We start from the raw sequence: 72,089 nt of genomic DNA on the forward strand, positions 1-72,089 counted from the left end.
CATTTAGGTTCACTAGCATCAGTAAGTAAAATAAAATACAAATAAGGAGAAAATGTTTGTAGGGGTCTACTTAGCCTTGTTGATCATCTAACATTCACTAGTGTGTGGTATTTGTTGTGTGGTTATTTCACATCATGAGGAATGGCTGGAACATCATCTTTTGGAGTATCATCCAACACTACATAATCATCTTCTTTCTTCTCATGTTGCTGCAATAGATATTTGTACACCACTTTCTTATTGAATATGACATCCCTGCTTCTTACAATTTTATGATTTTCAAAATCCCAAAGCCTATAACAAAATTCATCAATGTCATATCCAAAAAATACACATTTCTTTGAATTAGCTTCCAACTTGGTTCTATTTTCAAAATTTATATGAACAAATGCTTCACAATCGAAGGTTTTGAGAAAAGAATAACTTAACTTCTTACTAGTCCATGCTTCCTCTAGAATACCACAACCCAAAGGAGTAGAGGGAACTCTCTCAAAAAAATATACAATAGTATTGACAGCCTCTACCCACATGTTTAAGGGCAATCCAACATGTAACCTCATGCTCTTTCATTATTGTCATGTTCATATGTTCAACCACTCCATTTTCCTATGGAGTCTTTGGAACAATTTTCTATCTATGAATACCATTAGTGGAATAATAACCTTCAAATTCATGACTATAATACCCACCACCATTACTGGATTTCAGACATTTTAATTTCCTACCAGTCTCATTTTCAACCAAGCATTTCCATTTCTTAAAATTTTGAAATACATCATATTTCTATCAAAGGAAATAAATCCATACTTTTCTAGTTGCATCATCAATAAATGTAACATAATAATGAGAGCCGCCAAGGGAAGATACTTGAGTCGGTCCCTATACAACAGTATGCACAAGCTCTAATCTCTCCCTTTTATTTTTCTTCCCAATCTTCAACAAACTCACTCTATTTTTTTTCCATAAACACTCTATTTTTTTTCCATACACATAACTTTCACATAAATCCATATGAGCACATTTTAGACCTAGAAAAACTTTTTTTGAATGAAGTACTTTCATAGATTTCTCACTCATGTTCCCAAGTTTGTTGTGCAATAGTGTTGTATCAAAATCTACAACTATTTGTTCTCCCTACTCAACTATAGTAGCTATTCCTGAAGATTAATTTTTCTCTAAAATAGTCAAACTAGAAGGAATAGTATGACCTATACAAAGATATAAGGTGCCTAATTTCACACCTTTTACTAATACAAGGGAACCTTTTGAAACTTTCTATTTTTATCATTATTTTTTATCATTAAAAGTAACTACACAACCCTCATCATTAAGTTTCCCTACTAAAATTAAATTCCTATTCCACCTTAGAACATGTCTTACCTCATGTAGTAGCCAATGATTCCCATTCTACAACTTAATCTTAACTTTTTCCTTTCCAAAAATCTAACAAGGCTCATTATCCCCCAAATAAACAATCCCAAAATCCCCTTGGACATAATCAATAAAATAACCTCTATGAGGTGTACCATGAAATGAAGCACCAGAATCTAAAACCCACAAATCATCTACACTTTCTAAAGATAGAAGCAAAGCATCCTCTTCAGATTTGTTACTCACCACATTTGCCTCCTTGTCTCCATCTTTCTTTTCCCCTTCATTTTTCTTTTGAGTCTAGAAATTTTTCTTTTTATGCCCTAATTTCCCATAGTACCAGCAGTCATTTGGTCATCTTGATTGAGACCTCTTCCCTTTTGACTTTCCTCTTGGTTTCCCATGATTTTTGAAATTACTTCCTCTATTAGTCCTTCTACATTGACTTTGTATGTTCAAAGAACTTCTAGATGTATATCCACCTGAGGTTTTCCTATAATTTCATCACTCAAAATAACACCAATCACGACATCATATTTTAGAGTATTAGATCTAGAAACAAAATTACACACAACCATTACCAAGCCATTCTAGCTTTTAGGCAAAGGAGAGCCCTAATTTCTTGATCAAAATTAACACCCACAAAAAATAACTAACTAGTAATAGTATTAAACTCATTTAAATGATTTGCAACAAATCCACCTTCTACCAATTTCATATTAAATAAAATCTTCATGAGAAATACCATGTTTGAAGCAGAGTGCTTTTCATACAATTTCTTTAGGGTTTCCATCATCTCTTCTGTCATCTTCACTTTTTTAATATTAAATACCACTAATGGTGCTAGGTATAATCAAATACTTCCAAGTACCTTTCTATCTAAAATATCCCCTTCATCATTTGACATAGATCCCTAATTCTTGGTTTTTGCTTCCAATGGATTCCATAAATCTTTCTAATAAAGATATTTTTCCATTTGCATCTTCCATAACTAAAAAATCTGCTCATTAAACTTGGCAACCCTTAGCTTGCCCTCATCTGCCATCACTCTCTCTCAAGGATGAGACTTTCTTGTAGAGGATCACTAAAAAAAACTAGGCTCTAATACCACTCATTAGGATTAAAACCACAGACATAAATAACAATTACATGAAAATATAAACAATAACAAAAAATAATAGATTTCACATAAGAGAACACAAAACAAAAACAAAAATTAACGTGGTTCACCCAATCCCTAGGCTACATACACCAAACAACATGTCTAATATTATTATGATCCAGTGATTACAACCTGATTCTAATCTATAATCCCTTTCAGCTCAATACCACCATAAGAAGCAATTTTTGCATCACACCTTATCAAACAATCCCTAACCCTAAGCCCTTTTTTTACAAGTATTTTTGTTGCTTTAGGGTTAAAATTAGTTACAACATGTTGACCATAAATTGGAAAATATAAAAAATAGCCAATTAGTAGATATTAGCCTTTGGTGAATAGTACATTACTTCCCTGATCAACCACCACAAACTAAGAGGCACCTATTGTGTTGCTCAACATCTATTATCAAAACACTCGGCACAAACTAAAGTTTACTGGTACTTGACATTAACTAAACTTTACATGAATTATACTATTTCACTTTGCTTACACTAAAATTGACTATGCTCAGCTCCAATTGATTTTCTACTTAGCTTACACTGACTTTCCTTGGCACCTATTATCCACTTGATCAAGCTTGGTAGATAGACTTTATTTAACTTTTTCTTCTAAACTTACTCAATGTAACCAACCTTTGTAACCTTAAGTAGATTATCAACACACTATAATATCATTGTCTTAACTAATCCTTGTACTCTTTTTCATATCATAACTCAACCTTTCATCTAGGTGCTATTGTTACCTAATTTGATTAGATTATCTTCATCAATCAAAAAAATGATAGTAATTAAATCATATAAGTAGTTGTCTTACTGGTCTGCAATTAGCAAGTTTGACATCAATGACAAAACAATGATTGAAAAATATTTATCATACTTGTATCAATCTGTTGTCAACATCTATTAGCCAATGCCTTGTCATCTTCATACTTTTCTTTATCTTCTTTAGCCTTTTTCTCTTGCTCAATCACTTCACATAGCCTTAGTGCTTGAATTTCATATTCTTTTTTCAATGCTCTAAATTCTTTATTCAGGGTATTGTTCCTTTCGATTATATTTACTATTGTTGCATCATATTCATTAAAGCTTCCTTCATCAAATAGTTCTTCAATAGTCTCTTCTTTTTATTGGGTGTCAATTTGTTTAATTCCCATCTCTTTCCTTCTTTTTCAAGGATTTCCTTAATTTCTCTATTGTGACCTTTACTTTTTCATAAGAAATATGAACATCAATATTTTGTTTCTCAATGATCTTTCCCAATTTTCTAGGCTTTCATCTTCAAGGTCTTTAACTCCCAAGTAGCTAAACTTCTATTAAGAGTACACTACTCTCATACCAGTTATTGGAAATATACTTTGGAAAGTGTGATACTAGGGGGTTGAATTAGGTTCTATTAAACTTCTCTTATTTCAAACATGAAAAATAGTCATCTATTAAACTTCTCTTATTTCAAACATGAAAAATAGTGATATGACCGCATAAAACCATCATTCAATTATTCATCTCATACCAAGGTAACCATTCACATCAATATAATATCAGATCTATCATCTAACTACATAAATATAAACCCATAAACACATAACACATTATCATATAGATTTGGTAATGCAAAAGCCCTCTAAGGTGAAGCTGAAATTTTAGTGTCGATGACACCAATAAAATTTTCACTCCAACATTAAATTTGTACCTATTAAGGCTACAAATATTTGATGATTTTTGATGATCTATCCTATGAGGGATCTACCCTATTAAAGGCTCAAAGAACTCATAGGTTCTAGCGTGTGTGCATGATCATGGTGTACCAAACTATGGCCTTAAGTGGCAGTGAAAAACCAACAAATGAGGGTTATGTCAACTTGACACATAATTTTAAAGTGGTTCTGGACTTTATATCAAAAATTTGTAAGAAAATAATTTCTAGGAAATTGAATCTAGTTTCTCAACTACAAGGTCTTAAATGGAGAAAAAATTATTTGATTGGTCAAAAGTTTGGATTTTAATGCAGTACTACAAAAATTTCAGGGTGAAAATAAAAAGTAGGTGTATGTCTGACCACCTTAAACATAATCAAATGATAATATTTTTAAATATAATTTTGGATATAAAAATTAGACTCATGCTTGGATGTGACACATATTTTTGAGAATTTTTATTCCAAATAAATAATTAATTATGAATTTTCTACTATACTATTTTCAAAATTAAAAAATTCTCGTGTCTGATCACCTTAACTAGTTAAAAAAAATCAAAATTAAGTTTTTTTTTTTTTTTCTTATACTAGTCAAAGCATATAATGTGACGCATCTTTTGGATTTCACAAATCTTATATGGTTTGAAAATTATAGCTATTTTTCAATGAGTATGTCAATCTGCACTTTGTAGCTAACTCCATTAGAAAATAAGTAATAATTACTTACTGAACTCGTAATTTGACAAACCTTACATTTATAAAAAGCTAAGAACATTCTTAAAAAACCCTTTTCATTACATCAAATTTTGTTAAAAAAAAAGTCGTCAGCTACATGCTTGAAGTAAAAAACACATAAGAACATGCCAAAAACACATTTTCAAGATGTTTTACAGATGACCATATAAGGTTGGTATCGAAAGATATAGTAGGAATTATAAAGGTATTAATTATTTTCATTTAGTATCAGGATGGGTGGGAAAAAAGTTGGAATAGATTTTGAAATTCTTTGATGCATTTCAGAACTACATATTTTTCAGATCGCCACTTTTTGGCACACCATGATCCTGCACATACCCTCTACCTTTGATAAAGGATTTTACATAACAATGAAGTAATTACTCTATTAGGATATTTACATAAGCTTTTTTAAGCTACTCATTTAGGAGATCTACACCCTAAAATAACTGTTAGGATTTTTAGGGCTTTATCCTTTGGTTAGCACTTCAATGCTTGATAAAAAATCTCTGTGCAATACAATATCAACTTGATAGAATGGATCTCTTTTATTTCTACTTGAAAAAATTCACTACACTACACGATATAACCTCTCTGATTCAACTATAAAAATTCAATCTTCATTTGTACACTCATATACATTCTCATTACATTGAATTAGGTCATTAACCCTCCTTAAATAGATGATTAGGTGAACCTTCTATGTCCAAATAAACAATCTAGAATAGTTAATGATCTTCCTTTGAACACGTAATCACTTCCTTGATTTTACTCATTGATCTTAAAACAATTCTTCCATCTTGATAAAAATGAATAACATAACATTTAGTTCCATTCCAAATAAAAATGTTAAATTATATTAGTTAGCACTTACATGACAGTGATGCTCAACATAATTTTTTTTAAAATATTTTGCCTCGGTCTTAACTGTTCTTGACATGAACTGAATAACTTGGTCTCTGTATCATTTGATGTCAACTATTTTCTCTAATTGACTCGACATGCACTAAAATACTCAGTGGCCATTAACTCGCTTAGCAGTAACTTCTTCTCCACACATAACTTAGAATATTTACATGTTTTCATTCCTTAGCTTAGACTATATAGGATGACTTAGTCGCAGTGATGATTGAAAAATACTTCTTTTTGAATGACTAAGTTTTTGACACTAATAGACAACATGACATAGGAATTAACACATAGGTGACAAAAAGTTATATTTGTTTACCATGTTAATAGATGAAGGAAACTACTCAATCAAGTTATGATTTGTTGTTGATTATTACTAACTTCAATATGTTTTTAGGTGCTTCACTTGACTTACTTTCCAATACCACATGTGAACTTGTTGGTTCCTTAGCTTTAAAAAATGATTCGTCAAGTTTCCTACAAGATTTGTCACATTCTAATTCTAATTGTTTCTATTATTTGTATTGCTTTTGTTGTTGTTCATATTCCTTGTAGGATTTGGGTCTCTCATGTTATTCCTAATGTCGTTAGACATTCTCATATTGTTCATCCTATAATAGTTTGTTGTATGTTCTATGTGTTGTTACAAATTGTTGATCTCAAATTGGTTTTGACAAGTGAGAGTCAACACACTTAATTAATTTACTTAGTTCATTCCAAACTAGTAATACATGTCAAGCAAAACATGTAAATATTAGACCTTGCCAAGCTATAGTGAGTGTTGAGCCACTAATGTACCGAGTCACTCAAGTGCTGAGTAGATAGACCATGCTATTTGATTTAGGAGTTGAGTAAATAGTGGAAGCTGAGAAATACAGGTGTCAAGACATAGTGTAAAGATTAGTGCATGCCAAGTGTCAAAGACTTGAGATGCCGAGTGACATAGTTTTGACATATTTGTTTGTAATGGCATAAACACCTATGTAAAGCATTTTAAAGCTGAATTAAAGGTAAATTATGATGTTTTGCAGATAAGAATGAATCTTTCATTGGATTCCTTATGCAATTACATGTAGCCAATAAAAAAAAGGGAAGGATTAAGTGAAAAAATGGATGAATCTCAACTGTAGATTCATAACTAACCCTAAGCCACGAAAGTGTTCTTAAGGAGGATGAAAATACTAAATTATCTATGAGCGTGTAAAGAATTGAAGGGGTGAAAAGGATAGTTTGCATGCACAGAAAAAACATTCAAGATGACTTAGAAGTTATGAAGAAAGAATGAATTGTAGAATCAATTATTAGAGCAAGAATAGAGGATAGAAAAAAGAATACAACATTGAGACATCTGATCAATAAGAATCAAGAATACATTGTGTAGAGGTGATCTATTATCAAGCAAGGAAGTACTAATCATAGGATCTATGGTGAGACATTTTACAAGGTGATTTTAGTCAAATCTCTTAACAAAGTAGTCTTAACAGGCTATATGAAATCCTTTAATAGGGTGTTTGATTAGTTGTAAGTTAAAGTCCTCTAACAAGGAAGACCTTTCAAAAGGTAGATCATGCTTCATGATTAAAACATTGTAACCTTCTTTGGATACACTTTATTAATATAGTAGTGAAGATTTATGAGTGTCATACCCACCCACGTTTTACCTTCCCACTTGGAGGCTTTTTGGGTGATCACATTTCGTGTTATGTATGTGAATGCTTACATGTTTATATGAATTAGATGTATATGCTTTACATGTTATTTCAGTTTACTCATTGAATGCATGAGATGGATATGTGGTGAAAGTTTTATGGGTCCAAGTTTAAACTACTAATTCACTCCCCCTACCCCCAGAATTTTACCTTTCCTATTGTAATTTCTAGCAATTGGTATCAGAGCCTTGTTCTCTAAAAGAGAAGCTTTGTAGCTTTGAGGAAAGATCTTGAAATGGAAGCCTACAAGTTGGGAAAAAACCATTGAGAACTAAGAAATTGAAAAACATCTCATACTACATCAATTGAGTGAAGCAAGAGAGGAACTAAAGAAATCATTGAAGAGAAGGAAAGAGATTGCTATTATAGAGAATGACACACAATACAACGAAATTGACACAACCAATTATAGATGGAACATCCAATAAATTTGATGTAGTAGTTGGAGATCTAATAGAAAGAATAGATTCCTAGCTAAGGAAATTAGAAATCTCAAGTTAGAACAAGAATCACAAGCCATTCTGCTATGTGAGGTAACAAAAGAAGAAAGCTATGGAAGACAATGCCATGACTGAGGAAGACAAAAGAATTATGGCCAAAAAACTAGAAGAAAAGTCATCAAAGCTGACCAAGATTTCCAACATGTAATTTGATATCTAAGTCAAATGATGAATGTCAACTATGAGTTAAATGTCAAAGACATTGAGATAACTACATTGAAATTTAAAAATGAATAATTGTAGAATGACCTAAAGAGAGAAAAGGAGTTTGCTGAAAGTTTCAACAAACCAAATGAAGCCATCAAATACTTTGAGCAATTATTAAGATCTCCTAAATCCAAGAATGATACATTAGGACTGGGATATACAACTAGTAAAGAAGGAGGATCATCCAAAAATGCAGAAGAAAGGATTGACAAAGCTAAGAACTCCAAAACTACTTGTCATAATTGTGGTAAGAAAGTACATGTTGCTAATGTGTGCAAGAGCAAGACTAAAAATCAAAATGTTAAGCCTAAGAACATGATTCATTGTCATAACTGCAACAAACGAGGTCATCAAGCATATGAATGTAGAACTAGAACCATACATACACAAATATTTGAAAGATATTGCTACAACTATCAAAAGCATGGACATAGAGCTTTTGACTGCAAATCCAAACCCATGTGGTCATCAAAAATGCAAGCAAAGGTAAGGAACAATGGAAACTCTTACAACTAGGATTATAATACAAGATATAGTTGTCATTATTTTCAAGAATATGTACATGTTCCTGAGACATGTATTAGGACACACTTTAGAGGTAGTTACCAAAACTGGTTAAGTCAAACTACATGTTTCAACTATTTGAAGACTGGTCACATTAGTAAATATTGTCCAACTAGGTCAAGGGCACCAACTTGTGAATTTGATAAAGGTAAAGGAAAGGTAGATGTTGAACACATCAGAGATGAGATGAATAAGACATGGAAAAAATGACAGGTGCAACACATCAAATAGTGAAGGGATTGCTTCACCCAATGCGTCAGGTGATCGCACCTCATCAAACTAAACAAACAAGAGGTATGTGGGACAGATATTTAAAGGCTATATCATAAATTAGTTCATAAAGGGGATAATACTAAAATGGCTATGGGAATAAGCAATGAGTTGGGTCTCAATTCTACAGAAGTCTATGGATTGCGATTGTGCTCCTTGAGAAATGGGTACCCATTTTTTAAAAATGGGTACTTGTTTTAGGCTTGGGCACCTAATCCTAAATTTAAAAAATGGATAGCCATTTTAAAAATAATTGGGAACCCATCTTTTATTTTCAAAAAATGGGTACTCATTTTCAAAAAAATAAATTTTTTTGCATTTTTAAGAAATGGGTACCTATTTTTTAAAAGTAAAAAACTGCTATTTATTTCTAAAAATTTAAAATTTTATTTTTTGGGGGGATTTTGTATGCTGATTTGATATTTTCAAAATGGGTACACATTTTTTGAATTACAAATAACAAGTACCCATTTCTTTCAACATTGGGCAAGATTTTTTTCTCTCACCTTAGATTTTGGTTCAAGATAGGCTTGGTGAGACTAAGCCTATGCCTTGACCTCTCAACATTTGGCTAAGGCATTGAACTGACAAATTCATGCTTTGCCATAATTTTTAGAGGGTCTTCCTGATCAATTTTTTTATGGAACAAAAACTCATTAGAGCTCTCACTGTCCTAATTTCAAAAATATAAATTTTATAGTGCTATGATTTTATTTACTATTTTTGCTTTATTTTTTAACGAAAGGTGGTGCCTAAATGTAAAATAGTGAAGTTCACTAAAACTTTAATAACTTTTTTATTTTATAATTTTTCTTAAATTAATTTATATGTCATCAATCTGAATACAATTATTTTGAGGTTTAAAAAAAAAAAAGAATTTTTGAAAAAAGTGAAATTTTGATCAAACTATGGTGTTCGTACACGAGAGGCTTTAAAATTTATCTTTATAGACAATTAATAATTAATAAAAAAAATGTTCAATAAAAATTAAGGAAAAATATTTTCATCAATCTTAGGTATATTAGGTAATTCTATTTTGAAAGGATTTATGAAAATTCATTTATTTATGTCAAATTATGGTGTCTGTACACAAGTGTGGTATGGCCCTAAAACAAGCATTTTGAAAAAGTGATTTTAAAGATCTATACAAAAGAAAAAAAAATCTATCATATGGGTGCACAAATAAATTACATATTTAAAAACTAGATTCTGAACATGAAAATTTTCATTTTAAAATTTTTTTTATATTCAATCTCTAAATGCCTCAAATTTTGACATCAATTAACAAAAAATAGAAAAAATAGAAAAAACACTTCCACTTTTTGCCCAAAAGTGAGACCCAACTTCTTGCATTTACCCCTACATTAGCATGAATAAAGATGCAAGATATTGTTAGGAATTCAAAGATAAATCTTTAAGTTTTTCATGTTGTTGCCAAGCATGAAAAGTTTCCTATGTATACCAAGTGGAATGCTAGAAGATGTTGAGCTACCAAGTCTAGCTAGTTGATGCCGAACTCGTAGTGATTGCCAAGTGATGAAAATATCAATGGATGCCGAGTAAGCCTGAAATTGGTTGATGTTGAGCTTAAAGCTGTGTAAGAACTTAACATTAAATGCAAGGGTTTTAAAGGCTATTTGATCAATTTTAGCTCATTCTTCATCATTTCAAACTTGAGAAAGAGCAAGCAGGGTAGAAGGCAATCTAGAAATTTATCCAAAGAATTTACAAAAGATTCTACCAATTCTCTCACATCAATTCATTAGATTTCCTAAGGTATTTATCATGAGTTGAGCTACACAGTTTTAATTTTCAATTTTTCATAAACCCTATTTTCACACAATGGCATCAAGTTCAAAAATAGTTGAAGGGAAGGAAGTTTTAAACATTCAGTTAGTGAGTAATGAAGTTAAACAACCCATTTCCAAATTCATCCTTGACATCACATTAAATAAGACCCTTCTAGTGCATTGTCAATGATCTTGCCAAATGTAATAATGGTACAAGTTGTGAGAAACTATTACAATTGCAAGATAGGAAGCATTGGTGACATAGAATTTAGAGGGGCATACAATATGTAATGTGAAAATGGTTTTTTGAAGGAAGGATTCAAAATTGTTGAGAAAAAGGGTTTAACATGAGCCCTAGATTTTTAAAATGTATTTAAGATAGAGTGGATACAAATAGTTGTGAGCTAAATTCATGATGGTTCCTTATGGTTGGAGAGTGGACTAATCAAAATCACAAAGAGAATAATTCATAGGGTTACTGACTATCCAACCTTGGATAGACCTAAGACACTAAGAAGTGATTCCAAGGAAATGATTGAAAAGAATACTAGAGTTGTCTAGAATAAAAGAGGTATGACTATAGATACAATTATAGATCCTCTTGTTAATTTTTTCGTAAGGGTTATATTAAACAAGTTTATCAATTCATTAGATTGAATAGTGTACCCTATATAGCTATGGATATTAGATATAAGATTGTCAATAAAGATCATACATATGATCTAGCAGAACTACAATTACAACAACTGATGGAGAACCTTGGAGCAATCAGGAAAACCAAGAGTGCACAATGCAAATTTGGTTCAGTATCGATTTGTATATTCTTTTATGAACAAAACGCTTTCCCCTCATTTGGTACTATTGGATGGAAGACTAATGGATTAGTTGTAGTACAAAATTTTGAATACATTGAGTAGCGAGGAGAAAATTTTGAATCCTTAATGACTAGTTGCTGTGAAGATTTCAAAAAGTCAATGAAGCAAACATTAAGGATACCAGTATCTTTGGTTGAAAAATGTTATAATGATGTATTTTTTCTTGTAGATGCTAATTATACATTTGTGCAAGCTGCTATACCAAGGGTAAGATGGTTGAGACCCTTAGGCTATGAGGTAAATGTAGATGAAGCCTTAGCAGCTATAACATCTCTACTAGCAGAAGAAGTAGATAAGACTGCAAAAGTCTTTGGAACCTATGAGATGGTAAAATCCAAAATTTCCATGGAATTGAAGACTACCTCTACAATCAAGAAAAGGACAAACTGGTAAAGAAGTTGAAAGCCAAATTTGGAGAGGTTGCCGAGGAGGAAGAGAAATAAGATGGAGAGGATGAAGAGGAATAAGGAACTCAAGCACAAGAACCTCTAGCATTGACATAGGGCATGGGGGAAGATAAAGAAGAGAAGGAGATTGTAGGTACCAAGGAAGAAGAAGCCAAGGAAGCACCTACTCTTGTTGAGCAAAAGAAATGGAAGGTAAAGGCACAACCTATGGAAAGAACTAAGAAACTTGTCAAACCAAGTCAACCAAAGTCCACTGCACCTACAACAAGAGTTAGCACATGTGCTACAATAGAAAAGGCCAAGGAAAAGACAAAAAAAATAGAACAAGGAGGTCAAGAAAAAAAGAGACCTAGAAGAAAATATATGTCACAACCAAATTCTAAAGAGCAGAAAATAGAGTTAGATGAAAATAGCCAATTTAAGGTGGTGAATCACAATCTTCTCTTAGATCTTGAAAATCTATGTAAAAATGTTAGAAACAATGCAGATTTATTAGGTTTTAGTCATTTTGATTTTCATAAATTGGGCAAAGAGGAGAGAAACCAAGTGGAAGAGGACCTCTATAACATGATGTCAAAGTTCAAGACAACACCCTCAAAATTTGCCAACTCAGTACCTAAAAGTCTATATGACATAGTTGAGCAAGAATGTCATTATTTTCTAAATGTGGAAAGACAAATTAGGGAGACCACACTAGCCCAAGTAATGCTTGAGTTGACTAAGGGACAAGTTTCTAAGGCTATAAAAAAATATACAGTTAGGTTCACACCTAAATATAGAGCCTTTAGCATTCTACAAAATAATATTGAGGATGTTGTTAAGAAATCAACTCAGATATAGAAACTCATTTATGGGTTAACCACATTTAAGAAAGGAGAAACTAAACCCTCAGAGGTTAAAGATGATGTCAACAAAGATGACAACAAAGATAAAACTATTGCAGGAGAGACACAAATGAAACAAGAACCACCTTCCATCATCCATTTAGTTACTAATGTACAATATTTGGTCCAAATGCCTGAAGTTACATCGACCAAGGTTGATACAATTATTAAGGTTGATATTGTCAAGAAGAAAGAAAAATAGAAAGACATCATTACAATACAAAATGAAATAGGTCAAGTAGACTCATCTACACCTACAACACAAGGACAAGGTGCTAGTCAAGTCATAGTAGTAGACCAAGGAAAGCCTGGGTAGACACCTAAGGTGAAGAAACAAGTTGTCATTCAAGCACTAGTAGCTTTACCAACATTTGACACTTCTTCTACAGAAACTCTTCAAAAGCTAAACACAAAAGCTATTCCATTGCAAATCTCAGTGCCAATCCCAAGCTCATCAAAGGTTGAAAAGGTAATTCATTATGGAGATATAAGCCTTGATGAATAAATTTTTATTCCAAAATATGATTATGATACTATGACATTAGAAAAAATAGGCATACTACAACAAGCCTTGGAAAGGAAGAAGCATCAAGAAATTCTTAGGAGAGAACATAGGTAGAAGCAAGCACTTCAAGACATTAAGGACATCTTTCTAAATATATTTTTTTTGCCAACTCCTAAAGAGACCAAGCCAATAATGGAATAACTGATAAATATAGTGGAGAAGATCAGTAATGAAGACCTCGACACAAATGCCAAACTTTTAGAATGGTTAGGAAAGAAGTTTTAAAGAAAGGTCAATGAGAAAATATCTAGTAAGATAGTAATAAAAAAAGTTGCAATCATAACTAAGGTTGAGGTTGCGAAGAAGGTACTTGAAAAAATCTTCTCAATGTACACAAAACTATGCAATCCAACACTCTTCACTCAAGAGATCAAGAGTCACATTCTGAGCTGAGAGAGCCAAATTTCTCTTTCAAGTGCAAGATTAACATGAAACCCAACTCAGAGTGAAGCATTTTAGGACACTACTTCAAACACAGAGTCACTTAGTTGTATTGACATCAAATGAGGCTAATATAAGAGCCAAACAAGCATTCAAGCAACCCTCACCCCACACATGGAAATATTGCACAAGGAGCTAGGCTATGTTGGAACTCTACTAAAGAAAGACCCCAATCTTTCTACTTTAGATGGTCTATTCCACCTTGTTGCTGACCTTATAATCCAAATTAAGTCATTGGATGTTGCATGTGATAATTGGGATGCAGCCCTCAAGATCATATTGGATGTCCATAAATCCTTTTTTGACAAACACACAATAAGTGTATAATAAAATTAGTTAGAGAAATAATAGAGGATAGAGAAAATAATATGACATTGAGACATTTGATCAATAAGGATCAATAAGGCATTGTATAGAGGTGATCTATTATCAAGCAAGCAAGTGTTAATCATAGGATCTATGTTGAGACATTTTAACACGTGATTTTAGTCAAATCTCTTAATAGAGTAGTCTTAATAGGTTGTATGAAATCTTTTAATAGGGTGCTTACTTAGTTGTAAGTTGAATTCCTCTAACAAGGCACACTTCTAATAGGGTGTTGAAATCCTCTAACAAGGTGAGTCCTAACGATCTTTGTAAGCCTTTAACAGAGCAAACTTTTCATAGGGTAGATCCTGTTTCATGGTCAAAACATTGTAACCTTCATTGGGTACACTTTATTACTACAGTAGTGAAGATTTGTGGGTGTCATCCCCACCCTAGTTTTACCTTCTTACTTGGAGGGTTTCTGGGTAATCATATCTAGTCTTATGTATGTGAATGCTTACATGTTTATATGATTTAGATGTATATTCTTTACATGTTATTTTAGTTTACTCATTGAATGCATGAGATGGATATGTGGTGAAATTTTTATGGGTCCAAGTTTAAACTACTGATTCACCTCCACCCCTTAGAATTTTACCTTTCCTATTGTAATTTACAACAACAAATATGACAAACTATAACATTTTTTCCATATCTAGCTCCTAACTAATTGATCTGTGCTCTAAAATCTCTATCACTATGACCAAAACTATTACACTTATAACACATAATTCTATTGCTAAAAACATTGATTTCTCCAATAGGTCCATTAGTTGTAGACTTAGTAACCCTTAACATTATACTATTATCATTATTGAATCTAGGTTTCTTACATTCAATTGCTCTATGAACAAAACCATGACAATTATTGCAATAACCATAAAAGGTTTTAAATGACTTACCCGTACAATCCTTGTTCATGTGATAAAACTTATTACGTACATATCATCTTCCTCTTAATTTGTTTCATACTTCTTTAGGTGATTCAACTTGTTTAGGTTGTTGAGGTACATCTTCAAATTGATTTGACTCAATCTTGTTTACATATTCTTTTTCTTGCTCAGACTATTGGAAAATAGTATCTAATTACTTTGTAAATTTATTTATTTTAGATGATTCTCCTTCCAAATGTCCAAGACTAGTCTAATCATAAGAAGTTCTTTGTATTAAAATATTCTCATCAAGTTTCTCAGTGCTAGAGTACAACTTCTCAAGGTGTAGCTTAAACTATTAGCTCTCCTTTCATAATTGCATTATACTTATCAAGTTCTTCATAGTGCAACTTTAATGATTCAAGTTCAGATGTGATCTTCACAAGTTTAGATCTTAGGTCTACATTCTTAGATATCAAATCAGATTCAATCTTCTTATGATCTTCCTTTAAACTTAATTTTAAATTTGTGATCTCTAGCTCATATGTTTGGATTTCATTCTCTTTCTTAAAACATAAAACTTCATTGTAGTCCTTGGTTTGATCTTAGACTCTTTCCTAGATCTGATATGTTCAATGTTGTCCTTCATGTTTTCAATGTATTCTTTAGCATCTTCATACTTATCTTTCAAGTATCTCTTTCTTTTGTAACTACATCAATTTTTTCAAGAGCTTCTTTTAGCTTATTTTGTAACTGATCCATATCCATAGAGATCTTACTCAAGAGGTTAGGCCTTCTTTGAGTAATTGTGCTCTAATGCCAATTGTTAGAAATAGGATATACTAAGAGGGGGGGATGAATTTGTATTCCACAAACTTTTTCCCAATAATGGATATTGATAACAATCTAACTTGCATATGAGAGTAATATTATTAAGCTAAATACTAAACACAACCATAAAGTAATCCAACATATAACACCATATTTATTTAAATAGGGAAAACTAAACTAAGGGAAAATCCTGGTGGGAATGGTACCTACAAAATGATCCACTAATCAAAAGTTTTCAATGAAAGATATTGACCCCATTAGGAGTCTATTACATTTGTATAGTGTCTTGGTCCTATTTAGAGGGCTAGGCCTTGTTACAAGCCTCAACCCTATTAGGAGTTATTATTACAATTAAAACAGGTATACAAGATAATGACACTACCCAAACATGAAATATACAATAATATTCTTCAATATAAGAGATAAGTATAAAATCTCTTATTGATGCTAATATCTTCAATATCTAATATCATCTTTTCTTCTCTTCACAAAACTAGTCATATATCTATACTTTATTTTTCTAACATTGCAATTCACATACCACAACAATATCATTTCAATGTTGTAGATATCACTTAACTTTGCATCAAAAGTTCGTCCTATATACCAAGCTATTTCACAATAACTTGCATTGTTGACCTTCATACTTTTACATGCTTGCCAAAATACAAAATTAAGTCTTGTTGACTTAGGGTTAAAATCTAGGATGTCATCCCTAATTAGTCAAGTAATTATTATGATTAAAAAAAAAATTCTTAACTTAAAATATCCATTTCCTTATCTTTACCCTGTCTTGTTTGTTCAACATTGGCCCTATAGAAATGGAATATCTATGTCTATAGTATCCATACAATCTTGCACACATGCCTATAATATCTTGACATACTATATGTACCATACCTAAGAGTGCATGTACCAATAGTGTCTCCATTAACTGCGCTAATCAAAATAATGCACATGATTATAGTAAACTCTATGATAATTAGGCAACTTTCTAAATACATCTATCAAATATTTATCTCCATGATTTTTTCACTCAATCTTGACTATATGTTTCCATAAATGAAAAAGTTATATCATCTAACCTAGCCAAATTTCCAATATAAGTTATGGGGAAAGGAGAGCTGATTTGAGATCAAAAGGTGAATCATGATTAATAGAGAAGAGGAAGTCAAAGGAGAGGTAGAGTTTTGGAAATGGTAGAAGAAGTTTTGCTGACTCTAGTAGAGGATCTGACTTTTCCAGAATGAAATGTCACAATTGTGACCAACTTGGGCATCCAACCTATCAATTTCTTGATAAGACAACACCTTATCAATTAGAGAAAAGAGTCAAATATGTCCAAGATGAGATAAGTAGTGTGAAATCTACTTAGGTAGACCTTGATTTTTAGATTGGATAAAAATTTATGTTTAGGAGAATATTGATCAAGGAACCTGTTAAAGAAGAGCCTAAATAGAGAAGGGCATTGTTTAGGGTGACATTCAAGATTCTTGGTAAATTTTGTAAGTTAGTCATAAACTCATGGTCTACTAATATAATATCAGAGAAGGTAGGCACACAATTTGGTTTGAAAAGATACCTCATTAACACCCATATAGGATGAATTGGTTGAACATGGGGTAAAATGTGTTGGTAAACAAACAAGCATGGGTGGTGTTTTCTAGTGGAGAATACAAATTGAATATATTATGTAATATAATTCCCATGTATTTATGTCACCTATTTTTTAGAAGACTAAGGCAGTATGATAGAAATGTCCTACATAATGGAGAGAAGAAATCTTATTCCCTTCAAAAGAATAGAATAACTTACAACATGCAATCTCTTGTAGATGAGGAAGACACAAAAATATTATGTCCTAATGTCCTACTAGTGAGTCAAATGAATTCTCAAAGGACCTAAATGATAGAGATGAGATGGGATTTACAATAGTGGTCAAGAATAAGGAGAGGGATGAACCTAAAATAGAGGTCTACAAAGGTGAAGGTAATGTTGGACCAATACAGTGATATATAGAGTTATGGTAGTCTTGAAACACTACCACCTAAAATGGAAATTAGTCATAAAAATTGCATTATACTAGGAGCTTATTTACCTAAGAAGGAAGCTTACAAGATGATACCTAATCACAACAAGGATATAGAAATGAAAGTCCAAGAATTGTTTAATCAAGGGTTAATTAGGAAGAGAATAAGCTCATGCATAGCTTGAGTTGATTTGGCACCCAAAAAGGAGGCAAGTGGTGAATGTGTATTGATTCTAAGGCCATTAATAGTATCATTATAACATATAGATTTCCTATTCCTAGAATAGAAGACTTGATGGATTGTCTTAGTGGGGCTAACATTTCACAAAAATATACCTAAAAAGTGGTTGTCATAAAATAAGAGTCAAGAATGATGACAAATGGAATATTTCCTTCAAAACAACAAAAGGTTTGTATGAATGGAATTTTATATAATTTGGGTTACAAATACCCCAGTATATTCACGAGGTTAATGATTGAGGTGATTGAGGACTATATATATAGAAACTAAAGAGGACCATCTAGAGCATTTATAGATTGTTTGTAGAGATGGCATGAGGATAAGTTTACCATCAACCTAGAGAAGTGTGATTTCCTAAAGAATGAATTAGTCAACCTTGGATTTTTAGTCTTACAAGGTAACCTTAAAATCAAGCCAATCAAAGTTGAAGCTATACTTAATTGGACAACTCCAAAAATAGGGAAAGAGGTGAGGATTTTCCATGGTTTAGCCTATTTCTATAGGAAGTTTATCAAGCAGTTTAGTAAAATTTTTGCTCCCATATTAGATACCATAAAGGGTGGAATCAAAGTGAACTTAAAATAGAGAAGAGATGCTGATAGAGGATTTGAGTTATTAAAAAAGAAGGTTGCCATACAACTAGTCCTACTTTTGCATAGTTCTTAAAATTTTCTTACTCTAGAGTTTGATGCAAGTAATGTAGAAGTTGGGGAAGTGCTTATCCAAGAAAGAAGGCTAGTATCCTTTTATAGTGAAAAGTTAAATGAAGAGAAGAATAAGTATTCATCCTATCACCTAGAGTTATAAGCTCTGGTCCAAACCCTAAGGAAATGGAGCCACTATTTGTTACTTATATAATTTTTGGTCTTTACTGACAACCAAGATTTGAGCTACATAAACACACAAGAGAATACGATCCAAAATAATATAAAGTGGATGGAGTTTCTACAAGCCTACACTTTTATAATCATACACAAGAAGGGGAAGGGAAAAAATGTACTAATAAATTAACTAGGATATTGCTCATTTTTCAAGACATTTACAACTATAGCACAGAGGAGTGGATAGTTTCAAGGATCTTTAAATAAGAGTGGTGAAGACTTTGTAGAGGCATAGTAGGTATATGTTGAGTTCAAGAATAATTTCCATAGTTAAACTATAGCCTATACATTGCAGAATGGGTTATTCTTTAAGGGTGGGCAACTATGTGTATCTAGGGGGTCTATGAGAGAGAATCTCATACAAGAAAGTCATAATGAAAAATTTAGTCGTTATTTTGGCATTAATAAGATACTTAAGATTTGGTGAAGAGGTTCTACTTTTAGCTAGGTTAGAATGGATTTTATTGATAGACAATGAGATTGCATTAGAATGGATTTTATTGATGGTTTGGCAAGGACTAAATTATGTTTTTATAGTGTATTTGTGGTTCTTGATGGGTTCAACAAGATGAGACATTTCATACCATGCAAAACAACACATGATACTTGCTATTGTATATGAGCAATGTTAGTATGCTAATAGAAACTAAATTTAAATAAAGCTTCTACAAACTAAACAAAATTCATAAACTTCAAGATAGACTAAGATGAACTCTCAATTGAGAATATGAGCCATTAATGGACTCTCTCAATGAGAAGCTCTCTTGTTGAGTGGCTTTGTCTAAATAGATAGGATGTATGCTCAAGCTTATGCTTCAAAAAGGGCTTCAAATGGAGTTGGAATTTGGGTGTGAGTGTATGGTTTTGATGTAAAATGGCTTCTCAAAATGGCATTATGACTTTACTTCATGGATTGTGTTATTTTGCAAAGGGGAAGGATCCAATTTATAGGCAAGAGGCTTGACGGATTGAGGGCTAAGATGCAAGGATGGGGAAAAACTCATGGAGGGCTTAGATTGCATGAGAGGAGAGCACATGGATTGTGCTTCCTTACAACCAATCAGGGAGTGACACATGTCACAGGGTGAGAGGATGGAGGAAAGGGCAAGGATGAGTCAACAAAGGAGGCTCAAGAGATAAAATCTTCATAAAGACCTTTCATAAATGCTTTGTAAGAACATTTATGACTTTGTGGGCTTTATAAAGTTTTGTGGATGAAGATATTTGTGAGAGATACCATGAAATTCGAATTTGAGGGTTTAGGGGGGTTTTAAGCTTGCTTAGGGTTGTAAAAATCATTAGAGGAAGGGTTAGAGATGGTTTAGGACTAGGCAAGTGGATGGCAAGTGAATTGCAATTAATGAGGGTGGGTGAAGGAGGAGATATTTGTTAACTTTGGCTTGAGTTAGCAAGTCTTAACCCATGTTTAGGGAATGTGACAAGGTTAGGAGGGGATTAGGATTAGGGTTAAAGACATCTTCTAGAAGAGTCTAGGCTTTGGATGAGGATGAAGACTTTCTAGAAGAGTCTAGAACTTCCTAGGATAAGATTTTATGACATAAATAAAGTTTTATTTATTTCAAGGGTTTGGGTTGAGGAGATATTTATTAAAATATTTTTAATAAACATGAGGATTAATATTTAATCTTGATTAAATATTTTGAGTTGGGATTAGGGGTAGGAAATGACGGGATAAGCCTTTAATCGAAATTAAAGAAGGATTAGAAGATTTTGGAAGAGGTTATTGGTCTCAAGAAGATTGGCCAAGTTTTGATCAAAAAATAAATTTTTTATTTATTTTAGGATTTTTGGTCAATTTATTAATTAAATAATTAATAAATAAGGAAATAATGTTTAAATAAGATTTAAACATTTTTGGGAGGAATTCCTTAATTAAATATTTTTAATTAAGATAAAGGGATTTAATGGCATAAAAATTAATTAATTAAATAATTAATTAATAAATGATGATGTCATCAGGGATTTTTTCAAAAAATAAAAATACTTTATTTTCTAAAGGATTTTTAGGTGTCTACAGCTATATATCCTACCTATTCTTCAAAATCGTGGTAAGAACCCATGGTTTTCCATTGAGTATTTGTCTCAGAAGGATGTGAAACTTATGGGTCATTTTTGGTAAACATTGTGGAAGAGGCTTGGAATTAACTTTTTATTAGGCTTAGCCTATGACCCATAGACTAATGGTCAAAAAAAGTTCATTAATAGGATCTTGGGTAATCTCTTAAGGTTCTTGTCAAAAGAATATCGTCAAATGTGGAATGAAGTAATAACCCAAGTTGATTCTTCTTACAATGAAAGCTATAATAGGACTACTAGAAAGATTTCCTTTGAGATAATATATGGTGTTCATCCAAGAGGGGTCTGTTAACTTAGAGATTTTGGAATCCTTAAAGGAAGGAGTAAACATGTTGAGGACTTTGCACAATCCATGAAAGATGTGCATGAATAGGTGAAAAAGACACCAATTGTGTCAACTTCAAAAGCTAAAGGCTAAGTTGATGATAAAAGAAGAGAGATGCAGTTTGAAGTCGATGATTTAGTCATGGTCCATCTCAACAAGTGAATACTTTAGAAAGATATCCCTACTATGTTGCAGATGAGAAGAATAGGACCCTATATACTCTTAGCCAAATAATATCAAATTGCATGTAAAGTAGACCTTCCTATAGAGTTACCCATTTCATCAGTCTTCAATATGAAAGACTTGAGAAAATAAAAAGGTCTTGTTGCTAAAAATGAAGATAAAGTTTTAGAGGTTAGAAAAGATATCCTTAATGTGTCATTACCATCAAAGGACAAGAAAAAAACTAGAAAGTCTTAGACTCAAGGGTTATGAGAAAGACTAGCCCTGGAATGTATATGGAACACCTTCTAAAATTGAGGCAAATACTTGGATTAGAGGCCAAATGGGTTGAAGAAACTAAGTTCAAGAAACTAGATATAAGTCCTAACCTCTTGTCACCAACTATGTCATAGCTTCTTTTTTATTGGGGAGGATGGTGTAGGAGCACCTAAGGAATATGCTAGTGCTTAGTTCAAATTATGGTTTGTAAATGACCCTAACTAATTCATGGAATTAATAATGAATCCAAGTGGGTTTGAGTTGTGCCTTAGGGTAATTTATTAGATAAGAAGGGTGTTTTAGCACTAGTTGGCACAAGTTGCATAGTATTGCCTAGAGATTGTCAAAGTTGGCTAATTTAGGCCTAATGTGAAAATTGGCATCAAATCATTTGCAAGGGATAGGAATGGAGACAAATAGGCTTGATATAGATTCCTATCTTTCATTCTACATCAATTAGGGGTTTGAGTGGATAGAGGGACATAGAAAAGCAAAAAGTTGTCATCATTGACAACATTGCAAATTTGCAAAGTTGTGATGACAACATTTTAGCAAGATTTTGCAAAATGACCAAAATTCATTATGGTATCTTCCAATAGTTGGAATTCTAATGGAATATTCTTGATTAGTTGTATCTGAGGCTCAGTCTATAGATTGTTTGATTTCTTTCTGAAAATTCAATAGAAAACTATTATCATTTATCATCATGTTTATCATAGTTTAGTTTGCAACTTGAGAAACTAGTTTGCCATGGATTGAATATACTAAGTTTTTGTGATGATTAGTTATTTTTCATTGTTTTCTTTCTTTTTTAATCTTTGTGGAACTATGTGTAAATTTTAGCCTAGTGAAATAAAAATACAAGCTCATTGGCCTATTCACTACCAAGATCAGTTTTTGTTCAATAAACATGTCATTTTTTTAATTTACCATTGTCGGATATTCATAGATGTTGAGGACCTTGAAGGGAATCTAATGTAAAATGTAAATACTAGAGTAGGATTCCTCAATATGGAGATTTGTATTTTTAAGATCTTGTGCTAGGCGAGCTAGTTGAAGCCTAACTAGGAGTAAGACTAGCAATAGTAAATGAATACTTGTAGGGATGGACTGAGAAAGATAACTAAAGGTCATGGCTATATTGTTCGAGGTGTTGTGAGGTGTGGATTACGGGTAGGAGTTAGTGAATTCCTTTGATTGAGATTGAATCAAGAAACCAAGAATTAGTCTTAAACCTTAGTAACTAGGCTCTAACTATAGTGGGTCTTATACAAACATAGTGGGGGGCTCAAACCATAAAAATATCAAGGTTATTCCAAAATGGTATCAGAATGCTAGATTAGTTCTAGGGATCATTTGTCAAGTTTTTGATTAGCTTTTGGAAAGGTGTGTTTGGAGGCATAATTGAGTCTCAAGGCTACTATCCTAGAATATAGGAATCTAAGAGATTGGTAAGAAAAGTAAGGTAAGAATTTGCAAGAAGACCCTAAAAATGGATAAAATAGTAGGAAATGGAGTCCTTTGTCCCTGTAAAGTTTGTGGCATGGAAATTGAGAGGTGTGTGCATAGAACATACCCAAGTGAGTTCTAGGTGTTTGATTAGGTTTCAACTTGGTAGAGAGGTCCTAGATAGGAGAAGGAAATTGAGTTGATCCTCCTTAAGAGTGGAGTTATGGAAAGAATCCCAGGGGCTTAGAGTGAAGTTTTAGTAAAGATTCTTAGTGACTCGATTTGAAATATCTCCCTATCATTTCTATTCTTTTACTTCTTTATTAGGACTTTCTTCTTTAATAGAAACAAATCCAATTTCATCATTTACATCATAACTTTCTAGGAAAATTTACCATCTTAAAATAAAATTCATCATCTTCATTAGGAAAGAGGCAATATTTGGTAATCTTAGAATTATAAGGTTTTAAAGGATTTTTCTTCTTTACTCTCTTGGGACATGCATATGAAAAATAAGCAAATTCTTTGTATGTTTGGCAAGAAAAAGCTTTCCTACCTTCAATCTCCCTCTTTATGAGTAATGCATGTCCTTCATCAATCTTCTTGTCTTCTTCAACCTTAGTTTTACATTCTCTACCACAATCTCCACTTATGCTCCCACTCCTTTTTAATATAGCTTTGTCTTTATGTATAGTAGTTCTAAAAGTAGTCTCTATTTTGGTTACTCATTATTTCTACTTCAATCTCCATTCAAAAAGTTTCAACATTCCAAGTAGTGACTCTTTGTTAATGTAATGTGTAACAAGAATAATTTATTCAATTCATAATACCTTGTTCTCATAATTAGCTGTCAAAGCCTTCAAATTATTGCAAACAATATAATATTCAGTATGAACTCCATCACAAATCTTAGTTTGTGGAAAAATCTCAATTATCTTACCAAAATATCCTTTAATTGATTCATCTTCCTGCATATTAGCACTATCAAACATATCTTTTCAATTAAGAAGCTTAGATTTCTTTATAGATACTTCACGTTCAAAAGACTTTGTAACTTAATCCAAATTTTATTTGCAAGTTGTAATATTTTTACCTCAACATATTTTGATTCTAGAATCTAGATGATAGAAATTCTTTTCTAGCATACAAGTTGTACATGAATAGGTCTTTCCCCTCTTGAGTAAACAAATCAAACACTATTTCATTTATCACTTCTGCGTTTTCCCTTGTAAACATCCAATAGTCAACTCCCATGCATAAGAAGTGAGTCCACATTTTCTCATTCCAATTGTCATAGTTCTCTCCATCAAATGTTGGACTTTCCTTCTTAAATATTTCCATGGATCTACTTAAGTTGTTCAAATTTATCTTCAAGGATCCAAGCCTCTAATACCAATTATTAGAAAGTAAAGTCGACCAACACAATAAAAGGGTGGTGAATTAGTTATGTCCTTAAACATGTTAAATTACTTTTATCAAATTTGAAACATATAACCAATATATACAACAACCTTAAGATAACAACCATGCATAATAACCCAATATTTTTTAGCTAGTTCCAAATCCTTTATCAGAGGGAAAACCCTAGTGACAATGATGCCTACAAGATGATGTCCTAATATAAAAGTTCCTTATGAAGGATAAGACTTTATCTGGAGACAATTACATAAAATCATTACATGTAGTCCCTTTCCAAAGATTTTGAATCCCCACTATAAGATTCCAACCCTAATAAGAGATGCTTCAACCCTCTTATAAGATGATAAGAAGTCACTTTCAAAGCCACTATCCAAATTTCTTCAAAACTATCTTGACATAAAAAAATTCAAGACAATATATCCAAGAGTGAATTGACTGATATAAGAACTTATCTTACCAATACAATTCCTTTGAATTTCGCAACACATCATCGACATCATTCTATGCTCTAATGAAAACAAATTTGCATTTAAAGCTCGCATAAATATACAATTAAATAATGAGCCAGTTATAACCAAGGAAAATATCTTTCCTTTATACCAACTCCTAAGATAATTAATCGAGTCATCCTTAAGGCTTGCCCAATGTACAATGAATAATATACAACCTGAAAAAGATATTAAATTATATATGTTACATTACAAATATAACTTCCAAAAATGATATAACCAAAGGTAGACCTATAGAGAATAACCCAAAAATTATCATTCAAAAGTCTTCACAAAATTCTCACTAATTATGTTTCCTCAAACCTATCACCACAAATATGTCTTCAACAAAAATCTAATCCCTATGAACAAGCTTTAAGCTCACTAAATAGATACAACTCAATTAACAATAAATTGTTCCCTACACACTATCCTGCAATAAGTCTTTTGTAAAACTATCATAACTAACTAAAAACTTCATATTACTTTCCACAAACATAGAAACATCATAAATACATATCTAACAACACTTTTCTAATCTTTTAGAATACAATTTTGCATTCTCTGACCGTGTTGACAAAAAAACTCTCTCTACAACTCTGATTGTTTCATCCAAAAAGATGATGTGTTTACAAAAATGACAAACCAATTCATGAATGAAACCCATGGCACTCAATTATCTCTCCAAAAATACCAACAAATTCCGCAAAAGTATAGTTTCAGCATTGATGCGAACAATTCGACCACAAATATTCTTTACAAAGAAAGAAACTATCCACATATGCTTTTCTCCTTCGTGGGTTCCATGCTAGCACATATACTAATAAATTTATTTTGAAACTAAAAATTTCCATCATCATACAAGTTAATTTGAACATGTCCATTCTCTTGTCATGTCGCTATAGCTGGTCTCCTCAAATTTTCTATCAATGAAATTCTGCGAGGGTTATGGAAAATTATTGAATTCTTTCAGTTGCCTTTCCTCCACACAATTTCTTCTTTCATGAACGCTCCTATCGTGAGCAATTTGCAAAAGGATCTTCATACAAATGGCTTCATAGAGGATGACTCTACATCATTTTAGGCACTCTAGCAACTTCTACTCCGAGGCAAAAGAACTTCAATGCACAAATTTCACCAATGTGGAATATAAATGGTGCAACTTAATCTGTGACATACAATCAAAGGGAAGAGATATTTGAAGAATAGTTACACACTTCTCATGGGCATGGTGGTGCTCACAAAGTTCTTTGTTTGCGGCAATCTTCGTTAGGGAAATTTCCCCCTTATGCACAGCTTTAGATCAGAACCTTGAGTAAAGCCATGCGCAACTTGCTATTGTGGTATACTTAATTTGCATCCACTACAAATACAACTTTTTTTACCCAATCCATTATAATTATTCACTCTAAAACCATAATGAGGGAACAAAAATATTGGATTGTGTTATTGATCATTAAATACACCATTCTATAGTGCAAGAAATAGTTTACTTCTTACAAGAACATCTGTTTTGAGCAGTCACAAAACTGTAATGTATTACACCAACAAACAAATCCATCACAATAAAATACAACCAACATAATGATAAAATCAATCACTTGTATACCAAGAGTCCTCTATGTATTTTTCCATGTATGAAAAAAAGATGAAATTAATTTAAATTTTAGAAGATTTGACAACTCAAATTAGATCCACTTCTAATATGATATCAATTAATGACATCTATGAAACTAATTTCATTTTAACTTTACATCAACATTTTTTGTGATGTAATAAATTGAATGCATTGAGCCAAGAGCTTACAACACAATGATAAATTGTGACCCTCTTATCAAGGAGGTCTTGGCTTTGAGTCTACTAATGCTTAACACAATATAATAATTAATCTCGACAAATAATAGTAAAATAATAAATTATCTAAGCTTCGGTATATTACCTCTCCAAAAAAAATTGAATGTATTGAAATGCACATTATAAAAAGAGAGATTAATTTTTCTACTAATTGTTTGCAATATAGATCAATACAAATATAGAAAAATTAATATGTTTATAATTATTTAGAATAGTGAATATTTAAAGAGAATAGCCTTTCAACTTATGTTTTTCAACTCTTTATGGTGATTGTGATGTCCCAAAAAAAAAAAAAAAAGAGGAAAAAGAATATGATAGATGCTCAAGTAATCCTACCTTAAGAAGAATTAAAAGAGATAATATTCACATATGAAATAAGTTATTCAAATAAGTAGAGTGATGATGATTTCAAATACAATCAATAAATATAATTCTTGCTCTTTGATTCTATAAACAAATAATAATTCAACATTGTCATTATTTAGGGTACCACTAAATGTCACACATTAAGGAAGAATGTTAAGCTTGGAAAACATAAGTCAACTCTAACTATTTAACGCATTTAGCATAGGAATTAAGTCTTAGAATGTGATGCTTAAGGCATTTGTATTAGTTGGAGCAACATTGTGGTATTGTAATAAAATAAAATTACTTTTTTATGAATAGTCATTTTCTATAAATAATAAAGTTACATATTTAGAAAAAATAAAAGGTGCAAGCCCAAACTTAGCTACTCAAAAACATTTAAAGCCCTCAGACAGTAAGAGCACTGCCACCCCAGGGAGGAGAATCACAATCATCAGAACTCCATACATCAAGAGGATTAGTGGGTGGCTAATGAGGAGCAATCACAATAATGACAATCAAATAATAAACTATACAATTTAAAAAGGAACCATATGGCAGACTCCTCCTAGCACTTCTTACTCTTGAACTACGGTTTTCTCAATCACTTGATTACACACATTTCCAATCCCAACTAACAATGGATTCACCTTCACATGGACATTGTTTAATGTCTCCAATCAACAAATAGACCCCCTTTTTCGGGTAGAATCTCTACCTTGTTTAATTCTGCACATGCTTGGTTAGTAATATATCATACATGTTAGAATAACTCTTTCCATGAGTATCAGGCCTTCATCCTCATGGAAAGATCTTCATTTCCTTTAAAACCTACTACAACAAATAAATAATTAAGAGAAATCTACTGGTTCTGCAACAGGCGTAATAGCAAACCTATAATAACATGAAACTTATCAACAAAGTACTTGGAATGATGAAGGGAACCTTATTAATGCATTTGTAGAGCCAACCAATCAGTTTGCAGACCATAATATGCAATTTGAGTTGCAGAATATCTAAGTTTTAATATTGTTGTTCACGAGTCTGTACATACTAGTCTTCCACTATTTTCTCTCCTCTTTACATCAGAGACTCTTTCCAATTTATAAGACACCCTACAATAACTGACTCCAACCAACTATCATTGTTGAGTTGGGTATTTTAAAATTATTACAAACTAAACTTCCCTCTAAACCAATCATTACCCTTTTTATTTAATGTTTGAACTTGAAAAACCATACAATTATTTTATTAAACATTAAACTCATTTCTATACCTAAACCTATCTTAAAGACCTAATATTATTTTAGCATCATAATAGGTTCCAAGACTGCCCAATTGATTTGATGGCCTTGTTTATACATTCCTTCCTTCTGATTTGTTTTGAGGATCTTCGTGGTCTTTATAATTTTCAACTGTGGCTTGAACATTTGAGATGCTCCTGCACTAGTGGCTCACTCATCATCATTAGCATCATCAATAAAATTATATTCTAGGGACTCTCCTTTTAGTACTCTCAGCTTCGGCATGCTTTCATTAGGTTTGAAATAAAAATTACTTAGAACCATATGGCTTAGAATGTTTTAAGAGAGACAGGTTCTATCTTGTGATTGTCGGATGGCTGACCTTAGCAAGGAACGTGTATTTTGACCATGTTCAATTGGGCCCACGCCATTGGTTGCAGCAGGAACAACATTGTCTCGAAGCTAACTCAACATTTTCATGACAGTTGGCCAAAGCTCGGGCCTCTCCTCTCTCACTGGACACATGCAACGCAAGGCAATGAAAGCCATTTGATTGGCCTCTGCAAATGGCCAATCGCCTGCCAAAAGATCCAGAATCTGATCCAATCTCACACATTTCAGAGCATTTTCAACCTCTTCAACTAGTCGTGGCACAACCAATTTCCCGGTGAGCAGCTGAAGAATGATGATTCCCAGGCTGTAAACATCGGATTTCGTAGAATATTTGCTGGTCGTGAGGTACTCTAGATCCATGTAACAGAAAGTGCCTTTTGGCTCCGGCTCAGAGTGTAAATCACGAGGCAGGGGACAAGCCAAGCCGAAGTCGCTTATCTTGCTGACACAATTCTATTATTGGTTGTCGAGTTGTCTTAATCTCAGCCATTGGTTTGATTTAATCTAGGCCATTGGTTTACCAACAGGAGTAGTATAAAAGGGTTCATTGGGTCATTTGGAGATACAAGTTTTGGAGAAGCAATTTGTAGTGATAGAAAATGGTCTTGCAGTGTTAGCAAGGGCGTAGTGTTAGCGTGGGGATAGCAGTGAGGAATATAAGCGAGAGAAATTAGGAGGTTGTCAGAGTTCTTCCAGTGAGAGGCAATGAATTTTTGTATCTCTTGATTTGCTGAAGTTTAATATAATTCCTCATCTGTAGAACAGGTTTTCCCTTAGGGGTTTTTCCAGGGACAATTTGTCCGAAAATATTGTGTTCATTGTGTTGTTCATTTCTTTCCGTATTTTATAAGTGAAGTTGCAGTTGTGTTATTTTTTGATATTAGCTGGGAATTTATTTTCAGCAGTTTAATAATCGTTTATGATAGGAGATTAATAATCAGTGACTAGAATAGTTGATTTTTCACATGGTATCAGAGCATTGTTAAGGGTAGAAGAGTTTTTCCCTAGGAAAGAAATTTTGATCTCTTTAAATTTATTATTGCTTTAAACCCTTGATATGGCTTCAGCTAGTTTAAGAGATCAGGATAAATTGGATGGTGCCTCAAATTTTGGTGTCTGGAAGGCCAAAATTTCTTTATTGTTGGAAGAGAATGGTATCAAGGATTATGCTATCAGTGTTGTACCTATACCAATGGATGCAACACAGCTTGTAGCATATAGGAAGGACAATGCCAAAGCGAAGAGGATTATCCTTGATGGTGTCAAGGATCATATTGTTCCACATATCTCAGAGCTAGATACAACAAAGAAGATGTGGGACGCCATTTTAAATCTATACCAAAATGCCACCACCAATAGGAAGTTGATTCTCAGAGAGAAGCTAAAAAATACCCGGATGAATCAGGGAGAAGACATCACAAATTACCTCACCAGCCTCAGACTTGTCAAGGATGAGTTAGCAGCTGTTGGAGATAGCCCTAGTGATGACGAGCTAGTGAGAATAACCCTAAATGGGTTTACTAAACAATGGAGTGTCTTTGTTCAAGTTGTCAGTGGACGAGATACTTTACCGAGTTGGAATTGACTATGGACTGATTTCACTCAGGAGGAGTTTAGACTAAGTGTTGTCAATGGGGCCAACAAGAGTCAGAAAAATGAGGTGGAACAAGAGAATGTTGCCCTAGTGGCTAAAGGGAAAGCAAAGAAGGGATCTAGCAAAGGATCAAATTCACAAAGTGAAAAGAAGAAGAAGGACCTTTCTAAGGTCAAATTCTTTGGATGTCACGAGTTTGGCCACTATGTCAGTGATTTCCCAGAGAGGAAGAAGGGTAAGAAGCAGGTGGCAACTTCAGCAAGTGCGGAAGAACTCTCCAGTAGAATGGAAGATGAGTTTGCACTCATAGCTTGTATGATTAGCTCAACCTCACAGTGTGTTTGGTATATAGATAGTGGGGCATCATTTCATATGAAAGGAGTTAGAGAGTACTTCTCCAATTACAAGGAGGAGGACACCAACATCCAGATTTCTATGGGAAACTTCTCCAAACTCAACCCTGTTGGGAAATAGACTGTTCAGTTTCAGAGGGAGAATGGAAAGATAATTTCACTTCATGATGTGTTATATGTGCCAGGCTTAGGTATGAATTTGATTTCTGTATCTATTCTTTAGGATAGGGGGTATAATGTACTCTTTAGAGGGACAAATGTGTTGATTAAGCACAAGGATTGGAAATCACCCATAACTATTGGAGTTAGGAGTGGTCGCCTTTATAGATTGCAGTTTGATACTCCTAAGGCACTTATGAGAAACAGTAATCCTAGAGATCTTGGAGAGCTATGGCATAGGAGGATGGGCCATATTCATCATGGAGCACTTAGATTGCCTCATGAGATGGTGACAGGAGTTCCAGAGGTGAGCACAGAGCATGATGATGTATGTAGGGGATGTGTGTTGGGGAAGTTTGTGAAAGCATCTTTTCCAAGGAGTGACACTAGATCTAAGGGTGTTCTTGATCTAGTACATTCAGATGTTTGTGGACCAATTTTGATGAAATCTCTCAGAGGATATAAGTACTATGTTACTTTTATTGATGATTTCTCTAGAAAGACCTAGATATACTTCTTAAAGACTAAGGATGAGGTTTTCAGTCGATTCCAAGAGTTCGAGGCTCTTGTGAAGAACTCGACAGGAAAGAAGATAAAGGTTCTTCGATTAGACAATGGAGGCGAGTACAAAGGAAATGTCTTCCACGAGTTCTGCACCAGAGAAGAAATCGAGAGAGAATGGACTGTTCCTTACAATCCATAGCAAAATGGAGTTGCTGAGAGGAAGAACTATTCTATATCGGAGGCAGAAAGAGCTATGCTACATGACCAGGACATGCCTCGTTATTTATGGGCAGAGGCGTGTAATACAGCAGTCTACATTCAAAATAGAGTTCCACACAAGGTGCTAGCGAAGATGACACCAGAGGAGGCTTTCATAGGGAAGAAGCCAGATGTTAGTCACTTCAGGATATTCGAGAGTTTGGCATATTGTCATATTCCTGGAGATAGACGTACAAAGTTAGATTAGACTGCAGAGAGGGGGTACTTTGTTGGGTACAGTGAGACCTCAAAGGCATATAGGATTTTCATTCCGGGGACTAAAAGAATTATTGTCAGAGGGGATGTCAAGTTCATGGAGGACAAGGCATTCAGGAGATCCAGAGATTTGCCAGCAGATGATCAAAGTGAGCAGCCAACAGAAGCTCTAAGACCAAGTCAAGGGCAGCAAAGCTCAAGTACAATTACCAGTACGAGTGTAGACTCAGTTAATGAAGATTCACAGAGTATGGAGCAACAGGTGCAACAAGAAATGCGTCTAGAAGACTTAGATGTTGACATTTCATCCTCTATAGTTGGCAGCAGGAACCATGTGGTTCCAGATACACAAAAGGATACTCAGGAGTTTGTGGGAGCTCCTAGGAAGAGTACTAGACAGCGAAGACAACTAGCCAAGTTCAATGACTATGTGACATTAGTTAGTCAGTTGGTAGATAGTGAGCCTTCTAGCTATCAGGAAGCTGCAGAACATCAGGTATGGCGAGATGCTATGGTTGAGAAATATTCTTCAATAATGAAAAATGATGTGTGGGAGGTAGTACCTAAACCAACAAATAGGGTTGTAGTTGGATCACGCTGGATCTATAAGATAAAGCACGGTGTAGATGGTAGCATCGAGAAATACAAGGCGAGGTTCATGGCAAAGGGGTTCTCTCAGAAGGAGGGAATAGACTATGAGGAGACATTTGCTCCAGTTGCTAGGTATACTTCTATACGAGCTGTAATCTCACTTGCAGCACATATGGGATGACAAATCTATCAAATGGATGTCAAGACAGCATTCCTTAATGGTGAGTTGAAGGAGGAGGTCTACATAGAACAACTAGAAGGTTTTGTAGCACACAACAAAGAGACCCATGTGTGCAGATTGAAAAAAGCATTGTACGGACTCAAGCAGGCTCCTAGAGCATGGTATGAGTTCATTGATACATACTTGCAGAAAATGGGCTTTGTGAAGAATGAAGCAGATGCTAACCTCTACTACTTGATGGTTGGGGGTGAGATTCTCATTCTTCTTCTTCATGTTGGACAACCTATTTCTTATAGGTTCACTATGGCTCATAGTGGATTGCAAGAGGAACCTTGCAAAAGAGTTCGAGATGAAGGATTTAGGACTTATGCACTACTTTCTAGGCATGGAAGTGTGGCAGACAGATGGGGAGATTTTTCTTGGTCAAGGGAAATATTGCATTGAAATCTTGAAGAAATTTGGGATGGAGGATTGCAAAGCTATGTCTACACCCATGATCACGAATTGGAGGAAGGTAGATACAACTAAGGAGAAGGATGTAGATCCCACTTTATATAGATAGTTGATTGGTTCGTTTATGTATTTGGTCAACACTAGACCAGATATAGCATTTGCAGTAAACTCTCTTAGTCAGTTCATGGTTGAACCAAAGAGAATGCATTGGATAGCGGCTAAGCATGTGCTACATTACTTGCATGGTACAGTCGAGTATGGGATCAGATATGTTCGAGGTGAAGGTATCAGGTTGATAGGCTATCCTGATGTAGATTGGGCAGGAAGTACAACAAAAAAAAGGAGCACTTTAGGGTGTTGTTTCAGCTTGGGATCAGGAGTTGTATCTTGGTTCAGCAGGAAGCAGAAGTCTGTGGCTCTAAGTTCAGCAGAAGCAGAATACATAGCAGCTAGCATGGCGACATGTGAAGCTAAATGGCTTCGAAAGTTGTTAGTAGCCTTGTTTGGTCAAAAGGTTGAGACTACTGTGATACATTGTGACAATCAGAGTTGCATCAAGTTGTCTAAGAATCCAGTGTTTCATGATAGGTCTAAACATATAGATATCAGATATCACTTCATCAGGGATTGTGTACAATGAGGAGTTGTTCAGCTACAATACATACCTATAGATGAGTAGGTAGCAGACATTCTGATGAAGGCTTTGGGAAAGGCCAAATTTATCTTTTTGAGAGATAAGTTAGGTGTCCTGTAGAACAACTTCCTTGCTAAGAGGGAGTGTTAATTATCGTTAGTTGGATAGCTGTTATTTCTGACCCAGAAATAGCAGTAGTATTTATGGGTAGCTTGGACAGTTGTTCGCCCTTATCTATGTATAACAGCATTAGTTAAGGGTGGTTTGGATAGCTGTTTGTCCACTTGCCAAGAATTAGTAAATGGTTATTGCAAGGATAATTATTTACTAATTTTAGTGATTCCCTTTTGGACACCTTGCAACTAATTCTATTATTGGTTGTCGAGTTGTCTTAATCTCAGCCGTTGGTTTGATTTAATCTGGGCCGTTGGTTTACCAACATGAGTAGTATAAAAGGGGTCATTGGGTCATTTGGAGATACAAGTTTTGGAGAAGCAATTTGCAGTGATAGCAAATTGTCTTGCAGTGTTAGCAAGGGCGCAATGTTAGCGTGGGGGTAGCAGTGAAGAATATCAATAGAAGAAATTAGGAGGTTGTCGGAGTTCTACCAGTGAGAGGCAAGGAATTTTTGTATCTCTTGATTTGCTGAAGTTTAATATAATTCCTCATCTGTAGAACTGGTTTTCTCTTACGGATTTTTCCAAGGACAATTTGTCCGAAAATATTGTGTTCATTGTGTTGTTCATTTCTTTCCGTATTTTATAAGTGAAGTTGCAGTTGTGTTATTTTTCGATATTAGCTAAAAATTTATTTTCAGCAGTTTAATAATCTTTTATGATAGAAGATTAATAATCAGTGACTGCAATAGTTGATTTTTCACATTCCATTCATTGTTATAAGAAATATATTCATGTGAACTACTACTTATGAAACATGAGTAATTCAAAAACTACACAATTCAATCACCATAGCAAAGAAGAATATATATATATATATATATATATATATATATATATATATATATATATATATATATATATATATATATATATATATATATATGAAAGAAAAGGCATATCTTTATGCGCAACTATGTTAGCTTTTTATGAAAAATTATATTTGTACAAGATATATATAATTCAATACAAGTGTAAAACTCCATAGTTAAGTGTGTGGAGTGGGACCCAGTTTCATCTTCATCTTCATCTCTTGAACATCACCTTGATCCAATGAATGCCAAGTGTTCCATTCATTCTCATGGAAAATAAATTTGTATAAACAAAACTACAATTTAACTTGTTATACAGAACTATTATGATATTTTAGAAATTATATATTTAAATAAATTAAAAATTTTAAAAATAGAAAAATTATAATTCCAAAAAAAATAAGTGTTTGTGATTTCGATATATCATCTTTATATACCTCGCGTTCGAACTCCTTCTGGCCCTGTAAACTGTTCTCCCTGAGAATTTTGACCGCAACGGTTCTTTGCCCTATTTCGCCCTTGTAAACGACGCCTTAGCCTCCTTCCCCGAGTTTTAAATGCTCGAAGAAGTTTGATGTTGCGGTTTTGACATCGTCAAAGGTGTACTCCCTGAATTCATGATTATAAAATGAGGAGGAGGGGTTCAGGGTTTTGACCTGCGGCCTTGAATGCAAGAGATTTTCCAGAAGTTTATTCTGGGCTTCTTTTTCTTCCACTAGGTGGTGAGTTTTGCCCCGTTTCTTTCACATGAAATTTTTCTTATCCTTTCCACCACTGACTCCAGATTTTCTTCAACCTCCCTTTTTCGCCTGCTTAACTCTCTGCATCTCTCTTCGGCAAGACTTAGGAACAACACTATCTCTTCTTTCTCTTCGACCGTTTCTTCAATAGTGGATTAGAGCTCTCTAACCTGATAGACCTCTGCAAATTAATGCTATTTCACAGGTAGATATAAACAATATTGTCTAGTAAATTGCTACAATCTATAAGGCCTGTTGCAAATATTGTTTGGGAATTTGATTGTGTAAGTTTTTTTAATCAATGTTTCAGATTACACTATCCAATATAATAAAAATAGAATAGAAGAAAGAAACATTTTAGATTACACTTCATTATTTATGATAAGTTCATCTATTTGCCAAAACATTGATACAAAGAAAACTTACACAAATAAATATAAAGGTAGTATATTTGCAATAGTGTCTAAAGTGTTAAAAAGAGCACGTACTCTGTAATTCGCTTTAACCGTGGCGGCTTCTGCTTCTTTGCATTTGGCGATCTCCTTTTGCGATACTGCTTCCACCTTCTCAGCCACTCTCAAGGCCTGCCCGAGCTACTCTTTCAAGTTCTCAACATCCTACATTGAAATCTTTGTGTTATTCAGTTCCTAGGAAGATCACAAATGTGGATCCTTAGTTATGTTTACAATTATCAGTCATTTATTGCGAGGAAATATGTCATTTCTAAAAAGGCACATATTAAGGAAGAAATTAAGCTTAAAAAAATAAGCTAATTGTGACTACTTTACAATTTCAGAGGAACCGCTTAAACATCACACATTAAGGCTTGATTCTTAGGCTAAAAGTGTTGACTTATATTCCAAGTTTAATTTCTTCTGTAGTGTGTGATGTTTAAGGGTGGCCCACTTTTAGCATAGAAGTTAATCCTTCGTGTGTGATGTTTAAACGTCCAAAAAAAAAACCTGATTTACATGGGGTCCAGCTGGGGCAGTACCAGGAAAGTATAATTCATCAAAAAGGATTTCTGACGTACTATCTTCCCACTGCAAATCAGATGAATCACTATCAATTCTGAATGTTGTAATCTTTGGATCGTTGCCTTCTTCAGAAATGGAAGACATGCTATCCCTATTCACTCAAGCCAAGTTTGGTGGCAATGAAACCGATCTATTATTATTCTCTGCTTCCGAACGTCTTGCCACCAAAGCAAACAAAGGATAGTTGAAACTCTTAATCTTCTTCTTCAGTACTGCATGAAATTAACAAACATCCACTAAAACATATCACACACTAAAGATGAAATTAAACTTGAAAAAAATAACTCAACTTTGACTATTTAGCACTTATAACCTAGAAATGAAATTTATTATGTGATGTTTAATTCTCCCCAAAAAGATAGTGATTGTAAGCTTCCACATATTTGAAAAAGATACATGAATTATACTGCAACCATTAATTTTTTTGCACTGACCATCATCTATTGGTGGACAGCCTGGCCTACGAAACACAAGTTCATCTTTACAAACAATTGAGATGTCACATGACTTCATGGCATGCTTTAGGACATATTCTGCTTTGCCTCGTGTTGACATCTGTATCCTCCTGTACAATTATCTTTTAAAAAAGCTTACAACCATATAGTAAAGAAATTTAATCATCACTACACTGATTTCCTATTATTCATACTATTTGTTATTTCTATTTTTAAAATCTAAAAATAAGAAAATTTGATAATCATTGAAGAATGGTGTGAATATTAAAGAAACATAGAATCTAATTCAAAAATAAACAAATAAGAAATATGTCCAATCTAATTTAAAATAAACAAATAAGAAATATGTCTTCCTTCATCCATCTCCACTACTAGTGTAGGCTTTTGATGTGATGACAAAATTTGTGTGGTATCGGAGCAGAGCTCATCGGTTCCATCCCTCAAGCCCTTTCACCCTTCACTCACTTAAGCCTGAATTATGAACATGGTATGTAGTAGGTACAAACCCCACATGTTAAATGGTTGTATCCCTCTGCTGGTGTGTAGTTGCTAGTGTGGGTGTTTATGCTGGTTCTCGCTTTTGTCCTTATGCCTCTTTCTAGTAGTTGGTTTAGTTGTTTGTTGGAGACTTAAAAGTGTTTTTTTTTCTAAAGGTTCGAGTCCTATTAATATTTTTGTAACAAATAAGAAATATGAAAATATGGGAGACGAGAATAATGTGCAAGTAAGTTTTGTACCTAGATATGGCACTGCCAGCTAAAGTTGTGCTCATGACAAGCTTCCTTACGTTCTTCTCTGAGATCACTTCAACGATCCCTTTGGCAACATCATCCTTCTCCACAACCAAAGGATCTGCTCTGACCTGTTGCACAGTGCATCAAAGCTCTAAATGGTTTTCATAAAACTGGGAATTCTGCAGCGCTTTTAATGCCATTTTTTTTTATAGATACTCCAACTGCAATTGAATCATTACTTACCCTTAAGCTGTTATATGATTTTGATCAGCGAAGCGACTCAAGATATTAAATCTTGACAAAAATTAATTATTTTGCGGGGGGGGGGCGCGCAAAAAATGAACCTGCGCTCTTGTGCAAATATCCAAGTATCTGTTCATACAAGTGTTGAGCTACTTCTCTTTAACCTTTTGATGGGCTTTAACAACATCATCACTTACTTGATTCGCAAGAAGTTTGCCCACTGGAAGGCCACAAAAGCCCAATTTTTAAAGAAAACAAAGAGAGGTTTGCACAAAAAGTAGTCAAATATTGATGATCGAAGCGCTTACTGGGTGTTGGTATTCGGCAAAGTGGAAGCTGGACATGAACAAGTATAAATAGGGCCTCTTCTCCTTCTCTGTTACTCATGTCTTGCAGTGCCCATTTAACAGCACTCATACTCACAGCAGTGTCTTTTCCTATGGCGACATATATTTCTTCCCCAGGAGGATTTACGATTTCTTCCATTTTTGCCCCCCACCCTTAAACATAGCACATCAAGAAGAGAAATTAAACTCTTAAAAACTGCTCGGCACATTGTGCCAGTTTTGCTCAGCATTTGAAGGTGCCAAGTCAGAGATTGCTCGACACTTGATGGTGCCGAGTGATAGGCAACAGGTGCCGAGTGACAAGAAGTTCGATACTTAAAGGAGAGCAAAGTAAATGCTCGGCAATAATAGATGTCGAGTGAGCTCGGCTCCAACTAAGAAAGAGGATGCCAAGTGTTCTGTTCAAATTGGAAATATTATAACTTAAAGAATATATCAACGTGAATGCTTTCACCATTAAAACCAGAGAGCCAAAGCTTTAAGCTTTCAAACAAATTACTCAAATGCAATATACAAGGGAAGAGCGATGGATTCAAGTCTGCCTGCTTGCCTTTTATTCAATCTTTGATTTAATCTATTACAAAATCTAGGAGCACAACTAGAGAAAACCTAATATAACCCTAAACTGGTAATACTTCAAAAAAAAACTTTAAACCTACAACTCTAATGGCTGCATACAATGGTGCCTAGAGCAATCACTGCTTTAACAGGACAAATCCAACAATAACAAATTTATAGAGAGAACAGGGAAAACATGTGCAACTGCAGACACAAACTTCGTTTTTTCTTCCTTCGTCTGCTCTGCTTTGCTCTGCAACTACTGTTCTACTTGATCTCACTTACTGAATAATGAAACTCAAAAACATTCTTTTTGTTATATCTTTCCCCATCTTTCCTGATTTCAAAATCTCATCGACCGTATTTATGTATCTATCTGTTCTAGACATCAAAGGTGGTAGGTACGCTGCATTTAATATTCGAACACCCTTCCCCTCTTACAGTAGACATTAAAGATAAATTCAAAGAAAATACAAAAACAAAAAGTCTGATTTGCAGGAAGTTTAGAGTAATCGGCAATTTTAAGAATGTCTCGATTGCACCTGTTATTTTGTTCCGTTTGATGGTTGCTAAAGATGACACAACAATCTCAGGGATTGACTTTCTAAGGAAGATTAATAGATTTCTCCGCTCCAACACAACTTATGACTTTTAAGACATTTCGTTTTAAAAATGATAAACGTTAGAATTTCCCTGGATGGGTGTTATTGATTCCTGACACTTTCCTCATTATTTTGGCCTTTTCAACACTTACATCACAGTCGAATGATCTAGGTACTTTGACTTTTGGCGGATGGATGTTGTGTGATTTCACGATGATTTTCCATTTATTATATTTTATTGAACAGTTTCATGAGAGAAATTATAATTGACATAATCAGCATATCTTCTTCTAAATTAAATACCATTTAAAAAAAAATCTACTAATTAAAATACTATATAATTAAACTTTATCTGGAAGGGTGATATTTGATTCCTGACATATTCTTTTTTTTTTCCTTTTTTTTTCCCATTTTACTATTACATCATTCTTTCTTAAATATAACAAGTGAATAATTTTGGTATTTAGACTTTAGTTGAAGGGATGTTATTCAATTCTTCAATCTTTCTAATATAAATATTGTCACTTTTCTATTCTCAATTACATTATCGTAAATAAAATTCGTCTAAGTTTACTATATCTTATTGTATTTGACTAGGTAATATACTATTGCAATCATTTCTATTGATTAATCTTTTTAATTTCAACTAATCATATCTAAGTATTTTTTATTTTAAAATTAGATTTTTATGTTTTCTAATATATATATGGTAGATTTTTTATTTACAAAATCCATAAAACTATTTTACTTCAATTTAATTGGCTCATACTTTTGGGGTCTTATAGGGGCAGGAAGCCTACCCCTATTGTCAGGCAATATTTTCGAAAGCATGAATATATGAAAATTTGAAAGAGATTAAATATATTTTAAAGAGTTTTGAATTTAAATAGAATAAAACATTATGCTAAGATTTTAAGATTATATTTATATTCTAGAAATTAGAAATCATTTTTAATGATAATTAAATATATTTTAAATTAGAGAAAACAAAATACAATATCAATAGCTAACTAACATTACATTTATATTATAAATTAGTAATTATGTTTAATGATAAATATTTTTATATTAAAAAATATATAAATGTGAAGTAGTATATAAAAATAAAATTATAATTTTTAAAAATTAAAAATTAAAAATTAAATTATTTTTATATTCAATATATTTTGAAAAATATTAAAATTACAATTCAATTATATTAAATATATTATTACTATCAAATAAATCGATTCTTTTATAACTATTACCTATTAAATTTAATATACTATTCTATCTAGTTAAGCTATTAAACTATTATAGCTTACGACAAATACAAGCCATGACACACTTGTTTATATTAGTAATTTTATTTTTTGTAGAGTTACATTAGAATAGTTAGTTTCTATATTGGAAAAAACTAATGATTACATCAATTATATAATTTTTATAGATTTCTTCAAAATTTGATATTAAACCTGTAATTAAACTAATAGGAAAAAATATATGTTGAGAATATTTTTATAAAGAAATTTAAATAATTAAATCAAAAGCACAATGAAAAAAAAATTGATCATTCTACCAATCATTCTTCCATTTGTGATAAAGATATATCAAAGCAGACCTCTCTTGAAAGAAAAGAGGTTTTCATATGCTTAACCAAAGAAAGTATATCTTCCAAATTAGCAATTTTTAAACTATTATAAACATATCAATATAAAAGAAGGGGTGGGGGGGATTGAAGTAATGAAAAATATAGAAAGGATGTTTTGTATTGCAGTATGTGAAACATATAAAGCCATGACAAAATATGAATTGGAAGACTCTATGTTGGTTGTGTAACTCATAGCCAAACTGATAACTACCAAAATAACTACTAATGTATTAATTATAACAAACCCCCATAATATATTAGGTCTACAAATGAATCCTTGAAAGAACTCAAACTTCAACTTTACAGGACGCTTAGTGAGTAAATCAACAACCTATCAACCAACAAGAAAGAACTAGAGTTGAGTGTTATGGTCGACTACATATTCTTGAATATAATTTGAAAATCAACCTATATATTTTTGGTGCGCTCAAGAAAAATAGGTTTCTTAACAAATTTTTTCACAATTGAGCAATGGAAAAATAAATTTAGTGTTTGATCTTATGAAATATCCATATCTACTAAGATGTAATGTAACCATTGTTGGAAATATAAGAGGAGTAACTAAGAGGGGAGGGGTGAATTAGTTACTACAAAACAATTTCCAATTCCCTTAAATGTCAATACAAACTTCTCATCAAGCCAAATCCTTGTAGTGCTTGGTTAGAAGTAGATAAATATTGTAATTTAGTTAGCAAAGAAGTCTTAAGATATTAATGTGTAATAACCATTAATAACTTAGTTGTAGAAACATAAAGCATTCAGAAAATAACATGAACACATCAGACACCAAGATTTAACGTGGAAACTCAATCCAGAGAAATGACCAACCAATGCAACTAGTTACAAATTTTAACTCTTCTGAAGTGAGCCCTATTAGGAGACAACTCTATTAAAGGTTACATAACACACAGTTAATTGTGAGCCTATTAGAGGATTTCAATCACCCTTTTAGGAGAGGCCTTCTTAGAGGTCCTCAGACACTTCAATCTAGAAATGCCACCTTGTTAGAGGATTTAAGAAATGAATGTTAAGCCAACTCTACTAAGAGATTTCTTGACTGCTACAGTTGTTAGAGAATAATAATGATTGACCTGATTATTGAAGCAACTAACTTTGTAGATTCATATCACTATTCTAGTTTATCCTCTTGATCCTCCTTGATTAGAATATTCTTTGCAACTCCTTGTCTATTTTTTCTTTAATCACATATCCTTCTTATTTCGAATCTTTTCTTTATTCTTTATATTCCATTTTTCAATCTATGACTTGACATTTCATATTTATGAAACCCAATGTCAAGTTGGCTTAAATACCCTTCCAAAAAATTGATTAACATCCACTAAGTCGGCTTGTATTAACCATTTAATTAACAAAAGTATTCTACTGACAGTCACCTAAAACTGAAATAAGTCACTCAGTTAATATTGAATTCCTTTTGGTAAATGACCTAACTCGGTTAATACTAGCACCCTTTGTTGGCTAACCTAACTAGTTTACACTAATTTTATTCAATGACCAACTGAACTTGGTTCCTTTTGAATTCTTCTCGATTGACACTGGAGTTCTCTTTGGTGCTTGAGTGAGCTCGGTTGATACTAGTTATGCTCACTTAGAGTGTGACATTTGTGTAACATCAATGACAATATATAATTGACTAATTGACTTCAACAATCTTCTTCTTTGGAATTGATAACAACACAACATGTCATTAGAAAACAAAAATTAGAGGAACAAAATGATTTATAAGATTGAATAATATCCTTAGTTTAATTTTGATCTTTCATCCATGATAACTCTGTCTAAGATTCTCCCTTTGACATCTTATCTTCAAACTCTTTCAAAACAAACTCTCCCTTTTTCTCTTATACAATCTCTCCCTCTTTGACATCAAATGCCAAAGACTTTATGCAATGAATTTGCATTATACCTAATGTACTAATTCATATGCAATGTGATTTGAAATTCTTGCATAAACTTGATAGTTTGTCAATGAAGCTTTGTTGATGCATCTCTAATCTATACCCTACTGAGCATCAGATAGGGGAATCATCATAGCTTACCTCTTAGGTACAAAAAATGCATCCTTATGTAATGGCATGGTGAATATGTCAGCAATCTATTCCTTGGCATTCACATATTCCAATCTTACCTCTTTTTCTTAAACTAATTCCCTCATAAAGTGATACTTGATTGCAATATGTTTTGTCTTGGTCTGCATTACTAGATTCTTGGATATGTTGATTTCACTTGTGTTATCACAATAGATAATCAGTTGGTCCTTGATTTCTTTCTTTATTCTTGACAATGGTTGCTTGAACTAGATTATGTTGGAATAATTTACTCTTTCATCAACATATTCTACTTCTATTGTAGACTAAGAAATACAATTCTACTTCTTTCTTGTCCATGATACTAACCTCTTTCAAAGAAAGAATGCTCCTCCACCAATGCTTTTCCTTTCATCAATGCTCTGAGTCCAATCTGCATCAATAAAGGATTTCAACTCAAATTTTCCTCTTTTCTTGTACCATAGGCCATAGTCTTTAGTGCCTTTTACATATCTAATAATATTTTGTCTGCCATCATATAATTTTCTCTAGGATTTGTAAAAAATCCTACAACTATACCAACTACTAATGCAATATCAAACCTTGTGTGTAAAACATACTGAAGTTTCCCAATCATGGATCGGTAGGTAGTCTAATTTACCTCATTTGAATCATCATTTACCTCCTTTGAATCATTATTCTTGGATAGTTTATGTGCAGTAGACATAGGAGTTCCAACTACTTTGGAATCTTTCATTCCAAAAATCTTCAATATTTCCTTGATGTACTTTGACTAAGTAATGTATATTTCATCCTTCATTTGATAAACTTGTAAATCAACAAAGAATTTTATTTCTACAAACATTGAAATTTTAAATCCTTTCCTCATTTATTCAGAGAATGATTTACATAACTCATCATGATTTGTGAATAAAATATCATCCACAAATATTTGTGCTAACAATATCTTATTTAGTTGTCCTTCTTTAATATACAAATTACTATTGTCATTTGTTCTTTAAAAACTAATTCTTACCAAATATCCATGTAGTCTTTCATACCATTCTCTAGGATCTTGTTCCAAACCATATAAAGCTTTATGTAGTTTGCAGACCAAGTCTCTTTTATTTGGATCAATCAAAATGTTCAGGCTGATCAATGTAGACTTCTTCCTCTAGAATTCCATTCAAGAAAGTTGATTTTACATTGATTTGATACACTTTGAATCCTTCAAATGCAACATAAGCAAGTAGTGTTCTGACTCCTTCAAGTCTAGCAACAGGAGCAAATATTTCTTCATAGTCTATGCCTTCTTCTTGCATGTATCCTTTACACACTAGCCTTTCCTTATTCCTTGATACTTCACCATTTTCATTCAATTTGTTTATGAAAACCCACTTTGTACCAATTAAATTTTTGTCCTTTGGTATAGAAACAAGATTCTAGGTATTATTCCTTTCAATTTGCTCAATTTCTTCATTCATTACCTCTATCCAACTTTCATTATTCAAAGCATATTTTATAGTTCTAGGTTCAAATTCACTAATCAAGCATGTACCTTTTAGTTTCTTCCCTATCAATATTCCTTCTGTGTAATATCTAATTATTTGTTCAAGTGTGTGATGCCTTCAAACATATCTAGCAAGTATAGGTACCTTCCTTCTAGATTCTGGACTTGATTCACTTGGTTCATCATGTTCATTGATTCTATAAACTTCTGACCTTTTATTAGTTCCCATATTCTAAGACTCATTTCCCTCTGTCTATGACTTAGGTTCCTCTATTTGAGACTCAGTTAAAACTATCTCTAGCTCAGGTTGTACTTGTTGCATCTTAGTTTGCACTATAGACTTGGGCAATGTGAGTGGTACAATTTATTGTTGCTCAATCAAATTTGCTTATACCTTGGGTAAATTTTCAAGGTCATAGTACTAGAAACAAAGTTTAGGTAGTCTTCAGGTTCCTTATTGCTTTGTTCTTCACTCTTTTTTACAAACTCATCAATTTTCACATGTACATTCTCTATAAACTTGTGAGTAGAATCATTTAAACATTTATATGCTTTGCTTTTGTTGGAGTATCCTAGAAATATGCTTTCATCACTTTTTACATAAAAATTTTCTTTCCTTGTCTCTTTTAAGATATAACATTTTCTTCCAAATACTTTGAAATAATAGACATTAGGTTTATAGCCATACCATAATTCTTGAGGTGTTTGATTTTTACCTTTCTTCAATTGAACTTGATTCAGGGTATGCACTATTGTGTTGATTTCTTTTTTTCCAGTATTTGGTTGCAACATTTTTCTCTATAATTAGTGTTATTGCACATTCTATGATGGATATGTTTCTTCTTTAGATGCTATCTCATTCTATTGAGGTGTACTAGGTGTAGATACTTGTCTCTTGATTCCTCTTTCATTATAGAACTCATTGAATTCATTAGAGATGATGTCACATCCTATGTTTGACCTTAGGCATTTTATATTATTTCTTTTTTCTTTTTCAACTCTAGCCAAATACCACTTAAACTTTTGAAAAGATTCAAATTTTTCTTTTAGAAACATCATTGTCATCATCATAGAATAGCCATCAATGAACAAAATGAAGTATTTGTCTCCACTATTGCTTTCTATACCAGTTGGTCCACAAAGATCTATATGAACTAGTTCTATACCAATTGGTCCACAAATATCTATATGAACTAGTTCTAAGACTTCTTGTCTATTATAATACTTACTTTTGAAACTAATTTTTCTCATTTTTCCAATCTGACATTGTTTGGATATGACCATTTCAAGTTTCTTCAAATTTGGAATACCTCTTATGCTTTTGTTCTTTCTAATGGTAATTAAACTATGAAATTTTACATGACAAATTATTTTATTCCATAACAACTTACTCTACTTGTGCCAAAAAACATGAACTTTTAGTATGATCTATATAGTATAGATTACCTTTAGTTTGACTATCAGTCCCAACTAAGTTTCCTTTTCCATCTAGCAACTTGGCTTTCCTATTCATGAATTCTACCTTTTATCCAATGTTTTTCATCTATGCCACACTCAAAAGATTATGCCTTAGTCCTTCAATCTAGTAGGCATTGTTACATTTCATTCCTTCAGTTAATTCAATTCATTGTTTTCCTTTCACACAACATGGTTCATTATTTCCAAATCTAACACTTCCACCAACATAATGTTCAAAGTGTGCAAACTTAGTTTTATTACTAGTCATGTGATGAGAGAAACCACTATCTATTATGCATATGTCATTTTTGCTAACATGAGAAATAAGTGCCATCTTTTCATTTTCCCCATCATCTAATTCATCCTTACTAGCAACATATACCATTTCATCTTCATCATCACTATCAAAATATTTTGTAATGTAATGAGATTTATTACCTTTGTCTTTATAGCCTTTTTGGCTCTAGAAATCTTTCTTTCCTCTGGTCCTATAGAGCTTGGTACATACTTTCTTATGTACATGACTCAGCCTATGTAGAGTAGCTCGGTCGTAGTGATGACCATTTGACTCTTCTTTGTAAATGATTATGTATTTGACACTAATAGAAAATAATAGTTATAAATACCAACAATCTCCCCATTTGACATAAGCAGAGAAAACACTATCATATATACATTTTTATAATACAATCTGAGAAGGAGCTCTCCCCCTAAGTCTTATGACTTATGCCAACAATAATAATGAATAAACAATGTAAAATGAATATGTCACTTCTATTTACCCCTTTCAAATCTATTTTCCCCTTGTTTTTGAACATATATCATGATTATTGGGGTTGAATGGATAGAAGCAATCCATATGTTTTAATGAATGTCTTGTGAACTTCGGTGATCATTGACAGTGCATGATCCCATGTGGTTCTTGTTACCTCCAAAATGTGATTCTACAACTATAATCTTGTAGCTAAATCAATTAAATGATTAACCATTGATAGATTGTGATATTTTTTGATAAGATCCTGGGCTGATTTCAGCTCCCTTTACATGACCTCCAAATGAGGTATCATCATTGTTTGAATAGAGATCAATTTAAATGTCATATTGCTTTCAGCTGACTAAAGCTTGACCAATGTACCTTGAGTGTTCAGTAAATTATTGTAATGATCTATGCTAGATCCTACTTATTGTGAAACAATATTGTTGGATCTCTTTATCTCAGCTTGAATTAGGTTTATTTTTTCTTGAATGTCATTTATGAATCTTGGCACATATTATAAAATGTTGTACAAATGTTGTACTTTCTTCAAATTAGTTATGTTACAACCTATATTCATTCTTACAATTCCACTTTTTGCTTGGCAATGGTTATGGAAACTTTGTCCACAACCTTATTCTCAAATCTTCTTGGAGAACAATCCATCAAATTTTCATTTGATTCCATGTTTCCAACATTGAGTTGTTCAACTATATTTAAAAGCTGGGCAATGACTTATGCATCTTCATCAAAATTTTAAATATCAAAAGCATCAACAAAAATGTGCTTTACATCATAGAGTACCTTCTTTTCCTTTCACTCTCTTCTTAACTCTTCTTGTAATTTCATCTTCACTAAATCTTCTTGTAGCAAAATTTCTTGCTCCAAGATGAGATTTTTCAAGTCTAATTATGGCATCTCAGTTATTTCATCCAGACTAACTTCAATATCTGGTGATGTATCCTTTATTATTTTTCCTTTTCTTAGTAAAGGAGTGTGGCTCCTCAACACTTCTTTGGGAGTTGGTGATGGAGTTTCACCACTTGGTCATATTGGGGCATCAGTGCTTGAGACAACAATGGTTACACTCAATTCATCTCTACTTATTTCTTTGTTTACCTCAATGTGAGTTTCTGAAATTGTTTGAATATCTACACTTGTTTCTTTTGACTTGATTCCTACCTCTGTATCTATGAGCCTTGAATGCTCAGCCTCTGGAGTGTCAAGGGTGTTAGCATATACAGGTGACATGTTGCCTTGTGACTCAACACACCCGAGCTTTCTCCACTATTTTAATCATCTTTGATGTTTATAGTGTCTTTCTGTGGTCCTTTGGTGGATAACCAAAAAATACCTTTCCAAAGAAAAATTAGTTTGTTGTGCTACAACTTCCATTTTATTTTGTTAGATCAAAACAATTCTATACCAAGGAACAAATCTACTCCTGTAATGCTCCCAAAATGTATTGTATTGATCTTGGGACATATCAGGCATAACTTTGACTAATTTGTTAGTCCTTATATTTTTCTCGTCTTCTTCTTCTTCTTCTTCTTGCTGCCATCTCCTTTCTAGTCTCTCAAATAAATCTTTGGGTATCTTTTTCTCAATTTCACTAGGAGGTAACATATGATTTGCAATCATATATATCATAGCCTCCTCAACTTTGGTTCTATCATTATTATCCAATGTATCATACTTTACAAATCTATAACTAGATAATCTTATAGATCTTCTTAGGTTTGCACATACCTTTTCAATAGACCTCATTTTCCTTATGGATGGTCCTCTAACCAATCTCCTTCTCTTAATTTGAGGGGCACTAGGCTTTTTATTCTTTGCTACTTTCCATTTTGCAATCTTCTTGGCACTAGCAACTACTCTGGTCCTTGACTTGTTTGGTGGTAGAGGAGAGATAGGTGTCACTACTAGCTTCTTCTTGGTTCCTTTATCCTTCTTCCTTGGTAGGGTGATAACAGCTAGGGCTTTACCCTTGTCTCCTTCTTCCTCTTCCTCGTCACTACTATCTTGATCTTCATGTTCTTAAAGACATTGTGTTCATTGTAGTGGTTCCTTTCCCTTGCCTAGTGTACCCAATTTTTCTTCTAGCTATTGAATCATTCTTCTCCTTTTCATCTCCTTAGAATCAATCTTGATATTTATAGTTATTATTACTTTAGCTTCCTCATATTTCCTAAAAGGTTCAGCCTTAGTGTCTATCTCTTCATTCAAAAGTGCAACAATGTTTGCACTCACCAAATCACTATCAATTTCATAGTCAAAACTTTGTAACCAAGCCTTCCTCGACTTCACTGCCCATATAAATATGTTGTTTGTATCCATAAGGAAACATATGTCACTATAATACCTTATGACCAATTCTTCAAGTAACCTCTTCCTCATCTTGACTCTTTTTTAAAATTCATCAAAATAAGAATCCACTGCATTCTTAAAATTTGCTCCTAATTGAATAATGTATTCATTTATTTTTCTTGTTACTGGTTTGTCTTGTTCCCTATTAGATCAGGATTTTTTAGAGTTATCATTTCTTTTGATATATATTTTTTATTCACTACTACTTGAATTTTTTATTTTTGAACCATCAGTTCTTCCTTTCATGAGTCTCTTAAGTTGAGAAGCAATAAACAATATATAGTAGCTGATTTGCAGACCTTGTCCTAACAATATATTTCTCTTTTTCTTTGCCTATTGTTGACCAAGTTCGACACATGAAACCTCCATGCCAAGTGTATTGTTTTTATCAGGCTAAAAGGTTCAATGTTTCTTTAAGTAATCTTGAATCACCTTGTACAACTCTAGAATGGTACAAAGAAGTCCTAAACCTCTCTGTACCCCTTGTATCTATTTTAACAATTCATGGTTCCTTTAGTTCAACTTATATTTTATTCTCACACAATACTTTATGGTGGGCCCTAGTTGGACACATTGTGAAGTTCCCTAGTTGGACACATTGTGAAGTTCAAGGAGAAATTGCAGTACAACTAGATGTCATTTTGGAATTGACATACTTGTGAAATTTGATCATTTATGGAAAGGTGATATATGGTTAATGTTTTGAGATAGGGTCATCATTAATAATCATGCCAAGACATATATTTATGGATTAAAACTAAAGATTTGGCACATGTAAAGGTAAAATATCACTTGAACTCCTTGCTTTGTAATTAATGCTAGACATCGTCATGGTCCCATCTTCCCTTTTCCATTGGCATGTATGGATTCATTATGATCATTTAATAATTAATGCCTTGTCCTTGTCTCAAAGTCTATATGATGTAAATTATTCTTTGTAAAGAGAAGCATAAGTTTCCTTGGGTGATTTAATGCTAGATGCAGAAGTCTAGAGAAAGAATCATCTTTCATAGTTTCCATAGTTGTTGTTCATCAAGTAACTTTCATATTTCCTATTCTTACATTTTTTCTTTTGATAAATAGGGTAGCAATTGCTTATTTTATTTCCAAAAAGTGAGGTTTTGAGTCATGAGGTGTACTCTACATATTTGGAAATACTCATAGTCTATATAGTAAGTCACCTATCATATCATATACAAACCTCCTAGAGGTTAATTTAGAGGGAATAAAAGAGAGGCTATGCAAAAGACTCTTACAACCCTTTTCCACTAAATTCTTGGATTGTAATTTTCTTATGGCTTCTACTTTTGTACCTACATATCCCTATCAAGAATTGATCCAAGAATGTGTTCAAATGTATAATGTACACAACAATAATATTTTGAAAAAGGATGGGGGTATGTTGCTAAGCACTACCAAAGAATCTGTGTCTAAATTTTTTTGCCTCGAAGAACAAGATTTTTTTGACATGACTCCCACATAATCTTTGGTGAAGTTTTTAGCAACCCCAAATGTCTATAGGAATGTCATTGCAAGGAGCTAGATTGTGTCATTTTAAAAAGGTGGTTCTAGGTTGTTGAAAACCCTTAAGAAGGATCATATGTCCCCATGAGTTCATGATATAATAGTTTTGGTGCATAGAATATGTGATTCTTCAAATGTGAGTCTCTTTGAAGATTGGATGTATTTTTACATCCATATTGTGTTAGAAGACTCACAGTTTCTTGAATGAGCTAAGTTAACTACTAGCTCTTTGAGGAACTAGCATAGGTGGGCTTTGAACCTAAAGAAATATTTTTATATGCCCTCATATTTGATGTATATGTGAGCCTGTAACCATGATTTTCAATACTTACCTCATGAACCCTAGACTAAAGACATCACTATGTATAGTTATTTCCCTATGTTGTGTAAAGACAAAGCCTTCAATTTTTTTAGAAAAGTCCATGATATATTCTCTGGGAAGCTATGTTTTGAAATTAAAGGTTCTCCTCATTGTAGATTCTCTCATGAGTCTCAGAAACTTGTTCAATCCTATGGGAGAATATACATTCAGTATCTTAAATTTACTTATTTGAGGATAGGATGCTTTGATGATGAACCCATGCAACTCAACAGATATGCTCTTGATTGTTTTATCCTAGCAGAGGTTTCTCAGAAACTAGTTGTTATCATAAACAAATTTTTCACTGATGCAGTGCATCACACAAAAAAAAACAATCAGTGGGATACATTCTAATCCCTTTAAAATCTATGAAATAATTTCATAATGTAGAGGCATCTTAAAAGGTAAAACAAAGGATTTTCCAACACTAAAACATCAACCTTTCTCCATTTACATAATCTAATTTCCATATATGAGTAAATTACTCATAACTTTCAGTCCTAACATTTTATTGCAAAACCCTTTGGAGGAGTTGTTCCAAATAATGAATAATAAAACATTTCAAAGGATGAGCCAAAAATAATAAACCCATTATAAGTTATAGTATCTGTATGGAGACCCATTATATCTGTCATAAATCAGGAGCAAAACCAATAACCTTGCCTAGGGAATCAAATAACATTCTCAGAATGAATCCAAATAACACCATTCCAATTTCTACTCAACATTATTTGAGTCTATATTATTAATATATAATCTATAAATTCTTAAAATTCATAAATCATTCGACAAGAACCAATTGTGTCCTATAACTTCAATGGAGATCCATAAAAACGAGTCTTCAATAAAACAAATATAACTTACATAAATATGAATGAAAATGACTCAAAAAAATTGGAAAAGAAATATATTTCACATATATTTCCAATGAATATAAATAGATTTATTTAGTCTCCAAAATGTGTCCATACCACATGCTGCAACATGACTGTATTCAGGGAATCTCAAATCTGCAAATACCCACTTTCACCAAAATGGTCATAACTTATTCATTTCTTTATAAAATTGAACCAAACCAAAAGCATGAGAAGGATTATTTGTCATTATATCTATCCATTATTATATTACATGATTTTTAGGCTGTAAAAGGCCATATAAGGCCTAGAAACCACAGTAAAACCAAAAAATCAATCAAAACCACAACAATAAAATGCACCAAAAATGTATCAAAGTATTTAATCTTCTTCAAATTGATTTGGTTCAACCATAAAATGGTATTTATATCCATTTGACAGTTAGAAACCTTCCTAACCACCCCCAAGAACAAAAATATACCATTTTACATCATTTTTTGTATTGTTAGCAACTTTCTCAATGTTGCATTTTACTACTTTTTATGTAACTTTTACATTTTTGACAAAATGGCTTCATAGCATTTACAACTAGAAAAAAATACAATATAAATGACTGAAATGGATTTAAAAATCTCAAATAAATAATCTTAACTTTTTCATATTCTTGAACTTTAGGTGCTGCTACACCATACTCCCAACCTTGAAAAGTTTCCAAGTCTCTTGGAAACATGGAACCGATAACCTAAAAAAAAAAATCAAACCAAAAATCTTCACCTTCACCTTTCCCTCTTCATGTCTTTATCACCATCATATTTTCCTTTAAGGACACATGATTGCGCTCAAAATCAGCTTCTCAAATACTCCTATTAGTGGAGCATTAATGGTTTCCATACAAGGGTTCCATAAATCAACCATTCCTCTTCCTACTACACAACTACTAACCTATTGTCATCTTACCTATACAAGACCCTAGAAGATGCACTACCACCCTCCCTTAGTGGTTTCTCTCTTTACACCTTCTACCTAGCTTTATCTTGATGGAGACAATATTAAGACCCCTTCTTAGGTCTTCTACACACACACTTTATTACTACATCTTCGATGGATAAGAACCCTCCAACAAAAAATCATCAAAAAAATAAATACCACATCTCTAAGGTCCTGGTGTGGATTGCCTCCCTTGGCGCTCTACCCACACACTCAAAATCTTCAAGCTCTGATACCAATTTGATGTAGTGCATCTTACAAAGAAACCAATAAATTAGTGGGATACATGCTGATCTCTTTAAAATCTATGAAATTATTTCATAATGTAGAGGCATCTTACGAGGTAAAAAAAACACTAAAACATCAACCTTTCTCCATTTACATAATCTAATTTCCACATATGAGTAAATTACTCATAACTTTCAGTCCTGACATTTTATTGCGAAACCCTTTGGAGAATTTCTTCTAAATTTAGGAATAATAAAAAATATCCAAATCTTAGCCTAAAATAATAATAAAATTACAATTTATAGTCTCTGCATGGAGAACCATTATCTCTGGCATAAATCAGGAGCAAAACCAGTAACCCTGCATAGGGCATCAAATAACTTTCTTAGAATGAATCCCAATAACACCATTCCAATTTTTTCTCAACCTTATTTGTGTCTAGATTCTAAATCTATAAGCCATTAATTCTTAAAATGCATAAATCATTCCACAAGAACCAATTGTCTCCTGTAACTTCAATGGAGATCCATAAAAACTAGTCTTCATTAAAATGAACATAACTTACATAAATATGAATTAAAATGACTCAAACCAATTGTAAAATAAATCTAGTCCAAATATCTTTCCATTGAATATAAATAGAGTTACCGAGTCTCCAAAATGTGTCTATACCACACACTATAACATGACTATATTCAAGGAATCTCAAATCTGCAAATACCCACTTTCACCAAAATGATCATAACTTATCCATTTCTTTATGAAATTGAACCAAATAAAAAGCATGAGAAGGGTGATTTGTCATTATATCTGTCCATTACTATATTACATGGTTTCTATATAGTACAAGGCCGTAGAAGGCTAGGAAACCACACTAAAACTAAAAAACCAATCAAAACCACAACAATAGAATGCACCAAAAATGTATCAAAGTATTTCCTCTTCTTCAAATTGATTTGGTTCAATTGTACAGTGGTATTTATATCCATTTGATGGTTATAAGCCTTCCTAACTAACCCCAAGACCAAAAATATTCATTTTTACATCATCTTTTGTATTGTTAGCAACTTTCTCAATGTTGCATTTTACAACTTTTTATGTAATTTTTACATTTTTGACAAAATGGCTTCATAGAATTTACAACTTGACCCAAATAAAATATAAATGAATCAAATGGATTTAAATATCTCAAACAAGGAATCTTAACTTTCTCATATTCTTTTACTTTAAGTGCTCCTACACCATCCACTGAAGAAGCATCAGATATTATTTTCCCACTTAAATTAGGTAAATTAACTTGTAGAGGTATGGATGATGCCATAATTATAAGTTTAGACTTAGTCAACTTCTATTTTGGCTTCTATAATGCTAGGCATGATTTTGATAGTAAGGGTGTATTTCATAGCTTGTTCAGAACCAGTGTCAAGTTTTTACCTCTTCATAATGTAAAAGACTTTTTTGAGGATTGTGCAGATGAGTTAGAAGTATGGGAAAGAGAATCCTCTATGTTTATTAGTTCATAGATTAAGTTGTATAAGCTAAGTATGGATGTGGACATCACAGGTTTCAAATAGCATAAGTCAGATCTTATTGAGACTCAAGAATTAAGTCCCTAGTTTCCAAACAAGCTGTCATAAACTAGGATTGTAAAGAGGAAGATAATATTCTTGAAAGGAAAAAATATGTCTTTAAAAGAAAAAATTCTTGGCTAAATATGAAGAAGAAAAAACATGTTCAAAAGCCAGCTAATCCCAAATTTTCTAATGCTACCCTTAAACTTGTTGGTAATATGAGATCTTGAAGAACTAGCAATGTGAAGGGTACTAATACTTCCTTAGTGTGAAAAACCTATTCCAAGAGCAAAGTCAAGATATCAACATCGTCAATACCTAATGAAGGTATTTAGGTCAATAGTGAACCTAACAAAGAAAAAGTTGGTGAACTTATTAACAACCATTAAGAAGTCCATATGATAATAGGTACATCTCCTCAATTAATAGAAGTTATGAATACTCCATCTAAGAGTAATTGGTGCAGGAGCACCTATCTCCTTTATTCAGTCCATCAAACCTTTCCAAGGTTTTCATAAAACTTCACCCAAGGGAATTCATACTTAAGTGTCATACATAACATTTTCTAGATAGTTTAGTTGCTAATTCAAAGCCTAAAATGTAAGATCAAGTCACCATTTGGTATTTTACAAACCAATGGTTTTTACTATGGTCCATGGGCACATCTTGTTCCTAGGTTAGGATAGGTGTTTTTGCATTTTTTTAAAACATTTTAATACATTATCATCTTTAGAAAGGTCCTAGAAAGGGGAAGGTGTGCTTGATGCATACTTTGCAAAAAGTTGCATTTTGCACCAAAAATTTGCTTCACAACTTTTTCAAAATTTTATCAACTTTTGTAATTCAAACTCCCAATGGTCACAAACATTCAAATTCGGTTGTCATACTTGAGAAAGGTCTTTATATGGATCTTATAGGAAGGTGAAAGATAAATTATTGTACTTGAGTAATTTTATCAATAGAAGTCCCCATTTTCCCTGTAAAACAACAAAAAACCATTTGTGTATGGACTAGTTCAGATTGGAAAGCCTGAATGATTATTTGATCTAGATTCCTAGTTGATTTAGAATAATAATACAATTAATTTTAAGCCTTCAAGTTTTCAAAGTCAAAAGATATTAAAGGATCTCTGTCCTGTGCACCAAATCACTGTTTCAATTGGAAATTTTTTACCAAAAATGCCCTAACTTGAAATTCCACCCTTGGAATTCCTTATTTCTCTATGGAATGCAAGTTAGGACTATGCATTTTAAGATTCCAAAATCTTGGAGCATTGGAATTACATCTACTATTTTTTCACTCAAGCCCTAGGGAAAACATCTCAACATGTTTAACAATGTCTAGAGTGAATTGAAGTAGAAGTAGCACTTTGGGGTGGATAAAATCAAAATATAGGTGGATTGTGGTCTCTAATTGATCCCTCCAAGTACTCTAGTGGGAATATTATCCTAAACTATTTTCTAGTTAGTACTTCCTTTGTAAACCTAGCAATTAGGCATAATAGTAGAAGTTGCTACATTTTTGGTAAAGGAGTCATCTGACTAATATGGAGTCTAAAATTTTGGGATATTATACTTCTTCCAAAATGGTATCAATATCTAGATTTTTTGTTCTAGATCCTTTGTATTATATTCAAACTAAATTCCGATTACCTCGTTGATTGGACTAATTGGGGCTCCTAGGCCTAAAAGGCAATATTGCTATTTTTTATCTTTGGGAACAAGGTAGGTAGATCAAACCCACAAATTTGAGTTGGATAAGTGCTTTGGAACCTTTCCACTCCCCTATAAACTCATAGGTTCCATTTTGAAGAAATAACCTACTATTTGGCAATTTTGTGCTTTAAGACCTAGTTGTGCATTTTGAGTTCCTAGGCCATGTTTATGAGTAAGTTTGTTTCAAAAGTAGAGAGCCCTCTATTGACTCCATTTTGGGGTGTTTTAAGGTGATACAAGGTCACACCACATCATTATTATTACTTAAGTGGGAGCTCTACATCAAGTCATATCAAAGCAACCTAAGATCCCTTAAGGTAAGAAATTTGACAACACCATGGAAGAAGAAGATGAAGGAGGGTTATCCTCAAGGATGAACAATGTAGAGATTTTGAAATACTTGAGAGAATAGAGGATAAGGAAAGATGAAAAAAGAGCCAAAGAGTTGCACTTGATGAGGCAAGAGATGGAAAAGCTTAAAGAGGAACTTTGCAATAAAATTAGTGAAAAATATGAAGAAGTTAGACAAGGGAGTGATGAAGAACCCCTTGAGTAGGAGGAAGAAGAATATCTTGCTGATTAGAGGCTTCTTGTGAGGAATCTAAAATATATAGAGAGGAGAACCATGGATGCTAAGCTTGACTTGCCTACATACAATGGGAAGATGGACTCAAAGGCTGTAATGGATTGGGTAGATGCCCTAACCAGTTTCTTTGATTGTCAAGTCTAGAATCAAGGACACTACACTCACATGGTGGAACTTCATCCAAGATGATAGGCTAAAGAATGAAAAAAATCCAGTGACCACATGGAAGAAGATTGTGGCTCTACTAAGAGATACCTATTTCCATGAGGATTATGAAGTTCAACTTCATAAGAAGAGAATGAGATTGAGGTAGAAAGAGATGGACATCCCTACCTACACTAAGGAATTTCAAAAGTTGGTGATGAAATCCTGAAAGTGTGAAACTTGCAAGGTACATGTGCAAGGATTTAAGCTTTCCATTCAAGATGAATTAAGTTTGACAAGCCCTACTACTATAAACTAGTGCTACCAATTGATACTTAAGGTGGAAGACAAGTTCAAAAGGAGGAATAAACAAAGTGGTAGAAACAACAAAAAGAATGATATAGGAAAAGGAAATTATGGGGGTAGAGGAACATAAGAAAATTCCTAAGAAAGTAGTTCAAGTGGTCAATATAGAGGAAGGAGAGGAAATGGAAGAGGTAGAAATGGTGGAAGAAATAATGGGTAGGTCAAGTGCTACAATTGTAACCATATGGGATACTACACAAAAAAATGTCCTAAGAAGTAGAACAACCAAGGAGAAAGAAGAACTAAGCTAGTCCAAGAGGATGATGATAATGAAAGTGTTGGAGATTGTATTGGTGAAGAAGGGGCTACTCTCATGATGAAGAGGACATTAATTCAAGAACCCATACCAATGGAGTCTCCACAAAGGAAAATTCTCTTCAGGACCAACTACAAAAGATATGGAAAGCCATGTACGGTAGTTATTGATTCTAGTTGTATAGAAAATGTTGTTTCTAAGGAAATGGTAGATAAATTGAATCTAGAAAGGATACCCCACCCTAATCCCTCCCATGTATCTTTGCTAACAAAAGGGAAGAAAACATTGATAAATGAACATGCTTGGGTAGATTTATAGATAAAAGACTATAAGGATAGAGTTCTTTGTGATATTGTAGACATGGGCATTTTGTCACCTTCTTCTAGGTCATCCATGGTAGTATGACCTTAAGGCCAAACATGATGGTGTCACTAATAAATATCAAATCACCAAAGATGGACATAAATACAATCTTCTTCCCAACCCTAACCCTCACTAAGGAAAACCCAAAGAATAGTTAGTTGTCATGGTAAGTGAACAAGAGATTTTAGAAACCATCCAAGACTCTCAAATATGGTATGTCCTAGTCCTCAAACCCAAAATAAAAGTAGTCACCCAAGAAGTTTCTAAAGAGGTAAATGATATACTATAGAATTATATGAGAATTATTGCATGGGACACACCAGATGAACTTCCACCATTGAGGGACATCTCACATCAAATAGACTTAATACTAGGTGCTTCTCTACCCAACAAAGCTGCATACAAACTCACCCTTGATCAGAATGAAGAGGTATCTACAGAAATCATTGATCTATTGTATAAAGGACTCATACAAAAGAGTCTAAGACCTTATGTAGCCCCTAGTGTTCTAGCCCCTAAGAAGGATGGCAAGTGTAGGCTATGCACTGACTCTAGGGAAATCAACAAAAACACTATTAGCTATAGATTCCCTATACCAAGGATTGAAGATCTATTAGACCAACTCGAAAGAGCATGCTATTTTTCCATGATAGACCTAAATCAGGCTATCGCTAGATAAGAATAAGGCTAGGAGATGAGTGGAAAATTGCATTTAAAAGAACTGAGGCACTATATGAATGGCTTGTCATGTCATTTGGCCTTAGCAATGCCCTGAGCACATTCATGAGGCTGATGAATGAAGTGGTTCATGACTTTATAGGAAAGTTTGTAGTGGTCTATTTAGATGATATATTTTTCTTCAACAATAGCAAAGAAGAACATATAAAACATTTCAAGCATGTCCTTAGAAGGTTAAATTAGAAGAAACTTGCAATAAACCTTGAAAAATGTGCATTTATGCAAACATAATTGACATTCTTGGGATTTGTTATCTTAAAGGGCTCGTTGAAAATGGGTCCTAAAAAGGTAGACACTATCATCAATTGTCCAACACCTAAGACATCTAGAGTAGTTAGGAAATAGTTTTGAAATATTCTATAGAAAATTTGTCAAAAAATTCAGTCACATATGTGCACCTTTACTTGATACCATCAAAAGTGGTAGAAAAACAAAGTTTTAGTGGACCGCACACATTGATGAGGCATTTGAATATTTGAAGGGAAGAGTGGTACAATATCCTATTTTGGATTTTCCTACTTTCAACAAATTTTTCACTATAGAAACTAATGCTAGCAACCTAGCCATAGGTATAGTTCTAAGTCAAGAGGGAAGATTGATTGCACTCTTCTCTAAAAACTAAATGATACAAAGAAGAAGTATAGTACATATGACCTATAACTCTATGCAATGGTTCAAGCCCTAAAAAATGGAGGCTCTACTTGCTTCTTAAATAATTTATTGTCTACATAGATAACCATTCCTTGAGTTTTCTAAATAGTCAAGACAAACTAGGTTGTAAGCACATGATGTGGGTTGAACAACTTCGAGCCTTCACATTTTCAATCAAGCACAAGAAGTGAACAACAAACAAGGTAGTAGATGCACTTAGGAGAAGAGTGAGATTGGTTGAAGAACTTCAAATACAATGTATGGGGTTGATGCCCTTAAACACGTATATAAGGATGATGAAGGTTTTCTCTAATCTTTCTAATGCTTACAATACTACTTATTATGAATATTTATTGCAGAATGGTCCCTTATTCAAAAGTGGACAACTCTATATACCCAAGTGTTCTATGAGAGAAAATCTAATTAGAGAAAAGCATTGTAGCACTATAGTAGGTCACTTTAGGATTGATAAGACATTATAACTCCTAAGAAGGAACTACCATTTGCCTAAACTCCATACCAATGTTAGGAAGTTTGTTGTGATATGTACAATCTATCAAAGAGCTAAAGGAGTGAAAACAAATCAAGGTCTCTATCAGCCATTACCAATTCCAACAAAACTGTGGGATAGTATGAGTATGGATTTTGTCTTGGGATTCCCAAGGAGTAGACAAGGTTTTGATAGCATTTTTTTTATTGTTGATAGATTTAGAAAAATGGCTCACTTTGTTCCTTGTAAGAGCTCAAATGATGCTTCACATATTTCTAACCTATTCTTTAAGGAAGTGGTTATAATTCATGGATTGTGAACATCCATTATCTCAGATAAAGATGTAAAATTCCAAGGTCATTTTTGGATAACCCTATGGGAAAAGTTGGGGACAAATCTCTCTTTTAGTTCTTCCTACCATCCTCAAATAGATGGGTTGACTAAACTTGTTAATAGGTTTTTTGGCAACCTTCTAAGATGCCTAACAAAATAGCATGGATAGTATTGGGATTCTATCCTTCCCAAAGTAGAATTTTATTTCAATGATTTAGTGAATGGTCAATAGGGAAGACGCCATTCCAAGTAAACTATGGACTTCACCCTAGAGGAGTTATGGAGTTGAGAGCCTTACCCAATGACTTCAAGGTTAATGCTAAAGGTGAAGAACTTTCCACATGGATCAAACAAATTCATGATTAGGTTAACGATAACTTAAACCAAAATATTGATAAGTACAAGGCTCAAGTAGAAAAGAAGAAAAAATAGGTTTCTTTCAAGGTAAGAGATAAGATTTAGGCATATTTGAGCAAAGAAAGGCTACCCAGAGGACATACCAAGTTGCAGATGAGGAAGATTGGGGCATGTCAAATATTGTGTACAAATTTGGAGAAAATGCATATGAAATTTCTTTGCCTCCAAAAATTTCTATCTCTCTTATATTTAATTTTTGTGACCTTTCTCTTTTTAAAGGTGATACAAGATCATCTATTGATAATTTGCAAGATAGTAATGAGATTCAGACAAAATGGATCAAAGATCTACCACCTAGCCAACCATTACAGTTGGAGAAAATAATTAATTCCAAGGTGGTAAAATGAACAAGAAATAAGACCTAAATAGGTCATTTGGTGAAATGGAAGAGTCTCTAAGAAATTGATGCTACATGGCTAAGTGAGGAATGCATACCAAAACATTGCATCTTTATTCAAAAACTACTCTCAAGTGGGACTTAATATTTCAAATCATGGGAGTATAGTGTAGGAGCACCTATCTCCTCCATTCAAGGCATCAAACCTTTCCAAGGTATTCATCAAACTTCACCCAAATGAATCCATACCTAAAGTTCATACATAACATTTTCTAGATAGTTAAGTTTCTAATAAAGCCTAAAATGTAAGGCCAAGTCACCATTTGGTATTTTATAAATCAATGGTTTTGACAATAGACAATGGGAACATCTTGTTCCTAGGTTAGGATAGATTTTTTATCATTTTTAATTTTTTTAAAAAAAAATTAAGTCCTTAGAATCCTTTAGAAAGGTCCTAGTAAGGGAAAAGTGTGCTTGATGCATACTTTGCAAAAAGTTGCATTTTGTACCAAAAAATTGCTTGAAACTGTCAACTTTTGTAATTCAAACTCCCAATGGTCAAAATCCTTCAAAATTAGTTGGAATACTTGGGAAAGGTCCTCATATAGCACTTACAGGCACATGGAAGATAGATTATTGTACTTGAGCAATTTTATCAATAAAAATCCCTATTTTCCCTAAAAAATAGCAACAAAACAATTGTCAACGGACTGATACGGATTGTAAAGCCTAAATTATTGTTTGACCTAGATTCTTGATTGAGTTAGAAGAATAATGAAATTGATTTTAAGCCTTCAATTTTTTTTGAATCAAAATATATTAAAGGATCTCTGCCAAGTGGACCAAATCACTGTTTCAATTGGCAGTTTTTACAAAAAAATGCCCTAACTTGCAATTCCACCCTTTGAATTCCTTGTTTCTTTGGGGAAAAAAAGCTAGGATAATTTATTTTAAGATTAAAATATCTTGGAACATGGGGATTAGATCTACTATTTTTTCACTCAAGCCCTAGGCCGAACATCTGAATGTGTTTGATAATGTCTACAATGAAGTGATGAAGAAGTAGCACTTTAGGGGTGGATACAACCAAAATATTGGGGGATTTTTGTCTCTAATCGATCCCTTCAAGTACACCAATGGGTATATTAGCATAAACAATTTTCTAGTTAGTACTTACTTTGTAAACCTAACATTAGGCCTAATTGTGGAAATTGCTACAATTTTGGTAAGGGAGTCATCTGACTAGTCTGGAGTCTAAAAATTTGGGATCGTATACTTATTCCAAAAGGGTATCTATATTTGGAGTTTTATTTTTTATTTTTTCTAATTTATTTTTTAAAATTTTTTCTGGATCTTTTGGATTATTTTCAAACTAAATCCTAGTTACCTCATTGATTGGACTAATTGGGGTTCCTAGACCTAAAAGGCAAGATTTCCATTTTTTAATCTTTGGGAACAAGGTAGGAAAATCAAACGCACTAGTATGAGTTAGATAAGTGTTTTGGAACCTTTCCACTCCCCTACAAACTCATAGGTTCCATTTTCAAGCAAACATCTACTATTTGGAGATTTTGTGCTTTAAGACCTAGCTATGCATTTTGAGTGCGTAGGCCAAGTTTGTGACTAATTTTGTTGCAAAGGTGTAGATCCCTCTATTGATTCCATTTTGGGGTGTTTAAGGTGATCCAAGGCCACATAACATCATTATTTTTTTTTAAGGGAGAGCTTTGCATCAGTAATGAACCTCAAAAAGTTGTTGCTTCTACTCTAATTTGGTTAGTTGCTTTGGTAAATAAGAAAAGAAGCTTGGTACTTGTTTTCTTTCTAGTGGATGATATTGTCAGAAAGTACACTACTAGGACTCAAAAACCTAAGTGAACTAAGAGCACATCTTGGATAGTGTTTGACAATGCAACAGGTAAGAGCATTGTTGAAATAGCTACATATAATCACAAAGAGGGTACAAATAAGCTTGATTTGAGTAACTCTAAAGTTACTCACATAGACCTGGCAGTAATTAATCATGAAATGAAAGAGCATTGGGTAGAAGCATTAACTAAGGAAATTTTTTTGCAATCTCAAAAAGATGGAATTGAAAAGAAAATGTTGAAGGTAGAAATAAGTGTAATGGCTAAATATATAAGTTCACTGAATGGAGATAGTTTGGCATCCAATGATCAATCATGATTCACATTTGATCTGAGTGCACCTAAGAATCAACAATTGATGGATGATTTGAAAAAGAGGATAACTATGATCACCATTTTCTACAATTAGATTGATCAAGTGGTAAACCTAGTTGCTAAGCTTATACAAGATCTACACAAAATCTTCACTCTTACAAAGGTCATACTCAATGAATCTTGCCTTCAAGTGAAAATTTGTAAAGAAGAAGTTGAAAGGTTGCACTCAGCCATGGTCACTCAATTGGTAGAGGTAGAAGAATATGGTTCAAACAAATTGCTCATGGAGAATCCATTACAACATGTTGATGCAGGGTTGATTCATGTTTTATGAAAAAACATAGCTTATAGGGTGTCTAATTATGGTTAAACCATCTCCTATATGCAATCTTTTGAGAAAGAGTCCAAAACTGCACTAGAGATTGTGAATAGGGAATTTTAGATAATTAGTTCACTCCATCCTACATTGTTCAAAGAAGGAGGTTTTGATGTTGAGACATTAGTCAAGCCATATGGAAAACTCCAAAACTTGATTAAAACCCAATATAATCTTACCACATCTAATCTTACTAAGGTAGCCAAAGTTAATGCAATGATAGACATGTGCAATCAACAACTTCCTAAGTATCTTGACATTGTGACTAAGATGAAACAAAATAAGCACACATGGAAGAACTAGCTTCAGAGTATAAAGAGTCCAAATACAACTGTGATGTCCAAGTTCATGAGCACATTTAGGGGATGGAAATTGGCATGAGGACCAATCAATGTAGAAGATGATGAGGATGAAGAGGAGTCAAACAATAAGAAGATAATTATCTTTAGAAAGTTTATTGTTTTATGTTTTTGAGATAAACTTTTAATAGTTAGTTTTTGGGTCTGTGTACCCATGGATTGGTTATTTTAGATACTTTTTAAAAATGTCCAAGAATTGAGCTTTAATGGAGATTCTCAAACATCGCTTTATATACATGCATGAAACTCAGTAGTAGTAGGGGTTGATAGTTTTTTATTGATATCAAATTGAAGACTTTAGTTTAGTTTTTACCTTTGAATTCTTTGCAAGTATTTTGAATCATCAGTAGCATACAAAAATGGAATGATTTTTGAATGAATGAAAGGTCCCATAAACTATTTGAAGACTTTGTGCTTTAGGTTATTCATTATTGGTTTATTCTTTAATCAAATTTGAATTGTGGAGCTATCTTTTGTTACTGGGTACATATATGATGTAGATTCTAAATATTTAGTTGATATTTTATTGTTCCTCTAAAATACATGTGCTGATGGAAAAAGTGTACTTCTATTATTATATGTGTGGTTTCTATTTTTTCATTTATATTTATCTGATTTCTCCCTCTATCCAAGAATAGATAGGATGCCTTATTGCTTTCTGGTTAAAATTAATTCACATTTAAAAGTAATTATATTGAATATTTGATAAGGGAGTTGAACCTTAGTAAAATTTGAAGAAGAATTAAAGAATGAACATTCTTCAACTGTTGCAAAGTTGTGTTTGCCTCGAGAAATTGGGCATAAAGAGTTTTAATTGTTTATTTTATTGAAAAGACAAATCCATTTACCACCATTCCCAAACAACATTATCAACACTAGGAAAATACTTCTAGATTGATGGCTTGTATTTTTACTAAACTTAAAATTTTGATCTCTTGTGAAAATTAGGAAGATGTATGTTTTCCTGATTAGGGTTTCATAAAGTGTCGTCAGTTTCCAAGAGATGGCCCTAACTTCATTTTATTCAAACCACAGGGTTTTTAAAAGTCATTAGGGTTTTGGTTTTCAATTTCAAAAAAGGACATGCTAAAAATTTGGTTATATGTATAAATGTTTGTATCCCTAAGTTAAGCTTGTAAATTGATTTTCTATAAGGATATAGTTCAAAATATTTAAGTTACAAAGTTGTGAAAACCTTTTAATCACTATCTCTTTGCATTATGTTTTCTAATCATTTGATGGTAGTGATGTTGTGAATTAGTTAATCAAGAGGTTCACACTACATCTCAGGAAGTAAGGATAATGGTTAAGTTGAGGCTACGAAGTGAAGAAAATATTTGAATCACAACATCTTGACTTATAATTTGGAAGGTGATCTTTAAGTTGCAAGGCCATGAAATGTAACTGTAGGGGTCAGAATTCAATTAGTCTTTACATCTCCTATAGTCAAAGGTGAAGTAAGTTGAGAGTAGAGAAGGAGATAAAAATAATGGTCGTGGGATCATAGGGTCAAGTTGCAAGTTAAGTTTTGTGCATGTGAAGCTACAAAGGCAATAATGGTTATCTCAAAAGAAGTGTTTGCTTCATTATGAGGGTTAAGGGTGCTAGGTTGCTAACTATTGAAATGTAGAAAAATAGTTAAGATGTAGGTTTTATGATATCACCAGCATGATATATGTTAAGCTTTAAACCATGGTGATTGAGAGATTTACATAAAAGGGGTTTCACCACTTCACAAGATTAAGAGGTAAATAAGAATAACAGGTGGGAATAAAGAGATAACAGTTCATTGTACCTTCACAAGGTTCAAGTTGTGGTAAATTTTTAAAGGGGAGATGTGGTGATGAGGGATAGGTAGTTGTTCACACTTATAAATTATAGGGTCATTGAAGTTAGTGACTTAGTTAATTGAATGGTTGTGAAGCCACAAAATGGTCATGGTGGATGAGTTTGCTACATCTCAGGTTACTTTCAAACAAAATATATTTGAGTTGACATGGAGGCATGAATTAATTGTTAAATCCACATCTCCACAATGCTAAATATTAAGCTCTTAACTAGTGTGATGTCATGGAGAAGTTTATGAAGTGTGTTTTGCTTCTTTATAGATCTCCATGGTGAATAGGATTGTATGGTAGTGTAAGGAGAGATGAATGGGTAATGTGGTAGCTTGGGGTGAAGTCAATGGTTTGATAGGTGAGTGGTGAAGTGGCAAGAAAGTTATGATAACCATGTTCACTGCCACGAACAAAATTGATGAAGGTTATGGAGTTGCAATGAAATGGAGAAAAAGGTTAATCACCACATTTTTACCTTGTATTTTGAAGGAAAAAATAAAAGGTAGAGCACATCTCCAAGCTAGCATTAAATGATGAGTTGGAAGTATGAGTGATGTAAAATTTGAATGCAAGGCATCTTTTGAAACATTGAAAGAATTTCATGCATGTTGTCTTTTATGACACTAATTCCATGCCTCAACTTATAGAGACAACATAAGAGGTAAATAGGACAAGGATCCTGTTACCTATTGTAAAATACTTGAAATTGGAGAGGAGAATTAAGTTGTAGAGTAACATTTAGCGAGCAGAATTTGGTAGTGTTGAGAAAGATTTAAAAAATGGTACAAGAGGATGGAGAGTTGATTGCACAGGTTCAAATTGAAAGAACTAAATAAAATTCTTTGAAGTCCAAGAGTCCTAGCTATTTTGTTCATGAATTTTTATACTTCTTTCTAGGTTTTTCAAATACTTAATCTACACTTTTAGAGATTTGTATAATTTCTATAGAGATGCAAAGGTCCTAGATAGGAATGGAAATGAATTCTTTTGGTTCTTTTATAACAAGGGAGGGTGTAACATCCCTATATCAAACCCTTGGAATACAAATTTGGGCAAATTGATTATGCTAATATCTTTTTGATGTTAATTTTCTAAAGGCACTGATGAAATCATACAATCATGTTAGTCATGAATTCGAAAAAAAGATAGAAGTATACTCTACATGATGGACAATGAGAATTTCATTGAGGCTATTGAATTAGGGGGTTCTATGTCATTCCCTATTGAATTGGAAAAATGTGATAATAATTTCTAGAAACACAAAAATCTTTACACTAAGAGGTCCATGTTAAGACACATTCAACAATTGATGAAGGAACAAGGAGACATACCAAAGAAAGTGGGAGATTACATGCCTCCCGAGTACTTGCAACGATATCTTTACAATACAACCTTTGGTTTGAATAGAGTCTTAGGTTTGGATGGGACTATGGATGCTTTCAGTGGACTCTACATCATGAAATTGAATATTCATGATCTTCATACCAAGATTGGGTATGATTTTGTCACCTACATAGAAAATAACATTCACAGTGAGATTGTCTCTGATCAATAAGGAGAATTGATAAATTTCAAATTTCACCATTATTATTTACTGATGCATTTGATCTTATACAAGCATGTGGGGTAGATTGACCCAAGTTTCATTGAGAACATAGAAGAACTTGAAGAGAAATTTCTTGTACATCAAAGGACTAGGCTATAGAAAAGGTTTTACCCTTACTCAAACTCTCTTTCCTTTTATAATGATTTTGGTTTGCCTTGTGTTAAATATCTATGAATAGGGAGTATTTAAGCCCTACTATTGGTGGGGAGGGAACATTCTTGTGTAGAAGTTTAAACATTGGAGACTTTGAAATTAGTAATGTTGCAATTGAAGATATCTATGCATTCCTTAGAAACTTTAAATTTCCAAATACTCCTGTAAGGACATATGATCCTTTTGATGTTGTTAGGGATACTCTGAGGAAATTGAGGGGATATAACCTACCCTTGAGTAAATTTTTTTGGGAAGAGGCTACTATTGCAAATTTTATGGATGAGGATAGGTTTAGAGATAGGATGATAAATTGGAGAGAAATAATGTGCTTTGAAGGGGAAATGAAAAGAATTGACCCCTCCTTTAAGGGTTTCTATCATGAAGAGGATCAATAGTTGCCTAGATTTGATAAGTGTATTAATAATGTTGATGAAATTATAGCACAAGTTCATGAAGAGATAAAGAGTAGAGTGAATCCTAAATCTCATAAGCTTGATGTTGTAGTAGAAGTAGATGATGATGAGGAGCAACCTAAAAGATCAGCATGGGCTCAGAGAGGTAAGACAAAATAGAAAATGATTGAGATTCCTTAGAAGGAAAGGGAGAAAGTCTTATAGATTATTCCAAGGAGTAGTGAGTACTTTAATAATATAAGGCAAATATTTTTAATGGCACAGGCCACTAAAGATGAGCAAAGGCCAAAGAAGATAGAGGTCGAGGCTATGATGCTATATGAAAGGATTATACAAGCTAAAGAATTTATGAAAGATGAAAAATTCATAAAAATAGAAGAGTTTAAGACCTTCCCTTTACACTAAAGAAAAATGAATTGTCATTGCAAATAAAGCTAGGTGACTCCAATGAAAAAATAGAAGAGATGGTCAAAAGAATACACGAGTATGATCTTGAGAGTGAAATCTTGGCTGTAGAAGAGGAAAGAGAGATGATAAAGAGAAGTGGCATGATCATCTTTCCAGGATGGGAAATTAGCTCCTCATTTTTGTTTGGCAAGATGAGAAGATAGGAGAGGACAATATCTTTTGAGGATGTAAATCAACATGGAGAATTATTGATGCATAGGCAATGGAAATATGAAGCTTAGCTCCAAAAAATGAAAAGCCAACCCTGATGGAAATTAAAAATTCCCCTAAAGGAAATGTAATTTTCTGGAATGTTCATTCTACATCCAATTATCAAATTTATGGATTGATGACTTCAACATCATTGTTTGGTAAGAATAAGATCGATGTGTTATAGGACCAACTGTACATAGTTTATGAAAGATATGTGGATACAAGGAAACAATATGAGGAGGAGAAGAAGAAGACATATGTTTTAGAACAAAGAAATCTCCAATTGGAAAATGAGGTGAAAACATATAAAAATACTACTTGGCTTGCTATTGAGGTGGAAGACAAAGGAATACAAACAAATGATTATGTATCAGGTATGTGTTATATAGTAGGCTAACTTATAGTCATTGATGAGGAAGATCTACAATCAAGTAAAGAGATAGAAATTAGAACAATGCAAAACTTGTTGATTCATAAGATAGGCTCTTTGAAACATTCCTCACAAAATGTACATAGTAGATACATTTCTTTACAAGGAGTTGAATATTAGTGTTCATAAGTAGTATCATTATTATACCCTTTACTTACAACATCTGTCCCTTATACACGATTTTTTGAAAGGCTTATACCAATGCTGACATAGAAAAAGGAGTTATCTAAGGGAGTAATTATCCCTATTAGAAAATTGATTAATAAACTCAAAGAACTAACTGGTCTTTTCTTGGGGAAAATACAATTGACCCAAAAAAAAATGAAAACAATTGCCACAAGGACTCCTAATCTTGTGCCTAACATCATTGGTGAGAGTGGGAATATAAAGGAATGATAGGAATTGTATTCCTCTTTTGATTACAGTTTCAAGAATGCAAGATTTGTTTCATACTATAATAATGAGAGAGATGTCACAGGAGTATATGATATGATTGATCTATTTATATAAAATTGAATCGAACATGGGAAAGGTCACTACAAAAATAAAGGCAATAATAGATGCAAAATGGAACAAGTGCCTTGATGAGTTGAATATAATCAGAGATGCCACCTACCCACATATTCATACTGACATTTCCATCTAGGATATTATAGTTGGGATTAAAGCTTTACCATCCAGGGATAGTGATTAAGTAGTCAGGGAAGAAGTCAAGGTTATGCTTATAGGAAAAAGTTAGAAGTCATAGCTAAATGGAAGAAAAGACAAAATAGAGAAAGGGTAGTGATTATAATAGGTTGTTAAGTTGTACAATGCTTTTCTTGGAAACACCTACAGAAACAAACCAAGACTATACCTAAAGATCAATTGCCACCTATCAGTTTTGGAACTTCTTTACACTATTATCTTGTTTAGTTGGTCTAGATCCAAATAGGTTTTGTTAGAAATGGGAAGTAGCTAATACCTAGGCATCTCCATTTTGTTGTATTATGGTATTTTTAAGAATCTATAAATCAAAATTCTAGCATGGATATAATAGAAAATAAATACAATGAGGGATTCAAACTTACACATTGAATTCTTTTCATTTTTTATAGATGAAAAATTCTCTACTAGTTGCAATTTTTTTTAGCTTGGCAAGATTATACTCATGATATTTCATTACTATCTTCTATGCTTGATCCACTACCATATACATCACACTATTCAATCTACTTGATTGGTAGAATTTGTGAGCTATAACCCTCACTGCAAATTTGATTAGTAGATCAAAAATGTTTGTAATAGATAGACCTCGTCCATTCCGCTCGACTCATACTTTTTCCTTGGCTTCTTATGGATTTAGGCATTGCATGGTTTATTCTTTTCTAGGTTTGGATAGCCTATAACCCTATGAACTATTTTCTTCATGATTTCCACAAGTCCATTCTGTAACCAATACTTCATATCATGAATTCTACTTAGAAAAACTTTAATCCATTCAATGTTGAAATTTATTGAGAATTCTATGGAACAATTTAACTCGTTCTTTTCAACAACTCTGAATTCATCCTTCAAGGTACCTTCATTAAATAACTTCTCATATGCTTCTTTGATCTCATAGTCTCCTACTTCTTTGATTTTACACATGTAACAACTCCTAACATCATGAATCATAATAACTTTTGGCAGTATTGAGGATAACTGTAATGTCCCTAGTTTTGGTAGACATAGTTGATGGAGTTAGCTCATAATAGAAACCCTCATGAGCTGGCAGAGTGTTTTGGGGGTCCCTACTATAGATTTACTATTTTTGGTAGGTCTTTTTTTGTAGTGCACTTGGTGGCTTCAGTAGTTGGTCATCACTTATTGTAAATATAGTTAATAATTTCTTGAGCTCTTATTTATTCATTAGTTATTAAGTTGCATTATTATAATAATGTTTATATTATTATAATAATGACATTAAGTGATATTTCTAATAAATGTGTTGGGAAGTTTCTAGTGTTGAGCTCTTTTGGAAAACTTCCACAATTTTTGAAGTGGAGTGTTTTATTAAACTTTGGCCAATGAAGAATTATTATAAATGAGAGCTCATTTCATTGGGAAAAGCATGCTTGAAGTTATATTTTCTTTGTTTTCTTTTGTTGCTTTTTTCCAAGTTCTAATTTTTTGTACCCTTGCTGAAGAATAAGAGTTTGTAGATGATTGTTCATTCCACTATTGAGGTATAGTGGTGTAATTTGAGGGTTAGTATTTCATCTGTAGTTGAAGTATTTCAATTTTCCTTTTCCCTTATGTTTTTACTTTGGCTGGGAGATTTAAGTCATTTGTGAGTTTCTCTAGATCCTACTGTATCTATTATGACTAAGGAGGACTCATTTGATGAAGTTTGTAT

General features: G+C 33.0%; 1 pseudogene; it reads right to left on the reverse strand.

The window, feature by feature from the left end:
* Positions 1–29,425: 29,425 nt before the first annotated feature.
* Positions 29,426–38,982, reverse strand: LOC149564257 (U-box domain-containing protein 33-like; annotated as a pseudogene).
* Between the last annotated feature and the right edge of the window lie 33,107 nt (positions 38,983–72,089).

The sequence above is a fragment of the Cupressus sempervirens genome, chromosome 4 (genome assembly GCF_028749045.1).
Source record: "Cupressus sempervirens isolate cs-2001-9-10 chromosome 4, ASM2874904v1, whole genome shotgun sequence".
In the NCBI taxonomy this organism is placed as follows: Eukaryota; Viridiplantae; Streptophyta; class Pinopsida; order Cupressales; family Cupressaceae; genus Cupressus; species Cupressus sempervirens.